Source organism: Nannospalax galili, unplaced genomic scaffold (genome assembly GCF_000622305.1).
Source record: "Nannospalax galili isolate Female #2095 unplaced genomic scaffold, S.galili_v1.0 scaffold473, whole genome shotgun sequence".
Lineage (NCBI taxonomy): Eukaryota > Metazoa > Chordata > Mammalia > Rodentia > Spalacidae > Nannospalax > Nannospalax galili.
In genome coordinates, this window is record NW_008334092.1 from 125,464 (window position 1) to 192,559 (window position 67,096).

The following is a 67,096-nucleotide window of genomic DNA, read 5'->3' on the forward strand; positions in this document are numbered from 1 at the left end:
TCCTTTCACCATCCCTTTATTTTCATCTATGTATAAGATGAAAGGTTTTGTCAAGTCTGGTAATCCTAGAGCTGGAGTTGTCAGCAGCGCTCTTTTTATTTTGTCAAAAGCTCTCTGGTGTTCTTCCGCCCAGATGAAAGGGGTCCCGCTCTTTGTTAAAGGATATAGAGGAGCTGCTATTTCAGCAAAGCCCGGTATCCATAATCTACAGAATCCTGCACTTCCCAATAACTCTCTGAGTCCTCTGGCTGAGGTTGGTGGGGGGATAGAGGCTACCGCTTGTTTCCTGCTGTCCATTAGCCAGCGTTGCCCTCCCTCCAACGGGTATCCCAAATAATTCACCTGCTGTAGACACATCTGGGCTTTCTTTGCCGAGGCCTGATACCCAAATTCCCCCAGTCTCAATAGGAGAGCCTCCGTACCTTGCAGACAGCCAGCTTTTGTTTCGGCCGCTAAGAGTAGGTCATCCACATACTGAAGAAGCATAATCTGTGGGTTTCTTACGCAAAAGTCAGCCAAATCACGATGTAGAGCTTCATCAAACAGAGTAGGGGAGTTCTTGAATCCTTGGGGGAGTCACGTCCAGGTTAGTTGCCCCGATATTCCAGCTTCAGGGTCCTTCCATTCAAAAGCGAAGATGGGCTGGCTAACCGGGCTCAGCCTTAGGCAGAAAAACGCATCCTTCAGGTCAAGTACAGTATACCACCTGTGGCTGGGAGGCAAAGAACTCAGGAGATTGTAGGCATTGGGAACAGTGGGGTGTATATCTTCTATGCTCTGATTGACTTCTCTTAGGTCTTGGACCGGTCGATAGTCATTCGTTCCTGGCTTTTTCACGGGAAGCAGCAGGGTGTTCCAAGGGGACTGACAGGGGTGGAGTATACCTATTTGCAAAAGTCTTTGGATGTGGGGCCTGATTCCCTCTCGGGCCTCTCTGCTCATAGGGTATTGCTTGATTGAAACAGGGTTTGCAAATGGTTTTAGAGTGACCACTATTGGAGGCTGATTGAATGCCAGTACCGGACCTCCTGTCTCGGCCCATGCTGAGGGGAATTTAACTAGCCAATTAGGTATATCAGGAGTTCCTACTATCGGTCCTTCATATAACCGATGTTCATCTTCCAGTCGCAGGGTTAACACTTGTAGTGGAGCTCCATCCTTTCCTTCTAGAGTGGCTCCCTTTCTGGTGACGTGGATGTGGGCTCCCAGCTTAGAGAGTAAATCTCTTCCAAGAAGGGGGTATGGACAGTTGGGGACCAGCAGGAACGAGTGGGAGACCTATCCCCAGCTGAGGTCCACTTTTCTTTCTGTGGTCCATCTGTATGTTTTTCCTCCAGTGGCCCCTTGAACCCAGGCTATCTTGGAACTCATAGGTCCCTTAGCTGTTGTTAGGACTGAGTGCTGAGCTCCCGTGTCTACCATGAAAGTAGTCAATTGTCCCCCTATCTTCAAGGTTACCCTGGGCTCAGGGGGGAGCTCCTGGCCCTGACTTCCCTAGTCCCCTAGAGCCAGGACTGGGGTTGTTTTCTTTTGAAGTCTGTTCAGTTTCTTTGGACATTCTCGAGCCCAATGTCCTCTCTCTTTGCAATAGGTGCACTGGTCTTTATCCACTTGGGGTCTTCTCTTGTCTCCCAGGTTCCTACCTGGTCCTGGTCCTGTTCCCTGAACTACTGTGGCCAAAATTCGACTTAATTCTTTATTTCTCTTTTTCTCTCTCTTATCTTCTCTAGCTTCCTGCTCTTTTCTGATTCTGTCCTCTCTTTCTTCTAAAGTTTCTCACTTATTATAGATTCTTTCAGCTTCTCTTACTAAATCCTGTAAGGAGTACCCCTGAAGGCCTTCTAGCCATTGAAGCTTACCACGAATGTCAGGAGCAGATTGCCCTATGAAGGCCATAATAAGGTCCGCCTGACGCTCCTGAGCTGTGGGATCAAAAGGGGTGTACATCCAATACCCATCTATCAAGCATTCTAGAAACCCTGCGGGGGTTTCATTTTCTCCTTGGGTTATAGCACGTACCTTTGCCAAATGAGTCGGGTGCCTTCTGGCCCCTTTGAGACCTGCTAACAGAGTCTGGCGATAAAGACGGAGACGCTCCCTACTGGCCACGGTTTCAGGGTCCCAGTTGGGTCTGGTCAGAGGAAATCCTGCGTCTATTTCATTTGGGAGCAAAGTGGGTCTCCCATCCTGCCCGGGGATGTTTTTCTGGGCCTCCAGAATAACTCTCTGTCTCTCCTCTGTGGTTAGGAGTGCCTGGAGGAGTTGTTGACATCTTCCCAGGTGGGTTGGTGGGTAAGAAGAATAGACCCTAAAGCGGTTAGAGCCTGAGGATCCTGGGAAAAGAGGGGTTATGAGTCTTCCAATTATACAAGTCAGAGGCTGAAAAGGGCCAGTACTGGATCTGATCCCCTATAGTTCAGAGGGGTAAAGCCTGGGCAGTCCAGGTTCCATCAGAGGGGCCCCCTCTATCCCTCCTTAAGCGGAGTCTGTTAAGTAAAGGAGGGGATTTGTCAGGTTCAGTGGAATCAGGAGAGGGATAAGGTAGTTCTTGGGGTGGAGGTGCCTGCGCAGGTGGATAGGGAGGTGGAGGATCAAGGAGGGTTAGGGAAAATTGGTCCTCAGGGAGGACTGGCTTTTGCTTCTTCTTCTCAGGGGCAGACTGAAGGGGCAGAAGGAAAGAAGTAAGACTCGGGGGGGCAGAAAGGGTAGGAGGCCCCTGATCCATCTCTTCAGTTCCCCTAGGAGGTAGGAACGGCTGTGCCCAAGGTGTGGGGTTCCGGACCAAGTCTTCCCAGGTGACTATGTAGGCCACCTGGTCCGGATGTCCGTGTGGTCTTGGGTGGAAAATGTATTCCTTAGCCTGCAAGATAGTAGCAAGGTCAAAAGTCCCATCCCTTGGCCATCCTTTTTCAAAAGAGGGCCATACAGAGGAGCAGAGATTCTGCCAATTCTTCTGGACCTCCAGTGATAAATTGTGGGCCCGTTCCACAACCTCCTTCCAGTGTTCCAGAGTTAAGCTTAAAGGAGTAATTAGTGATTGACCCATAGTGGAGGTCACAGACAGGAGAGGGGCAGAGTAAGAAGGAAAGAAAGAAAATGAGAATATGCCACTCCAAATAATAATGACCAGTGGGTGTGCTTATGAACGAGTACCTAACGTTGCCCAGTTTTTCTTCTTCGGGGGACGTGAATTTATCTGGGATTCACGCCTGGGACCCCCTTATCCTTCCATGGGAGTCTTTTAGCGGTGAGCACCCTGTGGCTCTTATTTGCTCGACCTGTGCCCGTGGGGCTGTTTCAGTGTCCAGAGAGAGAGAAAAACAGAGAGGAGAAGGAGATACAGAAAAGCTGCCTTGTCTCCACCCATGCGGGCAGTCGGGGTCCACTAAGAGGGCTAAGAGCCTTTGGCTTACATCAGGGAGTAGCCCTGACCAGAAAACCTCAATTGCTCTTTTGCCTTTAACGGTCCCACGCGAAGACTCAGACTGAGAATAAATACAAAGTATTGAGAAAATTACAAGAACAGACCTTCCTCTATGTAACTAACACAACCATCAAGCATACATACCACATTAAATCACATTCATGTGGACCGGTCCTTCTTTCATTCAGACACACGCTGCACCCACCATTCTCACTTTTGGGATCCCTGAACACAGACACAGACAATACACAGAACAGAGAATTTCTTGGTGCACGTCCCTTAACTCAAGAACTGAAAGTACAGAGTGGGAGGGGAGTAGCCAAGCCAAACTCCCTTCTTCTCCCGGGGGAAGGAAGGCTACGCCGTCTTCCCCACTCCAGACCACTCCGGTCCTTAAGGCCAGAGTGTCAGAACCAGGGGCCTCTGGGCACGTCTGCCACTCCCACTGGTTTCCAGAATACAGACTTACAGGTCCTGCACAGGCACAATTGTTCAGACAGAACGTTCCCAGAACAGAAAATAACTGACAGACATTAAGACCAAGACAAACGAAGACGTCCTTACCTCCTGCTTATCTGAGGAAATGGGTCTGGGGGCAACCGAATCCCAGACGAGCCCCCAAATGTAGGACCCCCCCCAGGCTGGGGTACCCAACGTCCACGGGAGGCCGCACCCCAATAACTCAGTCCTCAGACCAGGAGATGCAACAAGCAAGAGGATTTAATCATTTGCGCAGACGAGGCTCCTGCCTCACTCAGAGAGAGAGAGAGAAAACAGCAGCAGCGAGCTCAGCTTACAGGCAATTTTTAAAGAGAAAAACCACAAACCACAACCGGCAGTAGTAGAAGGGGGCCCCAGCAACTGGCAGTAAGGAGTCGGCAGCAACCAGCAGTAGTAGGAGGGGGAAGTTCCGGGTGATGTCCAGCTTGAATACAGAGCATGAAAAAGTCAGCTCTTTCTCAGCAGTTAGAATTATTTTACTTCTTACTTCCTTGTTTTGAATTTTCTTTAGTCTGGGGGATTTAGTTTAAATCTACTTTAACCTGGGGGGCTTTAGTTTGATTCCATCACCATAAACCTTTGCTTTTGCATTTTGGTGTGTTGGATTCTCGGTGGTCTCTTTGGGGCCCAGTGGATGGGGTACAACACCTGAACTCACTAGGTAGACCAGGCTGGCCTTAAACTCACAGAGATCTGCCTGCCTCTGCCTCCCAAGTGCTGGGACTAAAGGCATGTGCCACCATGCCCGGCAGCATCTTCTTATTAAAAGGACCACCACGTGGAGGCAGGATCCAGGGGCTATCAGGCTGTCCCCTGGGTTCTCAGGTCTTCTGGTAGTTGGAGGCCAGAACCTGGCACTCTCTGGCAGTCTGCTAAACTCCCAGCCGCTACCCCAATGGAAGTCCAAACCCACCCTCTCAGGCTGTCTGCTAGGATCACAGCCTTAGCCTACCAAAGCCAGATCTGCCTGGCTTCAACTTTTGATCCTCCTGCCTCAGCCTCCTAAGCACCTGAGATCACAGACTTGTGCCAACAGACCTGATTCAGAAGTCATTCCTTTTTCTTTTAATTTACTTTTTTTTTTTTTTTTTGGTTTTTTTTTTTTTTTTGAAGCAGGGTCTCCCTGTAGCCCCAGCTGTCCTGGAACTCACTATGTAGACCAGGCTGGCCTTGAACTCACAGAGATCTGCCTGCCTCTGCCTCCCGAGTGCTGGGATTAAAGGCGTGTGCCACCACACCCAGCTACTTCATTTTTATGTGTGAGTGCATGTATGTAAGTGCCCTTGTATTGTGCAGTGCCCATGGAGGTCAGAAGAAGGTATCCTAGAACTGGAGTTCCACCACATGATCTTCTGCAAGAACAGCCAGTGCTCTTAACCACTGAGCCATCTCTCCAGCCACCAGAAGTCATTTCTTCATTTTAACCTGAAGAGGCTAGAGATTTTCAAGCCCAACAAGCTGTCTTCCTTTTATTTAGTAGTCCCTCCCCAACCCCCCAGCTCATCTCTTTCCTCTCACATTTTACCACAAGCAACAAAAAGAAACTGGTGGTTTGAATAAGAATTGTTCTCCATAGACTCAGGTATTTGAACACTTGGTCCCCAGTTGATGACACTGGGGAGGTTATAGAACCTTTAGGAGGTGGAGCCTTGCTGGAGGAAGTACGTCACTCGGGGAGCGCTTTGAGAGTTCAGAGCCTCACCCCACTTATAGATTTCTCTTTCTGCTTATGTCTGCCATTGATGTGAGCTCCCAGCTTCCTCCTCCAGCTGCCTGATGCCATGCCAACCCCACCATCGTGGACTCTCCCTTTGGAACCATACATACAAAGAAACTCTTTATTCCTTATGTTGTCTTTGGTCATGGTGTTTACCAGGAAAAAAGTAATTAATACAGAAATCACATAGTTCCATCTTTGGCTGGGAAATTTCCTCAGAAATGATTAGGTAATTTTCCATTTTTCACTTTACTGCAGGCAACAGCGTTACTATATTTTGGGCGGTTCTGGCCAATATATGATGAGGATGTTTTTTACTCCACTCTCCACTAATTTTTCTCGATTGCCTTATAAGCCCTCATTTGCAGCTTCCTCAAAAGACCCCAGAACTTGGAAAGTTCTTCAAATGTTTACTAACTCTTCTCACGTTTCCTTCTGGCTTCTTCCCACTGCCCAGTTCCAAAGTCATAATTTTAGGTCTTTGTTATGGAAATGTCAAGGTACTTGCATTAACTACTTTTGTATCACTGTGACCAAAATGCCTGACAGAAACAACTTACGGGAGGGAAGATTTATCTTGGCTCATAGTTTAAGAGAGTTTCATCTACGGTTACTTAGCCTCCTACTCAGGCAGAACACGAAGGTGGCAGGCGCAGTACAGGAAGACAGCTGTTTACACCACGATGAACCCTCCCCCTTATTTCAGTTTGGGGCTCCAGAGCATGGGATGGTACTACACACATTCAGCATCAATGAGTTAATCTTGTCTAGGAATCCTCTCACAGACAAGAGGTCTGCCTCAGTTCCTAGCTGATCTTAAATTCAATTACTAACAGGATTAATCATCACAAGACCAACCCTTATTAACTTGACATACAAATACATCACTTTAAACCATAACTTTCCACCCCTACCTCCCAGAAAGGTTTATGTCCCTCTCATAATACAAAGTGATTCATCCATCTTCAAGTCCCCATAAACTTAACATTAAATTCAAAGTCTCTACTGTGAATCAAGGCAATGTCTTAATTGTGAATCCCTATAAAATCAGAAAAGAAGCTGGATTTGTAATGGTGCACACCTTTAATCCTAGCACTTGGGAGGCAGAGGCAGGCAGGTCTCTGTGAGTTCAAGCCAGCCAACCCTGTCTCAAAAAGACCAAAAAAAAAAAAAAAAAAAGCTGGGCATGGTGGCACACGCCTTTAATCCCAGCACTTGGGAGGCAGAGGCAGGCAGATCTTTATGAGTTCGAGGCTGGCCTGGTCTACATAGTGAGTTTCAGGACAGCTGGGGCTACAGAGAGACCCTGACTCAAAAAGACCAAAAAAAAAAAAAAAAAAAAAAAAAAAAAAGAAAGACATACTTCCAATATACAATGACCCAGAGTAAGCATGACCATTCCAAAAGGGGGAATGGGGGAATAGCAAGGATCAGACCAGAGTGAGACCAAAACCCAGCAGAGAAAGCATAAGATCCTACAGCTCTGTGCTCAATATCCATGGGGTGTCATGATGTGATTTCCAATGGTCCATACCTCTTTGGCACTGCTGTTAGTAGTACACATAGCCTCCATCCTGATCTGGCTCCACACATTGCCTGTGACTGACTGTTCTTGGAGACATTCCTGTTGTCTCCAACATTCTGGGCTCTGCACTGCAGCATCACCGTCACATCCTCACATATTGTCCTCTCAATGACTCCTCAAAGGAGATCAAACCCTGATGCACATTATCTAGTCCCATAGCTCTTCCTTAAAAATCTGCATAGGGGCCAGCGAGATGGCTCCACGGGTTAAAAGTCCTGCCATGCAAGCCCAATGACCTGAGTTCGATCCCCAAAACCCACAAAAAGTTGGATGCAGTGATGCACATCTGTAACTCCAGTACTACAGAGTGATGAGAGGTAGAGGCAGGAAAGGTGAAGTGGCTGAAACAAGAGAGATCCTGCCTCAAAAACAAGATGGGAGAAGAGAACAGACTCCTGAAAGTTGTCCTCGGACGTCAACACACACATGCCATGGCACTCATGCTTCTGCACTCATCGAGGTGCCATACATACAAAGGCACACAAAATAATAAATTTAAAAATTTAAATATGAGTAGAAACAGCCATGACCCTATAATGCTTGTGTTCTGCATGTCTGAAAACCTAGTGCTATATGGAGGATACCAGGGCTTGCCACCCGGTCAAGCAGCAACTGGCCCCCTTGGATCATGACTACAGCAGCTTCTGAGTGCCTGGGCAACCGAATCCAGAAAATACTTACTTAGGTTGCCCCAGGTGAGCAGGGCACACTTTTCTCAAAGGAACATCTCTTAAATGAATTTACAGTTCAGTACTCTGGAGCTTGTGGTGGTGAAGTCTCTCTCATCAATTCCTGAAATGCACTCAAAACACCTTCCCTATTGTCCTAGTGCAAAGTGCTCGGCTTCTTTTTAACAACGCTGTTCTCTTGAACAACTGCTGGATAGCTTTCGTTGTCAACTAGAAACTCTTAGTTAGACGGAGCCTCAGTTGAGGAATTTTCTCCATTGGATTGGCCTGTGGTCATGTCTGTGGGGGCATTTTCCTGATTGTTGAGTGGGTGGTGCCACCCCTGGGTAGGTATGCCTAAGTATGGCCAGGGGAGCAAGCCAGTAAGCAGTGGTCCCCCATGCTCTGTGCTCCAGGTTCCTGAGTTCCTGCCCTGGCTTCCCTTGATGAACTGTGCTGTAAGCCAAATAAACCCTTTCCTCCCCAAGTTGGTTTTGGTCAGTGTTTTTATCACAGCAACAGAAAGTAACTAAGACACACACTCTTTTCAACTTCTCTTTTGAGCCAGATTCTACATTTATCAAATCTTCCTGCTTTGCTTTTTGCTCCCAATTCTCTCACCAAAAGAAATCAGTGGTAACCATGCTGTAGCCTGACTGCTATGCTATCTTAAACGCTCTTGGTCAAATTAATTAGTCCATTACTTTCTTTTTTGTTGTTGCTATTTTGATTTTTGTTTTTGTTTTTGAGTCAAAGTCTCCCTGTAACCCAAGCTGGCCTAGAACTCACTATACAGAACAGGCTGGCCTAGATCTCAGAGATCTACTTGCCTCTGCCTCCCAAGGGCTGGGATTAAAGATGTGCAACACCACTGAGATCTTAGCAGACTGCCTGAGAGTGCCTGATAAATGGTGGTGAGCTTCCCCAAATTGTGCCTGACCCGACCCCCTAACTGGGTCCCTCCCATGGCCCCAGGGGTAGACCTCTCTGCCCTACAGTAGGGTAGGAGCTGAGACCTTAGCAGACAGCCTGAGAGTGCCCAATCTGGCCTCCACCTGGTGTAGGAGCTGAGAAATCAGCAGACTGCTTGAGAGTGCCAAAATTGGGCCTCCCCTGAGCAAACTTCCCAAATTATGCTGTGAGTACCCACTAGTAGGAGTTCAAATGTTAGAAGGAATCCTGAGTGTACGTGATTGGAGCCTGACTTGGGCCTCTGTGGGAGCTCCTGAGTAGCTGATCTGAAGCCATCAGTTCCCTTCAATATAAAGTCTGAGAGAACCTGAAACCTAGACCAACCAGCTTTACATACCCAATAAGAAAACATCCGAGGCATACCAATAATACAAACAGAAGCAAACTTCAACTCAACAAAAGAAAGCTTGAGGTTCATACCAGAATCACAAACAAGAAAAGAAATCCACATGCCAAAATCACAACAGAAAAATAACATGAAAAACCAAAACAGCATGTCCCCATCAAACTCCACCTGTCCTGTAGAAGAGTTCTACAAGGAGAACCCCCTAGAGATATCCAGGACACAGAATTTAAAAGAACAATCATCAACATGATCAAGGAATTCAATGAATTTAAAGAAAACACAAATAAACATATCAAAGTACTAAAAGAAGGTAGGGTTAAACTTCTCACTGAATTCACAAAAGAGATAGAAACATTGAAGAAAACTCAGGCTGAAATGAAGAAGGAAATGAAAGACTCAGTAAGCAATTTGAAACAATAGGAGAAAGCCTCACCACTAGAATGAACAAAATAGAAAACAGACTATCAACACTGGAGGATAAAGTTGAAGAATTGGACCACTCAAGCAAAGATTATGAAAATAAAATTTTTTTTTGTTCAAGACAGGGTCTCCCTGTAGCCCCAGCTGCCCTGGAACTCACTATGTAGACCAGGCTGGCCTTTAACTCACAGAGATCCGCCTGCCTCTGCCTCCCAAGTGCCCGGCTTATGAAAAATTTTTTAAAAACACAGGAATGGGGGCTGGGGAGATGGCTCAGCCATTAAGAGCACTGACTGCTCTTGCAGAGAACTTGGGTTCAATTCCCAGCAACCACATGGTGGCTATGAACTGTTCTTAACTCCAGTTCCAGGAGAATCCGAAGCCTTCTTCTGATCTCCACAGCATTGCACTCACATATGTGCAGGTAATACACTCATACACATAAAATAAAAATAATAAATATATTTTGGGGCTGGAGAGATGGCTCAGCAGATAAGAACACTGACTGTTCTTGCAGAAGACCCAGGTTCAAATCCCAGCACCCACATGGCAACTAACAACTGTCCATAACTCCAGTTTTATGGGATCCGACAGTCTCTTCTGTCCTCCACAGGCATTTTCATGACCCAGGTGCACTTACCTACATGCAGGCAATACACACATACACATAAAATAAAAATTATTATTTTTTATTTTGGTCTTTGATACAGGGTCTCCCTGTAGCCCCAGCTGTCCTGGAACTCGCTATGTAGACCAGGCTGGCCTTGAACTCACAGAGATCAGCCTGCCTCTGCCTCCCGAGTGCTGGGATTAAAGGTGTGCACCATGCCCGGCTATATTTTTTAAAATAATATATTTTTTAAAATGGTCCTCTTCTAGACTTCTCCCCTCTCCCTCCCCTCCCCTCTTCTCCTTTTTGAGATAGGGTCATATTCTGTAGCCTAGGCTGGCCTTGGACTCATGGTAACCCTCCTGTCTCAGCTTCTCAAGTGCTGGGAATTACAGGCAAGAACCACAACATCCAGCTATAGTTAGTTCTACCAGCCAAAGAAAGTTGGAAGCTGTCTCTGACGCTCCTTTCTCCCTCATTCTCCCAAATCACCTCTCATCTCTAGTATTTCTCTCTCTACTTCTCCCATATCTCCTCTCCTCGTACTCTACTCAGGAGGTAGAAACAGGGGAATCTCTGTGAATTAGAGGCCAACCTAATCTACACAGTGGGTTCCAGGCCAGCCAGGGCTACATGATAAGACTCTGTCTCAGAGAATCAAAACAGAAAAACAGATTCTACCATCTCTTTCTGAACGACTGTAATCCACCCTTCCCTCCCTTCAACTTCTCCATAGTCATCTTCCCAAAATGCTTACCTCATTATGCCACACAGCTCCACCCAGCTTAAAACATAGAAGTGGCTTCCATAGTTCTCGACATGGTCCACAAAACCATGATGCCCTGGCCCTTGCTCATCTTCCCCACTTCAAGGCCTTGTACACCCCTTCACTCTGCCTCAGTCTTACTTTTTGTGGTATTCCCCTTTCAAGCAAAACCTTTGTGCATTTTGATCCTTCCAGCTGGAATGTTCCCAACCACTAATACCTTCATCAATAAATTCCAATTCCAGATCTCCAATCAAGATAACTCCTTTAAGAAAGACTTCCCTTTGGGACTGGAGAGATGACTCAGTGGTTAAGAGCACTGGCTGCTCTTGCAGAGAGGATACAGGTTCAGTTCCTTCTTGCCACCCACATGGTAGCTAACAACTGTAACTCCAGTTCCAGGGGATCTGATGCTCTCTTCTGAGGGCATGCCATGGTAATGGGCATTGCACGACACGGGTGTACTTATATACATGCAGGCAATACATTCGTACACATAAAATAAGAAATTAAATACCTAAAAAAAAAAAAAAAAAAAAAAAAAAAAAAAATGGACTAGAGAGATGGCTCTGCAGTTAAGAGCACTTGCTGCTCTTACAGAGATCTGAGAATTCAGATCCTAGGACCTACATCATGCAGCTCACAGCCACCTGTAACTCCAGTTCCTCGGGAATCCTATGCCCTCTTCAGGTCTATGCAGGCACCCACATACACACGGCAGACACACATGAACATGCACAAACGCACACATAAAATAAAAATAAGGGGGCTGGAAAGATGACTCAGTGGTGAAGAGTGCTTGCTGCTCTTTCTGAGGACCTGAGCTTGGTTCCCAGCAATGACACTGAGCAGTTTACAATGACCTGTAACTCTAGCTCCAGGGAATCCAAAGTCTTCTTCTAGCCTGTATAGGCACACACACACACACACACACACACACACACACACAGGGCATATACTCACATATAGTATACATAAATAAAAATTATAAAGTAAAATTATTTATTTATTTTATTTTTTTTGAGACAGGGTCTCCCTGTAGCCCCAGGTGGCTTGGAAACTCACTATGTAGACCAGGCTGTCTTTGCACTTACAGAGATCTGCCTGCCTCTGCCTCCCAGTGCTGGGATTAAAGGTGTGTGCTACCATGCCTGGCAATAAAAATCTTTTTTAAAAAAAGACTTTCCTAAACAAGCTCATTCCCTCCTAAGGTGGTCCCCACTTCATCTCTCGTCTCATAATACTATGTATCTTTCCTTCAGGTTTATCCAGTTTTTGAATAATCTATTCATCAGAGCAACATCGATCTCCCCCAGTAGACTGCAAGTTCCAGGAAGGCAGGGGCCAAGAGTTTGGGTTCACTATTGCATTTTGAGAGTCCATAGCAAACATTTTGCCCATAGTAAGTGTTGAATTACTTATTAAAATTGAAATGAATTCACTTCTGTAAGAATTTGAACTGAAGAGATCAGAAAAACAAAAACAAAAATATATCCATAACAGCTAGAAAGAATAAGTTCTGATTAAAGGAGGTAGTGCCCCAGTATCCAGCAGCATAAACTCTTGAAGCCAGGAGCACAAAGGCAAAATACTGTTACTTCTTCCTCCCAAAGCAGTTCATCACCACCTGATGTCTTCTCTTGGGGAACATGCTTATAGAACTCTTTTGTGTGATTTATTTATTATTTGCTTTTGAGGTAGCCCAGAATAGTTTGGAACTTGTACTATTCCAGCCTTAGCCTTGCCAGTTGCTGGAATTACACCATGCATGTTGTTTTAGGGTTTTGTTTTTTGGGTTGTTTTTTTTTTTTTTTTTTTTTGAGACAAGGTTGCCCTGTAGTCACTGTTGGCCTGGAACTCACTATGTAGACCAGGCTGGCCTAAATCTCTGTGAGGTCTGCCTCTCAAGTGTGGGGACTAAAGGTGTGCACCACCATACCCAGCTTCTTTTGCATGTTTTAATTCACTAAGGCTCAAAATAAAACCTTTGTGCCAGACTCAGTGGCACACACCTCTATTCTCAGGGCAGCTGAAGCAGGAGGATGGATTGAGCCCAGGAGTTCCAGGGCAGCCTGGGGAATATAGCAAAACTCTATAAGCCCTATCACTCAAACTTTTTTTTTTGAGACGGGGTTTCCCTGTAGCCCCAGCTGCCTGGAACTTGCTACGTAGACCAGACCAGCCTGTATCTCAGATATCTGTCTGCCTCTGCACTCCAAGTGCTAGGATTAAAGTCCTGTGCCACCTCACCTGGCACAAAAACAAACTTTTATTATTACAATGTCTAGGTCTTTCTAGAGGAAATCTTCAATGAAAGTGTTAGACTAGTTTAGGCATTTTCAACAATGCCGACAGTTAACGGCTTTCACATGTTTCCATCTACCTTTCAAAATGTGAGAAAATGCATCTAAATTGCAAATCAGCTTTGCCTTAATACAGCTGTGACATTAAGTGATGATAGTGAATATTTTGTATCCTCACAGAGGATGCTCTTATAAATGCATAGCTAGGTTGGGCGTGGTGGCACAGGCCTTTAATACCAGCACTTGGAAGCAGAGGCAGGCAGATCTCTGTGAGTTCGAGGCCAGCCTGGTCTACATAGTGAGTTCCAGGCCAGCTGGGGCTACAGGCAGAACCTGTCTCAAAAAGACCAAAAACACAACAAAAAACAACAAACCAAAGAAACAAAAAAAACAAATGCATAGCTAATTATTGATGAACCTAAAGTAATAAACCCTGTCCAACATGACTGATTAAGACTAAGGAGAGGGGGAGCTGAAGAGATGGCTCAGCAGTTATGAACATTGACTGCTCTTTCGAAGGACCGGGGTTCAATTCCCAGCACCCACATGGTGGCTAATGACCTTCTCCAGTTCCAGGAGAACGAATACCCTCTTCTGACCTCCCTGGGGACTGCACAAGATGGGTGCATTTACATGTGTATGCAGGCAATACACTCATACACATAAAATTAAAATAATTTTAAAAAGACTAAGGCAAGGAATCCATTAAAAATTACATGTGGGGACTGGAGAGATGGCTCAGTGGTTAAGAACACATACTACTCTTACAGAGGACCAGAGTTCAGCTCCCAGTACCCACATCAGGCAGCTCACAACTCCCTGTAACTCCAGCTCTGGAGAATCCAATGCCTCTGGTTCTGTGCACATACCCCTTCAGATATGCACATCATTCAAAAAATAATACATCATGAAAACTGAATGTATGCTTTTAAATTGAGTCTTTCTCCCTTTACTATAATGCAGTATGACAACCAGCATAAGGAACTAAAAAACTAGTTTGCTTGTGTAGAGTGAAAATTCAGCAATTACTATTTTAGCAAATGTAGAACTGATTTTGTATTCTGTATTTGACATGTCAGAAGAGAAGCTTGACGCACAATAAATTTTTGTATCTGAAAACACAAAAGCTTCTGTTTTTAATAATTTTATATTATGTAAGAATTATTTTCTCTTATACAAGCCTCTCTGGGCTTTCCTCTTGAAATGGGATGTTTAGGACCTATAGAGGTTTCTAAAAGGTTATCCCTGAGTAAAAGTACGTGCTTGAAAAAGGGGAGAAATTCTGTGGAAATCTCTTACATTTGACGTTCCTGAACTTAAGTGCAATAAAGTCACATGTACTTATACAGTAATTGTGGGCACGCCTAAGTCCCTCCCTGTTTGCAATATCCCCACATCCTAGAAATCCAGCCCTTCTGCCCTCCGGAGGCGCCTTTCCCAACGTAAAGTACAATTTTTAAGATTTAAGCTCTTGACTTAAATAATTAGCCGCAGCCTCTGCTGGGGAATCTGGGCGCCCCAGTGACCGGGAGGGTGCTGCCGGGTGTGGACGCGGGCAGGGGGAGTGGGCAAAGCTGCTGGTTGGTGCCTGAAATCAGTGCGTTGCCCCTTTAATTGTATCCCCAGCCCTCGGGCGTTTCTGCCCTACGCCCACGTCAGCAAATACCTTTTGTTTCTCTCACGTTAGGGCTACTTGTTTTAGGGCGCAAGGCTTAGGCTTCGGAAGGGGGTCCTTCCCCTACCGGGAACCGGGAACCGTCGCCCAGCCTGCGCAAGCTGCCGGGGCGCCGCGGCCCGCGGTAAGTGGCTGCGCGCCGGGCGGGCGGAGGGCGGCGGGGCGTCGGGGCTGCGGCGGGGAGGGAGCCTGGTGGAGGGCGACGACCCCCAGCGCGGGGGCCGGGATGCGGTGGGATGCAGGAGGAACGCGGGCTAGAGATGCTGCCCGGGGCTTCGCAGCACACAGCCCAGTCCGGGCGCGGCGGGAGGCGCAGGGGCGGCGGGCGCCATTTGCAGCCCGGGGCGCAGAGGCGGGTTGGCGACAGTCACCGGGGAGGCGCGGACGGTCCGGGGGATGCGTCTGGGACGGCCCGACCCTCCCGCCGCGGGTAGCGGCTCCCGCGCGCCCGAGGATGGCCGCGGGACAATGGTCTTGCCGTCGCTGCCCGCCCCGCAGCCCGCCTCGGCCCGGGAAAGGCGGGAAGGCGCCGGAGCCTCCTGGTGGCCGCGGCGGGGAGGCGGTGGGCCGGAGCCGGGCGTGTCTGGAGCCGTCGGGCGCGGCCGCCGCGGGAGGGGAGGGGAGGGGCGGGTTGGGGGCCCCGACGCCGGCCCCGGGCTCTGGGCCCGGGCGTCTCGCGGCGGGCGGGGCGCGGTTCGCAGGGCGGCAACGCGGCTGGTGTTCCATCCCTTGGCTGCTGTCCCGCTGCTTAGAACCCAGGGCCGACGATCATGCCTCGCAAGCGTGGAGTTCCAGCCGTCTCCAGACCTGGAGACCGAGTGGTCCGGGGCTTGGCCGTCTGCCTCTTCTGTGACTATGCTGTCTGGTCCCTTCGCTGTCTGATACACGTGTTTATCCTTGACCTGTTTGCCATATTCTTTCCAGCATGGAATTGGATTCACACTTATTGAGCATCTGACCATACACATGCCAGTAACAACTATAAACCAGATTTGCAGAAGTTTAGTAAGTGGAGTGGTTTAACTTTTATGGAATATTTCGCTTAATTTCACTTATGTGATTATAATGTGAATTATAACCACAACCTGTTCAAACTGTCAATCCTCTTGGTAAAGCAAACATGCGGGGCATGTAATTTCAGTCCTAAGCTGAAAAGTGACAACTTCCCCAGGCCTCCTGTCCTGACAACCCCAGGTGCAGTCTCTGGAGCTACAAAAATCTCCATTGATCTTTATCATTTAACTCTTATTTATGTTTATTGGTGGTACTGGGGATTGAACCCAGGACCTCCCATCGTGCTAGGCAGGCACTCTACCACAAAGCCATATTTTCATTCCTATTTGAAATTCTGTTCCGTCTTCGGAATTCTGGAATTATAGGCATGCACCCAGTGAATTTCTAATTGTCCTAGCTTGTTCAATGGCATACTTTTATGTTAATAGTCAAGGGGCTGATGTAAGTGATAGGTAAAATCGGGGTCCAAATCCGGAGAAAGCACCAGGACACAGCCACAAGAACTCTGGCTGGATTGTTTATTGGCAGGGGAAAACCCAAGAAACAGTTCCCCTTTTGGGATAGAGGGGCTGTCAGTTTACATGCTGTTGGCTGGGGGGTTTTATAGGGGGGTTGGGGAATGCGGAAGGCGGGGGTTGGGAGGGTAGGGGCGTAGGGGGGATATATTTTTTTACAAAAGGGCCGTGAAGAGAGCCCAGGGTTTTTCAGGAGAGAACAGCCAGAGGGCTTGCAAAACTGAGGCCCTGTCACTTTGGGGAGGGTGTACCTGTATATCAGAACCCTAACATTCCAACTTTTGTGCTATAGGATAGGGGGCACCGAAGATGTCTTGGTACTTCCTGCTGAGCATGGGTGACTGGGGGAGGCTGGATTAGGGATCAGTCAGACAGCAGGGGTTTCCACCTCAGGCATCCGAACAGGGACCGTCCTTGATGGTCAACATGTGGAGGGAAGGAAGGTGACTGCTGATTAAAATTAGTATGAGTTAGTTGTTGAATCGGCCCTGAAAATATCTGAAGAGGCAAGGAGCAATGGTTAGTATCAAAGCAATAGAAAGGAGAGGCCCCAGCAAGGGTAGAAGCCATGGTAACAATCCAGTGAAGCTATCCTATATTAGGGTGATTGTTGATATTGTGAAGTTTTAAGTGAAAGATAAAATCTTTTAGGGATAAGAGCTCCCAAATACTTTTAACATTTTTGGCCTTTGGAACAGAGTACATTGCTAAAAGGCCCAAGGACAATTTGACTTTTAGCCAAGAAAGAAACTGGCTACTTTTCTTTGGGGTTTTTAACCCTAACTGCCTAGCCAATTTCTACCTCCTATTTTTAATCACGCCACTCTCTGAAGAGGTTACCCAAATTGCCGATAGGGAATAGGGACACTGACCACACTGGCTTCTTCCATGCTGAACAGGGACACCCTTCAGTGGGGCTATCTAAAAGACTCCCAGATTGCATTACTCTTAAGTATAGGGAGAAAAGAAGGTCCTTGACTGGTGCCTAGGGGAAGTGAAGGAAAAGTAAAGGCAAGAGTAGTTAGTATTACAAGTTCTAGACAGGGAACCAGAAGAAGTCAGAACAGGGCAAATTTCAAATGTCCAAATTAAAGTTCATTGGAATTTTTTGATGAGGGCTTCTAAAGGCACCCATCTATTGGGTTCCTCCTCATTTTTCCTTTGACCACCAAGGCTGGACTCAAGAATGATGAACTCAGGATTTGTTTTCAGGCACTCGTAGCTGTTGGAGTGGCTAGAGAGGGAGAGAAAATAAATTTAGCTATCATTTTAGAACAGTAGTAGCTGCAGGTGGGCACTACAGTATCAGAGACCAAGATTTGAAGTCTTATACCTGAGCAGCTTTTTCTTGTTAAGAACAAAATCACTGCTGAGAAATAATTGTCTAAATAATATTTTACCTGGACTTAAGTCTGATGTCTGGGAAATGCAATCCTTTGGACTCAAAGAAATATACTGATTAATTTTTGGTTATACTTTCCTTTTGGGTGTTTAAAACCATGATTTTGGCTCAAATAAACCAATTTACTTTTACTTTAAGGTTGGTTTAGGATCTGGTCCTCAGGGGTCACATGGGCTTGGGGGGAGCCCCTGGCTCCTTAGGCTTTTCTTTTACCAGTTCCATCTACGTGAAGATAGGTCAAGAGGTCCTGCTCGACCTGGGCTTCGCTTGACCCTCCTCTTTGCAGACTGGACCCTGGTTTGAGTCCCTCTGGTGGGGTCTCCATGACCTCCCTGAACAAGAGGACAGGTGACTCATCACAGTTACAGGACATATTAAGAGATTCCCATAATCCCCTGGGACACTGTTACCTTCTAGGGCAAGGAACAAAACTACCTTAAGCCCCTTTGTCCAGATTAGTATGGGCCTTTAAGTATGGTTATTAATCATCCAAGAAGGTCAGTTGCACCAGCCTGGTACCTTTAATTACTGGTAATGTATAGCTAAAGCTTGAACAAAACCCAAATGTTCTCAATAAACATTGACTGGAGGAGATTTACCATCACAGGTTAACTAGGCACAGCCCAGGAAAGGCACCTTAAAAACAAGAATTTCTTAAGTCTGTCTCAAATGAAAGCTGTTCTATTACAAACAGAAGCAGTCTCCTTTTAGTTTTCTACATTCTGATTTACAGTTTTCAGTAGGAAGGGAGGCATTATATCACATACCTATGGACAGGAAATAAACTAATCAGAATTCACACCAAGCTTCACAGAAACTGTTTTCTTCTAGATTGCATACATCTGGTTCAAGGAAGTAGATCTAGTTTTTCTTTGAGCCAAATCATTCTTGTTATGGGCAAAAGAAAGTGCCAAAAGTAACATTTGCATGACGCAGAGAAACATAAAAGACATCTTTCGGTAGTCATAGGTAACCCAATACTTGTCTGTACCCATTTAATCCAGATCTGTAACCCGTTGTGCAGTACAAGCCAAGAGTGGACTGAAAATTAACAACTCTGTATTTCGGTAAACCTATTCAGAACTTTTAATAAGTTTTTTTAAAATGAATTTCATTATCCCTTCTATTCTGGAACTATCCTGTCATTTTAATCTTTATATATATAAATCTTTACTACTATAGTCCTTTTCAAATTCAGGAGACCATTTGCAGTTAGGGCAGAATTACATACAGCTGGCTGGGAAGAATGGCTGGATACTCAGGTGAGGTTATCCCTCCTTTAATGAAGGAATAACAACTGTCAGCAAGCCCCATTATGATAACCTTTTATAAGCAGGCACAGTTGAAGTCATGAAGATGGTATTTCTTTGACTCAGAAGAGTACTGTGCAGCAGCATCTTATTTAATAAAATTAGTTAATATTACCCATGTACACATTATGCTTTAAGTTCCCAGGTAGACCTTATAGTTCAGAGTGGTCTATTAAAGAAGGGGTGTAAACACAAGGTAAAGGGAATCAGCTGGCACCCAACCTCCAGAATAATCACTTAAGGAAAACTGTACTATAACCCTGCTCAGAATTTAATAAACCCTTTTAATAATATTCATAAACAAATTGACCAAGCAATTAAGATTTTACCTCAAGCCTTGAAGCAGGTTTTAAATGACCAAGTCTCTTTTAAAGGTTTAGAGATATTTTACATAGACTTAGAAAGTGTTTTTTCTATATAAACATATCCAAATGCAGAGATAAATTGCACCATGGAGTAGAAGTAATCATTTAAAAAATTTATATTCTTACTAGGAACCATGTTGTAGTTTAACAATTTCCGCTTACATGAGAACGTACAAGTCAATTTGATATCTAGTAAATCATTATTTAATAACGGTTCCCTTAGTATTAACCATAATACTATAAATATTTCTAACTGGGTTTCAGACTCAACAAGTGATGGAAAACAGAATTATACATTTCATTTGCACTCAAAGCTAACCATAGCCAGAAGTTACAGTATGATTAAAACAAGCTAATGCTTAAACAGTTGTCATTAAAGATAATTCCATGAAATAAGAGGGTAAAAAATAGGATGGTAAGAATTATTTAGTCTTAATAAGGCAATACAGAATCAATCTATTATTAAAGACCATTTAAGATTGACAATAGCAAAAGCATAGAGTATAAGAGAACAGTTTTCATGAGTATGATTTAATTACAGCTGTCTACAGTTAACCCTTTCCTATAGTAGCATGCAGGAACTTAGAAAGAATGAGAGGTGAGAGCACAAGAGCATAGCACACAGGGTCAGAGGAGCCAGCATGCCAAGTCTGCAGGGCTGGTGATCTGACAGCACAGCTCAGGCTCAGGGTGGTCTTTTGTTTCCTATGAGGAAAAGGTGTGCGTGTGGGGGGAACACTTAAGGAAATAAGCACAAAATCATATCACTGCTAGAGTCTAAGAAGACACACTGTAGGGAACAGTAATGAGCTAGTTCTCAGAGACGTCTAGAGGTTGTTCACTGTATGCATAAAGGCACATGGTAACTTTTACAAGATAAGCATAATAATGTTTATAAGTAGTTATTCTGAACACATTGTAGTTGTCTCTTTTTTTCTCAGGCTGTTCTGGAGGCAAGAGACTGGCTCAGGCCATCTTGGGGATCAGTTCTTACAAGGTACCCCAGAAGAAGCTATGTGCTACTGCGTCTAACTCAGGTGACCTCTAGCCAGAGAAACAAAAGCACCGCTGCCACGTGGCCATCTCCAGGAGCTTAGCAGAGGTCTTGCATGTATCAGAGACCTCCATTCAAGCCAAACTAAGATTCCTGGTTTCAATTACTGGTAGGAGTTTTAGGAATAGCTAATATAAAGGCAGCTCAATGCAGACTTAAACATGAGAGCTAAAGGCAAGAGTTACTCCAAGGGAGAAAAGTACAGAGCCACATCTGAGCCAGCAGAGTTTCCAGGGACCACATCTGCCTGCATACAGAGCCGTGCTGCAGGAAACAGGGAACAGGACAAGGCCAAACGGATGAGACAGGAAGACCAGTCCCAGAATTCATCTCCAGCAATGAAGATGAGTTAATATATTAAATCAAACCTATAACCAACCGTTCAATTTTCTCAAACCATTTTCAGGCCTTTAGAAGTCTGAAAGCAACACAAACCAGACCGAGAATGACAAAACCAAAATACCCAAAGCGAGCAAACCAAAGAGATACCTTAAAACAAACACTGTGAAAATAAACCCAAACCAAAAGGTATGTAACAAATAAGGTCCTTAAACAGCCAGCTCAGATACTGTTTTTTTGGTCTTTGAGACAGGGTCTCCCTGTAGCCCCAGCTGGCCTCGAACTCACTATGCAGACCAGGCTAGCCTTGAACTCACCTACCTCTACCTCTTGAGTACTGGGATTAAAGGTGTGCACCACCACACCCAGCTTCAGATACTGTTTTGTATAAACAACTAGCACTTAAAAGTTTTGTGAAACACTTAATAGACCTAGAGACATTGTCCAATAAATTTAAAGATATTTAGGGTGCCCAAATTTATAAGGCCTTTGAATGTACTATCAAAATATCCTTATTTATAAATCTGCACATGTATTTTAATTAGGCATGCCAAAATAAAGCAAAATAAAACCAATAATCTTATGCACAATAAATGAATGAAAATAATAACTGAAGTGGTCAGTTTGTTTTGATGGAAACATATGAAGACAATGATCATAGACACACATGACAGAATTACTTGAGATCTCAACACACGAAACATAGACATACATGACATAATTCTACGCAAATTAGGTGCACCCAAAACACAAAAATCAAGGAGTTTAATTAGGATGGTCCTTTGCATGTAAGGCAATCATCCTTTAAAGGTGGATCAGAGAACACTTCCTCCATAATCTCATAGCTATGGGGAAGTTCTCCCTCCTCTTCTGAAGTATGAGACTGGGTTTTAGGGTTCAGGTAACCTCCATCCAGACTCAGGATTCTTATCCAGCAAGTCCTGATTTCAAGTCCCTGGACTTCACGAAAGTTTTTAATTTGGAAGGTTTTATCTTAATGCCATAATTTCCTGCAGAGCCTAGTTTAAAGTTGTCCAGCATCACCTGGAGGACAGTCTGGGTCTGACACTTGGACTAGGAGGAGCGCATCTGAAATTTTATATAAGCCTGGGATGTATGTAATGTGTGCATAGGAGGGGGTGGAGAGTGTTAGTTTCTCTCCCTCATTCAGATGCCTTCCTGGCTGACCACTTCTCAGTGATTTAAGAGGTCTTAACCTTAGGGCCACACGTATAATCCCTGTGGTTGGTCACCCAAAGGTGAGTGCCTGTTTAGGACCTCAGCGGAACCACAGGATGAGGCCCAATTAGATTCCATGGCCTCGCAGAGCCGTGGAACCATTATTTTCACTCTCACGTTCACGCACAATCATTCAAGAGTTTTTAAGACAGTCATTCCCTACTTAAACCCACTAAATTCCTTTTCTGTCTAAAACAGTCCAGTTTGCTGCCTGATTCCTGTTTTTTCTGTTTTCCTTTAAATGGGGCCAACACCTTGGAATCACCTCAAGGTTTAGTTGTGGTCCCTTTCATTCCTGACCGGAGGCCAGTGCCATCTTCGAATCACATCAAGACTTTGTATGCAGCCTCCTGCAGGGGATCAGCTTGTGCTACCTTCCACCTGTCTAACCTGGGGCCTATTACCTGCTCTGGACATCTATTTCTGGGTCTCCATCTTGCTTCACCTGATGAGAGGCTCCAGTCTGGGGCTATGCAGTTGTCTCTGGCCTCCTGGAAGGAGACCCCAGAGGAAATTCTTTGGGGGTGTTCACTTCTCTGTTCCAGAGGCCGAGGGGAGCTGTAGGGTCCAGGAGTGGCAGCCTCTATTACCAACGAGGGTATGGTGACTTGTTCTCGCTGGGGCCTCCAGAAATGTAATGGAAATAATCAGAGATCAACAGCCGAAATCAGGTGAGGGAGTTTAATTTGCTAGCGGAACTGACACCACAAATCAAAGGAGTCAGACCCTCTCTTCAAGTTTTGGGGAGTTTATATTCAAGTGAGGAATGCAAGCAAAAGCTACATAGCATATATGTGGTAATTAAGTAAGATAACAGAGGGGGGCAAAGGTAATAGAAATGCAAAGGTCACAGGAGTGTAAAAGCCTTAGGAAACAAAGATTTCTATACAGGAATGTGATAGCTTTGGAAAACAAAGACTTCTATCCTGGATAACCATAGTGGGCAGGGGAAGATTCTTCTTGTTCTCCATTTCTATCTCTAGGCTTTCCCTGCTTCAGAGTTCTTAATTACCATCACATTGCAAAATCTTTTAGCATCTAATATGTGCTTCTTTTTCTACAATCATACTATGCAAAACAGTAAGAATTCAAAAAAATCACTTTTAGAAATCAGTAAATATACCATATAAAAGATGTCAAAATTCAAAATCATTCCTTGAAAACTACCATGTGAAGATGTCATGCAAACATCCCTTTTAAAAACCAGTAAATGTGTCAAACAATGTAAAAACTTAAAAGTCATCTTTAAAAACCAGTAACTAGGCTGGGCATGGTGGCGCACGCCTTTAATCCCAGCACTCAGGAGGCTGAGGCAGGCAGATCTCTGTGAGATCGAGGCCAGCCTTTTCTATGTAGTGAGTTCCAGGCCAGCAGGGGCTACAGGGAGACCCTATCTCAAAAAGTCCAAAACCAAAAAACAACCAAGAACCAAGAGTGGGGCCCAGTCTGTTCTGAGTCCTTTTTCCTTCAGATTTCTCCCATAACTTCGCACCCAAACAAAAGGCCTTGCTGTCTTTATTGAGCCAAACTCCCATTGTGGTGATCTGGCATTACTCCCTTAGTCTGATATGAAAACGCATAGCTTTTCTATGACCTCATCAAGAAACCAAAACAAAATAAGTTGCAAGAGAATTAGGACATATGATTAAATGTCTGCAGTTCAGGGAACTCCTAGGTATCGCTGGTACCAGTAGGTTTCTGGGTATCGCCATTTTGAATCATGCCGTATGTTGAACTAAGATGGTGGCAAGATCACACAGATCACTGCCATTTTGAAAATATCACAGTCCAAGATGGCAACCAAGCCATGTGACTGTCCCCCATTGATGATGTCATCAACCAAGGTGGAGACCAGGTCACATAGTTGTTTTCCTCTTGGTGAGGTCAGCAGTCATGATGGTGACCAGGCCACATAGCCATGTTAGTGAGCACAGTCCCATGATAAAACAAGCCCATCCCCACCAGGATTCAAGCCCTGTGGGATTCACATGCCTCACAGGTTAAATGTAGACAGCAACCATTTTTACTTTTACAAAGCATCCCAGTCAAGTTAGACTTGATATAAAAGGAGAAAGTACACACACACACACACACACACACACACCCCAAATAGGAAAGCAAATCAAAGGAATCCATGTCTCTCACTACCATTTTAGCTGTGAATGTGAAGCAAAGTTCTCTGTGTCTCTTCATTTCTAGATACAAGCTGTGCTGGAAAAGAAATTCATGAAGGCAGCAGAAGGAACAGGGTGCATGTCCAGCACATAAATCACTGAGTTGTTGCTCTGAAAGCATATTGTTGCTTACCCAAGCACAGCCTGTGACTTTCCATGTACACTGAAATTTAAAATGCTTAGATCTAGTTAGAAAAGTAGGTACCTCTAGGGGATTTAGCTCAGTGGTAGAGCACTTGCCTAGCAAGCGCAAGGCCCTGGGTTCAGTCTTCAGCTCTGGGGGCGGGGGAGAAGAAAAGTAGTCACCTCAGGATCACTTGGTCTGAGCACAGCCTACTTGGTGCCCAACAGGGCCTAAGAGCAAATTTTCAAGCCCCTCTGCCTGAGAAAAAGTTTAGGGAAAAAAAATGGCTTTTAAAATATTTTTTCCAGCCGGGCGTGGTGGCATGCACCTGTAATCCCAGCACTCCAAGGCAGAAGCAGGCAGATCTCTGTGAGTTCAAGGCCAGCCTGGTCTACATAGTGAGTTCCAGGACAGCTAGGGCTACAGGGAGACCCTGTCTCAAAAAGACCAAAAAAAAAATCTCTTTTCCGTTTGTCCATGGGGTAAGCTGCCTTAAATTCAGCTGCTTCAGCCTAAGCCCTAATGCCCCAAGGCAAGATAGCAAAATGGATAAGGAAGTTCACCTGCTCCCTTAAGAACCAAATTCAGTGTGCACTTGAGAATCTCTGCATGACCACCAAATAAAGAAGTTATCAGAATTTTGGGGTCCCATCTGGGATGCTAATATGAAACAGGGAGAAAGAGGGTCCCCCAGAGGGTGAATTTAAGAATGGGCCCAAACAGAAACTTTTACAGTTTTATTAGAATCTTAAAGAAAAATCCTCAGGGTAGGCAAACTGGTAGTCTTGGCAGCCACCTTGAGGAGGTGAGTAGTGGGAAGGAAAGAAAGCCATGGAGCCATGCAGGTTTAGAGCCTGTGTGGGAGATCAGACACATAGCTGACTCCCAGCCACACAGCTGGAAGAAGGAAGCTTTAGAGAAAAAGAGAAGAACAAAGGCCGAGGTAGAGAAGTAGGGAGGGGGAGCAGAGGCTGCTGAGGGGGTAGGAACCAGTGGGTTGGGGTCCTGTGACACAGTCTTGGTGAGGAAAACTTGATGGGAGGAACGTGATACACAGAGGGAGGGATTAGCACAGAGATCATCAAAAAAGGCTTGGACAGAAGGGAGCTCAGACTCTTTTGCCATTACGGTGGCAGAAATTATCTAAATCTCTCAAAATATTGAATTCTAATGTTGCAGTGTCCAGCCAAACAGAGTCATTTTCTAACTTGTAATGGGGCCAGGCAGTGGTGCAGAGGAACTTTAAGTGCTTTGGTCTGATTGTATCTGAAAGTCCTAGTTGTTTTAAGGATTTAAGAAGACAAGCAAGAGGTGTGAGACCCTCAGACTTGGACTGAGCGGTTCCCATAGCGACAGATTGTGTACAGTGTGAAGAGGAGATAGAGAAGGAACCTAGCAAGTAGGAGGAGACAGTGAGGATCCTCTCTCCAAGGGGAGCAGAGGCAGGGATGGCAGTCAAGAGTCTGGGCAGGAAAGCACAGGGTATGAGGAAGAGAAGGGCAGGAAGGAGCAGGAGGAAGATTTGGCATAGGTCATACAAAAATGAGAACATGCAGAACCAGTCACCAAGGAAAGCATCCTTTCCCAGGACAGGCCTGAGTATGAGCTTTTTTTCCAGGTCCCCAGAGGCAGCGTCCTGCAAGCAGATCACCAAGGAGGGAAAAGACGAGTTCCTGTCCTGGACAGAAGGGGTGCATGTCCCCATCCCTGGAAATAGCATCCCATAACCAGAGAAAGGAAAGGACTTTCTGACACACTGGTGTGATTTTTGAGGCGAGCCCTGCGATGGGTGTGTGGCATGATCAGCCAGTAGAGTGAGACTGGGATGGGAGGAGAGACGTGGAGAGTCAGAAAGAAGGGGGATGGAAGAGACGAGGAAAAGGAGGGAGAGAGACAGAGAGAGAGATTCTGAAATTTAGTGGAAGCTGAGGGAAGAGGAGCCCGAGGAGGGTGGGAGCGAGAGAAAGAGAGGGGCTCGGAATGGTGGAGTATGAGAAAGTGAAAGTGGAAGTGAAAGCAAGGCAGAGTATGCCCCCCGAGTGAAAGGCAGTAAGAGAGAGGAGAGAGAGAGAGAGAAAGAAAGGGAAAGGAAGGCTTGGAGTGTACCTCAAAGCTGAATCAGTGGTGTTTGCAGGGGCCAGTAATGTCAGCCAGGTCTGGTTGGAGTTCTTTACATGCAATTCTCAAAAGACTGGGTCCCAGGGGTCTTGGCCGGGTTTCAGCACCATATGATAGGTAAAATCGGGGTCCAAATCTGGAGAAAGCACCAGGACACAGACATGAACTCTGGTGGGATAGAGTTTATTGGCAGGGAAAATGCACGGACAGTTCCCCTTTTGGGACAGAGGAGCTGTCAGTTTACAGGCTGTTGGCTGGGGGGTTTATAGGGGCTTTGGGGAATGTGGAAGGTGGGAAAAATATTAAAAAAAAAAAAAACAAGTTAGGCGGGGAAGAGAGCCCAGGGCTTATCAGGAGAGAACAGCCAGAGGGCTTGCAAAACTATGAGACCCTGTTGGGGAGGGTGTTGCTGTATATCCAAACCCTAACAGAAAGTTTTTTGATGTCTCCATATTTTTTTACTTACCTGCTCAAAATACAGCAATGTCTTCCAAATATAATATTTTATGTCAGTTTTTTTTTTAAACATCTTTTTTTGTTGTTTTGTTTTTTGTTTTGTTTTGTTTTGTCTTTTTGCGACAGGTCTCCCTGTAGCCCCAGCTAGCCTGAAACACTGTAGACCAGGCTGGCCTGGAACTTACAGAGAGTACTGTGTGGACCACCATGCCCTGCTTTCCCCATCCAAAACCTTTGGACCTTCACCTGTTCTACCTTACGGTCTTTGCACTTGCTATTCTCTTTTCCTGAAATACTCTTCTCTCAAACATGCATGATTCTCCTTTGGACATTGCTCAAATGCCTCTTCTCAGCAAGGCTTTGCCAACTATGGTTTTGAGTCTCTTAAATGTTCTTATACTTAATTCTAAATCTTTCCCTTCTTAGACCCTGCAGTTCATTTATGCTGCTAAAACAAAATACCCAAGAATGGGGAATACACAAAGAACAGATGTTTATTTCTCACAGTTGTAGATGTTGGGACGTCCATGTGCTGGATAGCTTCAGTGTCAACTTTACCCACCTGAGTAGAGGGAGCCTCAACTGGGGAATTTCCTCTATCAGACTGGCCTGTGGCCATGTCTGTGGGACATTTTCTTGATTGTTTAGTGATGTGGGAGGGCCCAGCCCACTGTGGGCGGTGCTACCCTTGGGCAGCTTGTCCTGTGATGTGTAAGAAAGTAGGCCGAGCACTGGCCAGGAGAGCAAGACAGTAAACAGCTGTTCTCCATGATGTGTGCTCCAGGTTCCTGCCCTGGGTTCTGGGCTCCTTTAGTGATGAACTATGACCTAGGAGATGTAAGCCAAATAAACCCTTTCCTCCCCAAGTTGGTATTGGTCAGAGTGTTTTGTCACAGCAGTTAAAGCAAACTAGGACAGTCCAAGATCCAGGTGTTGACAGTGCCAGACGGAGACTGCTGTCTTCTTCTGTCATGACACCTTGTTGCTTCATTCACCAAAGGACAGAAATGAAATCTGTGTCCTCATTAGTAAAAGGGATAGAAGGGATAAAGAGGTAACCCCTCAAGGCCCTTTGTAAGGATGCTAATCCCATCTATGGCAGCTCTCCTGGCCTAATTACCTCCTAAAAGCTCCTCTTAAAAACAATTGCCCTGGGAATTAAGTTTCAGCATGAACTTTTGACAGAGACACTAAATTCTAAACCATGGCCTTCAAACATTTTTGTACTTGATTTTAAATCTACCCAGATGTTCATCTACCAAGGAATACAGTTACCATTCTAGTTAGTTCAAGTTTACAAGCTAGGGATTTTTACTAAGAAGACTAACAAGATTTGTTTTGATGACTAAGATGGGACACACTAAGGTCTAGATTAATGTATGTAATATTAAAAGAAGGTCTTCTAGGGACTGAAGAGATCGCTTAGTGGTTAAGAACAGAGGACCTGGGTTTGAATCCCCACACCCACATGGCAGCTAACAACCATCTGTGACTCCGGTTTGGGGATCTGGCATCCTCTTCTGACCTCCATGGGCAGGCATTGTGAGACATGGGTGTACTTACATACATGCAGGTAATACACTCATACACATAAAATAAAAATAATTTAAGAAGTTGGTCTTCTAGACCAAAATTTTATTCAAATTATTCTTGTTACCTAAACCTTAAGTCTACATGCCTTTTCTTTCTGTTCCAAAGACCTTCAAAATTCATGGTTCCTAAAATATGTAATTACCTTTTCCAACCACCTTTTTTTAAAGATCATTGACCTTAATGGGAGTCTTGGATTGCATAATATTCTTCAGGCTATTATAGATATTAAACTCTTTTTTTTTTTCAGTCTTTTTGAGACTGGGTCTCTCTGTTGGGACTAAAGGCCTGTGCCACCATGCTGGCTGTTCTTAGACAAGGGCTCATGTAGCTCACACTGACCTTGAACTTACTACGTAGCTGGGGATCATCTTGAACATCTGATCCTCCCAACCTTTTTCTTTAGTCATAAGAAGGTAATCCCATTGCATTTTATGGAACACTCAGATCATCTTATTTTCTCTATTGGTTGCTGCTTAGAGATTGTTTTTGCAAATCTCTATGACAGCAGCATTTCAAACAGTTTGAATTGCCACAATTCAGGCTTTCCCATGAGTGAGTAATTAGCACCTCTTTTTATTATATAAAATATATTTGAGCAGTTATACTTTCTCTGGTGGAAAACTGCCCCCTCCCCCATATACTCCTGTGCTCACCTGTGTCTCTCAACAGATGAATGGATAAAGTATAATAGATATACATGGTAGAACATCATTCAGAACAAGATTCTGCTGGTGATGTAGCACAAAGGTAGAGTGCTTGCTTGGCATGCTCAAGGCCCTGGGTTCAATTCCCAGCCACTATATAAATAAAAGTTAAAAAATAAAAGGAAGGCTGGGCGTGGTGGCACATGCCTTTAATCCCAGCACTTGGGAGGCAGAGGCAGATGGATCTCTGTGAGTTCGAGGCCAACCCGGTCTACATGGTGAGTTCCAGGCCAGCTGGGACTACAGGGAGACCCTGTCTCAAAAAGACCAAAATTAATAATAATAATAATAATAATAATAAATAAAAAGGAAATTCTGCCATTGTGATATGGATGGTACAGTGTGGGTGGAACTGAAGAACATACTGCTAAGTGAAATAAGGCAGCACAAAAAGACAAGTGTACATGTTCTTCCTTACACGTGGAGTCTGAAATGAGCAGAGGAGCCACTAGGAGCTGGGGCTGCAGGTGAAGGAGAGATCATGGACAGAGGGCCCAGATCCTCAGGGAAAACGAATGAGATCTTCTTTTCTTATTTTGTTTTGAGAGCTATTGCATAGGGTGGTCAACACAGTGAACAGTAGTGTTTTGTACATTTAAAAGTTAGTAAGAGAGTCTGGGAGTGTAGCTCAGTGACAGAGCACTTGCCTATCAAAATTACCAAAAGAGGGGCTAGAGAGGTGGCTCAGTGGTTAAGAGCACTGGCTGTTCTTGCAGAGGACCTGGGTTCAGTTCCCAACACCTACATGGCAGCTAACAGCCATCTGTAATTCCAGTTCCAGAAGATCCAAGGCCCTCTTCTGACCTCTTCAGACATTGCATGACATGGGTGCAGTTACATGCATGCAGGCAATACACTCATACACATAAAGTAAGATAAGAATAATAAAAATAGTTGGGCATGGTAGCGCATGCCTTTAATCCTAGCACTTGGGAGGCAGAGGCAGGCAGATATCTGTGAATTCGAGGCCAGCCTGGTCTACATAGTGAGTTCCAGGTCAGCTGGGGCTACAGGGAGACCCTGTCTCAAAAAGACCAAAAACAAAAAAAAAGAATAAAAATAAAATATTAAAAATAATTTCTAAGAAAATATATTTCAAATGTTCTCACTGAAAAATTGATAAATATTTGAGGTACTGGATATGCTAATTAATCATATTGATCTAATTATTCCATATTGTATGCATAAAGCATATCAATTTCATTCCCCATAAATATATACAATTATGTTGTCAACTTAAAATTTTGTTAGCCAGGCGTGGTGGTGCATGCCTTTAATCCCAGCACTCAGGAGGCAGAGGCAGGTGGATCTTTGTGAATTCGAGGCCAGCCTGGTCTACATAGTGAGTTCCAGAACAGCTGGGGCTACAGGGAGACCCTGTCTCAAAAAGAAAAAAAAAAAATGTTTGTTTTGGGCTAGAGAGATGGCTCAGCGGTTAGGAGCACTGGCTGCTCTTGCAAGAGGACCCTGCTTCAGTTTCCAGCACCCACATGGCAGCTAACAACCTTCCTAATTCCAGTTCTGGGGGATCCAACACCCTCTTCTGACCTCTGGAGCACTGCACAACACAGGTGCACTTACACACATGCAGGCAATACACTCATATACATAAAATCTAAAAATAATAAAATTAAAAAATGTTTTTTTATTTGTTTCCTACATAGGAAGACCTTGTCTCAAAAAGTGGTGAGTTATTTTTTGTTTTAGAGGGGGCTGGGAGAGGATATCTGGAAATAATTAGCAAACATGAGACTTATTTTTCTATTACAGAAATAACAGCCTTATTTCTCTCTACATAAACAAACCATGATGGTCAATGAAAATATTAGTTGATCAAGTTATTTTTTTCTTTTTATGGGAAGGTTTGGAATATAGTAGAAATTGAAAACATTTTTTAGTGTTTTATTTATTGTTTTTATTTTACATATATGAGTGTATTGTCTGCATGTGTGTAAGTGCACCCATGTTGTGCAGTGCCCCAGAGGTTAGAAGAGGGTGTCAGAATCCCTGGAACTGGAGTTAGGACAGTTGTTAGCCTCCATGTGGGTGCTGAAAATCAAACCCGTGTCCTCTGAAAGAGCAGTCAGTGCTCTTAACCACTGAACCATCTCTCCAACCCCCGAAACCTTTTTTTTTTTTTTTTTTTTTTTTTTTTTTGGTCTTGTTGAGACAGGATCTCTCTGTAGCCCTAGCTGGCCTGGAACTCACTATGTAGACCAGGCTGGCCTTAAACTCACAAAGATCCACCTGCCTCTGCCTCCTGAGTACTGGGATTAAAGGCATGCGCCACCACACCCAGCAGAAACCATTTTTTGTTGTAGTTCTTATTTTTATTTTTTTTAATATATTATTTTTATTTTACGTGTATGCATGTATTGCCTGCATGTAGGTAAATGAACCTGTGTCCTGCAATGTCCATGGAGGACAGAAGAGGCTGTCGGATCCCCTGGAACTGGAGTCACAGACAGTTGTTAGCTGCCATGTAGGTGCTGGGTTTCAAACCTGGGTCTTCTGCAAGAACAGTCAGTGTTCTTAACCACTGCGCTCTCTCTCCAGCCCTATTTTTATTTTTTGAAACAGGATCTTCCATGGCCATCCCCCAACCCAAAACTGACTTTTTTAGTGACAAAAGTTATACAGCTGCAGTTGCAAGATACGATGCAATCCGACTCAGTCTGGCAAACTGAAGAGTTAAAGATCTAGGTATCTGCCGTGGGTTTTCTGCATGTGGGGTAAGATCGTTTCGTTGGGTTATTTTTGCCCATCCTCTCTCTTAAATATTGACTGTTAGGGTATATTGAGCTTTTCAAGTTGAATTTTTTAAAATATTCTATTTAGCCTGGCATGGTGGCACACACCTTTAATCCTAGCACTTAGGAAGCAGAGGCAGGTGGGTCTTTGTGAGCAAGTTCCAGGCCAGCTGGGGCTACAGAGACCCTGTCCCAAAAAGACCAAAAAAAAGAAAAATTTCTGTTTATTATTTTTATCTTATGTGTATGAGTGTATCACCTGCATGCATGTAAGTGTACCTGTATCATGTCATAAGAGGGCATCAGATCCCTCTGAACTAGAGTTAAGGATGGTTGTTAACCACCATGTAGGTGCTGGGAACGAAATCTGGGTCCTCTGGAAGAACAGCCAATGTGGTTAACTGCTGAGCTATCTCTCCAGCTCTTCAAGTTGAATTTTTAAGCAATAAACTGTTACAAATCTATAGTCCTAAACACTTGGGAGGCTGAAGCAGGAGGTTTACTGAAAGTTAGATGTCACCTTGGGGTACGGTGTCAGACTCTGTCTCATACAAAATAAAGCAAAGCTCATTTAGTTAGTGAGATAGCTTAGCTGGTAAAGTGTGACCATGCGGACCTGAGTTCCATCCCCAGAACCCATGTCAAGGTTGCAGGAAAGAACCAACTCCTGAGAGCTGTCCTCTGCCTCCAGACACTTGCTGTACCACACATGTCTCTCTGTCTCTCTGTCTCTGTCTCTATCTCTCTCACACACACAAGTCAATAAATACAATTTTAAAGCATTTACATGGAGTTATCAAGATCTTGTCACTGGGATCTCACTCTGGCCTCCACTCTACTACCCACCCCCTGGCCTCCATCAAAAGGATGCAGGGGAGACACTTGAAGCACAGTATGGAAGGTAGTGGGCAGTGACTGTGCAGTAGAGGATAACACACTCATGAGGAGGGAGGGTGATGATAACCCTAGAGCCCACTCTCAGGATAAGAATTGATAGTAAGGCCAGGTGTGGTGCCACACACCTTTGATCCCAGGACTTGGGAGGCTGAGGCAGGCAGATCTCTGTGAGTTCAAGGCCAACCTGGTCTACATAGTGAGTTCCAGGCCAGCTGGGGCTACAGGGAGACCCTGCCTTAAAAAGACCAGAAAAAGAAATGACAGCTTTTTATTTGGGGCAGGTTTTCTCCTCCAGGTGACTGGCAGACCCTGTTGGATTTTCTCTTATGGAGAAGAGTGGTGTCTGTGTTCTTTGCCAGAATGCCTAGGGTTAGAGAGTCATCTTAGGAGCTTTGGGTGGTTCAGAATGTCAAGTCTCCACTCTGAGCCAATGATAGACTCAGATCCCATTCTTTTGACCAGTAACCAAAGTCCTGCAGTTTCAGTTCCTGTTTTACAAGGTTCTGATTAAGGAGGAGAGGAACATCCTCAATGCCCTCTAAGTCTGCTAATATCTAACCAGCTACCTAGTTACAGCCAGAGACAGAGACAAGAAGATACACATTCAAGGCCAGCCTGGGCTACATAATAAGTTCCTACCAGCCTTGCTTTATAGTAAAACCCTGCTCAAACTCCTTTCTTTTCCCCAAATAAATAAATTAATTAAAAATGTTTTTTCTTGGAGCTGGAAGATGGCTCAGCAGTCAAGAACACTAGTCGTTCTTGCAGAAGACCTGGGTTTGAATCCCAGCACCCACATGGCAGCTAACAACTGTCTGTTAACTCCAGTTCCAGGGGATCCGACAGCCTCTTCTGTCCTTGTGGGCATTTCACAACATGGGTGCACTTACCTACATGCAGGTAATACATTCATACACATAAAATAAAAAAATTTTTTTAAAGTTTTTCTTGCTGGGCGTGGTAGTGCATGCCTTTGGTCCCAGGCCTCGGGAGGTGGAAGCGGGTGAATCTCTGTGAGTTCCAGGCCAGTTGGGGCTACAGGGAGACCCTGCCTCAAATAGACCAAAAAAAAAAACTTATTTTTCTTAAGAAAGGATCTCATTGTATAGCCTAAACTGACCTGGAACTCCCTATGTAGCCCAGGATGGTCAAACTCAGTGATCCTTCTGATACAGGAGAAAATGAGATCCCATCTTAGTCTTATTACAAAGAATTTAAGAATGGGCTCAAACAGAAGCTTAAGAACATTTTAAGCACCCACATGGCAGCTAACAAGCATCAGTAACTTCAGTTCCAGGGGATCTGATGTCCTCTTCTGACTTCTGTGGGCATTGTGGGATATGGGTGCACCTACCTACATGCAGGCAATACACTCATACACATTAAATAAAAATAATAAAAAATATTTTTAAAAAAAGAAAGGAGAGGTTACATGTTCTAAAAACATACAGACTTAGGAGGCTATGTGGCTGCTGCCTTTTAGGGATAGGGGCAGGAGAAGTTCATGTCATTACCACACTACTATTCCACTGTCTCTCTAGCATGATTCAAGGTGAACTGCCTATCTTCCTAGAGGAGGTCCTGTGACCAGGTGATTGACTCGACTGAACTGGAATGCTGGGTCTTCATCCAGGCCAGAGATTTTTATTCTGTTTTCGTTTTTAAATTTTACTATTTATTTATGTATTTATTTACTTTTTAAATGCTATGTGTATTAGTGTTTTTCCTGTATAGATCTAAGAGTACCATTTGCATGTAGTACCTATGGAAGGCAGAAGAGGGCGTCATCCTCTGGAACTGGAGCTTCAGACAGTTGTTAACCATGATGTGTGTTCTAGGAACTGAACCCAGGTGCTTCTCAAGAGCAGCAATGCTCTTAACCGTTGAGCCATCTCTCCAGCCCTTGGTTTTTATTTTCTTGACCAGTTTTCTCTTAAGGGGACCTTCTTTGCTACTGTAACACTTCTGCCTCTGCCTCCAAAATTCTTGGATTACAGAGGTTCACCTCCACACCCAGAAGAAGTTAATTTCTTTCTTTTTTTTTTTTTTTTTTTTTTTTGGTCTTTTTGAGACAGGGTCTCCCTGTAGCCCCAGCTGTCCTGGATTCACTATGGAGACCAGGCTGGCCTTGAACTCACAGAGATCCACCTACCTCTGCCTCCCAAGTGCTGGGATTAAAGGCGTGCGCCACTATGCCCAGCAGAAGTTAATTTCTTTAGAAAGGGTTACAGCACATTGAGAACTTTTTGAAAAACTAATAATCTGTGCCAAATTATTTGCTTTTCCATGCTGAACATTGATGTCCTATAGATGCTTCCACAGAGTTTATTTGAATCAATAATAATGGCCCTCAGCAGATGCTTCTCCCTTCTTGTAGAAATGTACTGCATGTATCTATTCTCTCCACAGGACAAGCCCCCAGACCCTGACTTGCTGCCTTGGCATCTTCCCTTTTCACTGCATTCAGCTGTGGTCACAAGGTTTCAAGAGCGGCATTCGTACATTTCCAGGTATGAAAAAGTAATTTCTTTTGGTGCTGGAGCTTGAACCCAGGGCCTTGAGTATGCTAAAGCATGTGTTCTGCCACTAAGGTCCACTCCAATCCATGTGTGAAAATTTTTAATTATTGAAAAAGTAAATTCTTAAAGGGGGGGCCTGGAGAGATGGCTCATGGTTAAGAGCACTGGCTGTTCTTGAGGAGGACCCAGGTTCAGTCCCTAGCACCCACATAGTTCCAATTCCAGGGGATCCAACTGACACCCTCTTCTGACCTCTGCGGGCATTGTAAACACGGGTGCACTTACATACATGCAGGCAATACACTCATGCACATAAAATAAAAATAATTTTTTTAAAAAAGAAAAAAGAAGGGGGGAGGTGCACAACTATACAGAAATGGTCCTACAGCCTCCTGGGACCCTTCTCATACGAACCTACAGCAATGGTGTCAGCATGCACAAGACCCATGAAAACTTAGGCAGACAAAAACCAAGCACAGAACTGTGGAAATGAACAGCAGGCCCCAATGTTAGTTGAAGAATCATTGGCAGCTAATTATTGCTGGTGAGGAAGAGCTGATCTGCTTGAAGGGAGAGACTCTAGATAGGCTGACTAAACCCCAGTGGATGAACTTGCACTAAGGGACATCGCAGGACACTAACTTTACATAATAGGCCTTAAAACAAATGACAGAATGTATAAATTCCAGTGGGGGGGGGCGATGAGAGGGTGCCAAAGGGAATGGGAGAAGGGGATATGAAAATGATTTTATGTATGAAATACACAAAAATTCAATTAAAAAAAGAAAAATTTAATTCTTTTAACTTAAAAACATTAAAAGTATGGGGCTGGAGAGATGGCTCAGCAGTTAAGAACACTGGTTGTTCTTGCAGAAGACCTGGGTTCAAATCCCAGCACCCACATGACAGCTAACAACTGTCCATAACTCCAGTCCCAGGGGATCTGACAGCCTCTTCTTACCTCCTCAGGCATTGCACGACACGGAGTGCACTTGCCTACATGCAGGCAATACACGCATATACATAAAATTAAAATAATAATTTTTTAATTAAAAAAACATTAAAAGTAGAATTTTACAACTGTGCATTTTATATATTATAGAATGTGTTTCTTGCTTGCAGACTCACGATATAAAGTATTCAGCATGCTGATCTTAGTCAGTTCCCTCCGATCGCTTATTGTAACATTTTTTGTTTTGTTTTGTTTGGTTTTTTGGTCTTTTTTGAGACAGGGTCTCCCTGTAGCCCCAGCTGTCCTGGAACTCACTATGTAGACCAGGCTGGCCTTGAACTCACAGAGATCCTCCTGCCTCTGCCTCCGGAGTGCTGGGATTAAAGGCATGTGCCACCATGCCTGGCTATTGTTAGTATTTTTAATATGTGTATGTGTGTGTATACATTCATGCATGTGTGTGTTCACATATGTGAGTGTGGGCATGTGTGTAGAGATCAGAATTCTACCTTGTTTGAGACAGGGTCTTGTTTGCTGCTGTGTACGCTGGGGTGGCTGCCCATTTACCATGTAATAAATGTATAAGCAGAATCAGGCGTTGTGGCACACACCTTTAACCCCAGCACTCAGGAGGTAGAGGCAGGTGGATCTCTGTGAGATTGAGGCCAGCCTGGTCTACATAGCCAGTTCCAGGCCAGCTGGGGCTACTGGAATGACCCTGTCTCAAAGAAATAAAATAAGGGCTGGAGAGATGGCTCAGCTGTTGGGGGCACTGGCTGCTCTTGCAGAGGACCTGGGTTTGATTCCCAGCTCCCACATGGCAGCTAACAACTGTTCGTAACTCCAGTCCTGGGGGAATCCAACACCTTCTTTTGACCTCCATGGGTATCGTACAACACAGGTGCACTTACGTACATGCAGGCAACATACTCATAAAATAAAAAGAAAATACTAAAGAAAACCCACTGACGATACAGAAGATCTCAGGAAATGGAGACGTACACATGTTCACTGATGGTAAGAGTTAACATTACAAAGATGTGTAAGTTCTCCCTAAATCAATCTATGACTTCCTTGCAATTAAAAAACAAACGAGCTCATATTGCTCTTGTAGAGGACCCAAGTTAGTTCCCAGCACCCACATCAGGCAGCTTACAAACGCCTGCCTAAACTCAGCTCCAGGGGAACCTTCACCCTCTTCTGGACCCTGTAGGATTATAAGTTCAAGGTTATCCTCAGCTGTATAGCAAGGCTAGGTTAGGGCTATTTGAGACTCTGTCTCAAAAAAAAAATAGCCCCTCCTAAAATTAAAAAGTTTTTTTTCAATGTATTTATTTTTATTTTATACGTTTGAGTGTTTGGCCTGCATGTATATAAGTGCACTGGTACTTGCAATGTCCATGGAAGGCATCAGATCCCTTGGAACTGGGGTTATGGATGGTTGTTAGCTGGCATGTGGGTGCTGGAAACCAAACGTGGGTCCTCTGCGTGAGTAGCCAGTGCTCTTAACTGGTGAGTCATCTCTCCAGCCCCTTCTCATCTTTTTTCTTTTCTTTTTTTTTTTTAAACAAGGTGTCACTATGTAGCCTTGGCTGACCTAGATATCTCAGATCTCACTATGTGAACCAGACTATGTTGTTTCTTTTTTTTCTTTTCTTTTTTGGTCTTTTTGAGACAGGGTCTCCCTGTAGCCCCAGCTGGCCTAGAACTCACTATGTAGACCAGGCTGGCCTTCAACTCACAGAGATCCACCAGCCTCTGCCTCCCAAGTGCTGGGACTAAAGGTATGCACCACCATGCCCGGGTATTTTTTTCTTTTAATTTTTTTTTTTAAGATTTATTTAGCTGGGTGTGTGTGTTGTGTACACCTATGTGAGTGCAGGTGCTCACAGAGCACATCTCCACCTCCCAAGTGCTGGGCTGCCATCATGCCCAGTTTTATGTGGTGCTGGGGATTTAACCCAAGGCTTTGTACATGCTAGGTAAGCATTTTACCAACTGAGCTACAACTCCAGCCCAACAAACAATTTTCTAAAAATATCTAATAAGTAATAGCATATATAGTAAATGATTTCTTGAAGTCTACTATCGTTTTGCTATTTTGTGGAGGCTTTTGTTTGTTTTCCTTCTTTGCAATGCTGAGGATCAGCAGAGAGCCTTGATGCACATGCTAGGCCAGTAATTTACCATGTGAGCTAGAACCCAAGTTTTTTTCTTCACTTTTTCATTTGAAACAAGGTCTTGCAAGTTTTCTAGGCTAACCTTGAACTCTCTCTGTAGCAGAGGCAGACCTTGAACTTGTGATTCTCCTGCCTTAACCTCCTGAGTAGCTGGGATTGCTGGGATTATAGGTCAGCACTACCAGTTCCTGTGATAGCTACAATATTCTTGTGTCTTGGGGACTATGTTCTCTAAGAAGAAAAGAGGTTGCTGGGCGTGGTGGCGCACATCTTTAATCCCAGCACTCAGGAGGCAGAGGCAGGTGGATCTCTGTGAGCTCAAGGCCAGCCTGGTCTACATAGGGAGTTCCAGGTTAGTCAGGGCTACAGAGTGGAACCTTGTCTCAAAAACAAAAAGAAGAAAGGAGGTTTTGATAAGAAAACAAGGCTCAGAGCCTTACTGTCCCATGGGAAAATGAGGCTTCTGATCCTTACTGTCATGGGCTTCTCCTCGGAGGGCTTGTCTGTCACTTCCTCTCTGGTAACCCCATGTGTCTCTTCCCTACAGAATGGAGATCTCCTCTCATCTGTCTGACCTCTTGCAGCAACTCAACGAGCAGCGCAGGCAAGATGTGTTTTGTGACTGCAGTATTCTAGTTGAAGGAAAGGTCTTCAAAGCGCACCGAAATGTATTGTTTGCTAGCAGTGGCTACTTTAAAATGCTGCTTTCTCAGAATTCGAAGGAGATGAGTCAGCCAACCACAGCTACATTTCAGGCCTTCTCTCCTGACACGTTCACAATTATCCTGGACTTTGTCTATTCCGGCAAACTCTCTCTTAGTGGACAGAATGTTATAGAAGTGATGTCCGCTGCAAGCTTCCTTCAGATGACTGATGTTATTAGCGTGTGCAAGACGTTCATTAAATCTTCCTTGGACATTAGTGAGAAAGAAAAGGATCGCTATTTTAGTCTCTCTGATAAGGACGCCAGTTCAAACAGGATAGAACGTCCCTCTCTTTATGCTGGTGGCTGGCAAGAAGAGAGCAGTTCCCCTCAGCCTCACTTCAGCCCTGACCAAGGGACAAGTGTAATTAGTGCAAAGTCATGGAGTAAGTCTAATTATCATCCAGCCTGCCAAAGGAATACTCAGCCACCTCTGACCAAGCATGAACAAAGGAAAGACTCCATCAAAAAGACCAAGCACTTGAGGCTGTCCCCACTGTCTGAAGTTGCTCATTTTAAGTCCAGCAAACCAGAATCACAGACATCTGATTCTGCCAACCACGCTTCCCAGTCTGAAGAGCAAGCACAAGCTGGTGCTGAAATGGACTCTGCTCCTGTTGGGTATCAGTACGGTCAAGCATCTGAGGTCACATCCAGGAGTTTTCCAGGTACTGCAAAAGAGCCTAAGTCCCTCACCAGTTCCAAAGCCCTGTATAAATCAGTCCTATCTCAACATGCCCTTAATTTTAGATGCTATGGCAATTGAACCAAGTGATTTTTTTTACCAGCCTCTGCCTCCCAAGGGCTGGGACTAAAGCTATGCACCACCATGCCCGGGGATTTTTTTCTTTTAATTTTTTTTTTTAAGATTTATTTAGCTGGGTGTGTGTGTTGTGTACACCTATGTGAGTGCAGGTGCTCACAGAGCACATCTCCACCTCCCAAGTGCTGGGCTGCCATCATGCCCAGTTTTATGTGGTGCTGGGGATTTAACCCAAGGCTTTGTACATGCTAGGTAAGCATTTTACCAACTGAGCTACAACTCCAGCCCAACAAACAATTTTCTAAAAATATCTAATAAGTAATAGCATATATAGTAAATGATTTCTTGAAGTCTACTATCGTTTTGCTATTTTGTGGAGGCTTTTGTTTGTTTTCCTTCTTTGCAATGCTGAGGATCAGCAGAGAGCCTTGATGCACATGCTAGGCCAGTAATTTACCATGTGAGCTAGAACCCAAGTTTTTTTCTTCACTTTTTCATTTGAAACAAGGTCTTGCAAGTTTTCTAGGCTAACCTTGAACTCTCTCTGTAGCAGAGGCAGACCTTGAACTTGTGATTCTCCTGCCTTAACCTCCTGAGTAGCTGGGATTGCTGGGATTATAGGTCAGCACTACCAGTTCCTGTGATAGCTACAATATTCTTGTGTCTTGGGGACTATGTTCTCTAAGAAGAAAAGAGGTTGCTGGGCGTGGTGGCGCACATCTTTAATCCCAGCACTCAGGAGGCAGAGGCAGGTGGATCTCTGTGAGCTCAAGGCCAGCCTGGTCTACATAGGGAGTTCCAGGTTAGTCAGGGCTACAGAGTGGAACCTTGTCTCAAAAACAAAAAGAAGAAAGGAGGTTTTGATAAGAAAACAAGGCTCAGAGCCTTACTGTCCCATGGGAAAATGAGGCTTCTGATCCTTACTGTCATGGGCTTCTCCTCGGAGGGCTTGTCTGTCACTTCCTCTCTGGTAACCCCATGTGTCTCTTCCCTACAGAATGGAGATCTCCTCTCATCTGTCTGACCTCTTGCAGCAACTCAACGAGCAGCGCAGGCAAGATGTGTTTTGTGACTGCAGTATTCTAGTTGAAGGAAAGGTCTTCAAAGCGCACCGAAATGTATTGTTTGCTAGCAGTGGCTACTTTAAAATGCTGCTTTCTCAGAATTCGAAGGAGATGAGTCAGCCAACCACAGCTACATTTCAGGCCTTCTCTCCTGACACGTTCACAATTATCCTGGACTTTGTCTATTCCGGCAAACTCTCTCTTAGTGGACAGAATGTTATAGAAGTGATGTCCGCTGCAAGCTTCCTTCAGATGACTGATGTTATTAGCGTGTGCAAGACGTTCATTAAATCTTCCTTGGACATTAGTGAGAAAGAAAAGGATCGCTATTTTAGTCTCTCTGATAAGGACGCCAGTTCAAACAGGATAGAACGTCCCTCTCTTTATGCTGGTGGCTGGCAAGAAGAGAGCAGTTCCCCTCAGCCTCACTTCAGCCCTGACCAAGGGACAAGTGTAATTAGTGCAAAGTCATGGAGTAAGTCTAATTATCATCCAGCCTGCCAAAGGAATACTCAGCCACCTCTGACCAAGCATGAACAAAGGAAAGACTCCATCAAAAAGACCAAGCACTTGAGGCTGTCCCCACTGTCTGAAGTTGCTCATTTTAAGTCCAGCAAACCAGAATCACAGACATCTGATTCTGCCAACCACGCTTCCCAGTCTGAAGAGCAAGCACAAGCTGGTGCTGAAATGGACTCTGCTCCTGTTGGGTATCAGTACGGTCAAGCATCTGAGGTCACATCCAGGAGTTTTCCAGGTACTGCAAAAGAGCCTAAGTCCCTCACCAGTTCCAAAGCCCTGTATAAATCAGTCCTATCTCAACATGCCCTTAATTTTAGATGCTATGGCAATTGAACCAAGTGATTTTTTTTTAACATCATATTTTACTCAAAATGATTTCATAGAACATGGGTTTAAAATGTTGACTTCAAAATATAATAGTGGGTACATTTAATGACAGTCAAAATACTAGAATACTAAAAGTACTTACACACACACACACCACAGATGTCCACATGAAAAGAAAAAGAAAAAAGAAAAAAATACCTGAGGATGTAGTAGAGTGGTAGAGTATTTAGCATGTCTTAGACCCTAGATTCTGTCCCTGGTACCACAATCAAAAGTGTATTAACAGTGGGTGTGGTGGCATATGCATTTAATCCCAGCACTCAGGAGGCAGAGGCAGGTGGATCTCTGTGAGATGGAGGCCACTCTGGTCTACACAGTGAGTTCCAGGAAAGCTGGGGCTGCAGGGAAACCCTGTCTCAAAGACAACAAAATAAAAATAAATAAATGTAATTAAAATCTTTAAAAGTGAAGTGCTTTTATTTTTGGATTGTGTGTATAGTTTTCAAATCTGATACTACTTTTTTTTTTTTTTTCTTTTGGTCTTTTTGAGACAGGGTCTCCCGGTAGCCCCAGCTGTCCTGGAACTCACTATGTAGACCAGGCTGGCCTTGAACTCACAGAGGTCTGCTTGCCTCTGCTTCCCGAGTGCTAGGATTAAAGGTGAGCGCCACCACGCCTGGCATGATACTACATATTTAAAACACAACATGAAATAAAAAGATAGGGGTGATAGTCTAAATTTGTCCAGTCGTTGTCAATATATAAAATACTGAAGCTGTAATTCTGTACACAGGATTGCACTGACACTCTGTACACTTTGTCCTTTTCTTTACCTTTAAAGTAACGTCTCCCCCACTCCTTTTGGATCCCTTGCACTAATAGAACTGTCATTATGGTCTCTGCAGTGATTTAATCAAACTGTCTCATGACAGATGATCTGTCCAGGCTGCGATTCAAGTGCCCATACTGCACACATGTGGTGAAGCGGAAATCAGACCTCAAGCGCCACCTGCGCTGCCATACAGGAGAAAGGCCCTATCCGTGTCAAGCTTGTGGAAAACGATTTAGCAGGCTAGACCATCTAAATAGCCATTTCCGAACAGTATGTATATGATTTCTCATCACTTTGCTTCTTGTAAAATATTGAATTTCTTTTCTTCCTTTTCTTTTATTACTGGGAACTGAACAGGGCATCATGCATACCAGCCAAGCTCTCTGCTACTGAGCTGTATCTCCAACTTTGCCTTTATCTGCCTTAATAATTACTTTAAATTAGTGATAAGGAGATGTCTCACTCAGTAAAGTGCTTACCACATAAGCATGAGGACTTGAGTTTGGACCCCCAGCACCCACATAGAAAAAAGCCAGGTATGGTGATACACACTGTGATCCTGGTGCTGGGGAAGTACAGGCAGGATCCCTAGAGTTTACTAACCAAGATACTCTTGCTAAATCAGTGAGCTCCAGGCCAGCCTGGTCTACATAGTGAGTTTCCAGGCTGGCTTGGGCTTGGGCTTGGCTTTGAGACCATCTCAAAAAAAAAAAAAAAAAAAAAAAAAGAGGTAGAGAGTAATAGCAAAAGACTCTCAACATTAACCTCTGGCCTCCACATGTATGCACATACAGGAACATGTACACATACATATACCACACACATAACACACATACCTAAATTTATGGAGGAAAATATCTTCAAACAACTCTATTTTTTTTTTTTTTTGGTCTCCCTCTGTAGCCCCAGCTGTCCTGAATTCACTATGGAGACCAGGCTGGCCTCGAACTCACAGAGATCCACCTGCCTCTGCCTCCAGAGTGCTGGGATTAAAGGCGTGCACCACCACTCCCGGCTCAAACAACTCTATTAAGAATTCTTGCCAGGCATAGTGCCTTTAGTCCCAGTACTTGGGAGGCAGAGGCAGGTGGATCTCTGTGAGTTCAAGGCCAGCCTGGTCTACATAGTGAGCTCCAGGACAGCTGGGGCTACAGAGAGACCCTGTCTCAAAAAGAAAAAAAATGAAATAAAATAAAAATTTCTTACCCTAGGGGCTGAAGAGATGGCTCTTGCAGAAGACCCAGGTTCAGTTCCCAGCACCCATATGACAGCTAACACCCCTTACATAACTCCAGTTCCAGAGGATCTAACACCCTCTTCTGGCCTCTGCAGACATTGCACACATGTGGTGCACTTTGATACATGCAGGCAAAACACCTGTACACATAAAAATGAATAAAAATTTTAAGAGAGGCAAAATAACAGTGTAAATAAAAATTTTAAATATTTTATTTATTATTTTTATTTTATGTGTATGAGTGTATTGCCTGCATGTATGTGAGTGCACCTGTGTTGTACAATGCTGCGGAGGTCAGGAGAGGGCTTCGGATTCCCCTGGAACTAGAGTTAAGGATGGTTTGTAGCCGCTGTGTGGGTGCTGGGAATTGAACCCGGACTCTCTGCAAGAGCAGTCAGTGCTCTTAACCACTGAGCCATCTCTCCAGCCCCATAACAGTGTAAATAAATTTTTAAAAAATAATTCTTAGGCCATGAAGAGATGGCTCATCAGGGACAGCCTTGCTATCTGATGATGATGCAAGTCTGACGAGTTTGACTCCTAGAACCCATGTAAGGATGGAAGGAGAGAACTAACTCTATGAAATAGTCCTCTGACCTTCGCATGCATCCTATGGCGTGTGTGCTCACACACACACAAATAACAAATAAATTAATTAAAAAGTAATTTTTTCATGGGGCTGGGCTGGAGAGATGGCTCAGCGGTTAAGAGCGCTAGCTGCTCTTGCATGGGATCTGGGTTCAATTTCCAGCACCCACATGGCAGCTAACAACTATAAGTCCAATTCCAGGGGATCCAGTGCCCTTTTCTGACCTCTGTAGACACTGCACAACACAGGTGCACTTATATAGATGCAGGCAATACACTTATACACATAAAATAAAAATTTTTTAAAAACCAACTTCTGCAGTACTGTTTTTGCTTTGTACATAATACATAACTTTATATAAAGTTATACAAAAATTTCTGTTCTATGGGCCATCAAGATGGCTAAAAGGGTAAAGGTACTTGCCACCAAACCTGATGACCCGTGTTTAATCCCAGAGATCCACACTGTAGAAGGAGAGAGAACCAGTTCTCAGAAGTTGTCCTCTGGGGCTAGAGAGATGGCTCAGCAGAGAACATGCTGTTCTTGCAGAAGACCCAGGTTCAGTTCCCAGCACACACATCATGCAGCTCATGACTATCTGTAACTCTAGTTCCAGAAGATCCAGCCCTCTGGCTTCCATGGGCACCTGCACACACACATTGCACATAAACTCACATAGGAAGACACATACACATAAACAAAAATAATAAACACAGTGGATACACAAACACACAATAAATAAAGTATAAATATATTTTTAAAATAATATTCTCCTTTGAGACCTTGAAGTAGGAGATAATTTTTTTTTTCTTTTGGTCTTTTTGAGACAAGATCTCCTTATAGCCCCAGCTGGCCTGGAACTCACTCTGTAGACCAGGCTGACCTTGAACTCACAGAGATCTGTCTGCCTCTGCTGGGATTAAAGGCGTGTGCCATCACGCCCAGCCTCATACCCCACTTCTGTTCTTCATTTTGATGCTCACGTTTTCAGTGTAGCCAGGGAGCATCTCTATCTTGAAATGCTCTAATGTTACTTTGTCACAGTCATTAGATTTTGGAAGTGTCCTTGTCCTCTGCACCCCAAAAGAGGCCTAGGTTCACCCTATACTTTTCCTCACAAAACTGGAATCAGGAGTTGGATGTTGCAGTTTATACCCATAATCTCAGAATTCAGGAAGCTAAGGCAGGATTTCTGTGAGTTCAAGGCAAGCCTGAGTTACAAAGTACCAGGCTGCCAATACTACATACCAAGACCCTGTTTCGAAAAAACAAAACAGTAACAACAATGAATCAGCTATTTCTGAAAGGAGGCTTGGTTCCTTTTATGGGGAATGAAATTAAGAGACCATGAGGCTGGAGAGAGAGCTCAGCAGTTAAGAGCACTGGTGATTCTTCCAGAGGACCCAGGTTCAATTCCCCAGCACCCACATAGCAGCTAGCAACTGTTGGTAACTGTAGTTCAAGGGAATCCAACGCCCTCTTCTGGCCTCTGTGAGCATTGCATGACATGGGTGCACTTACATGCATGCAGGCAAAATACACAAAAAATTTGAGCACTTATTGGTACAGAGATTGATTCCTTTTACACTATTTTCAAGTTTAACAGTATAATGTTTCACTTAATTATTTAACTTCATTATTATATTAGAATTGGAGGGATGAACATGAATCTGTTAAAACTTGTAACAAAAATGTGTATTACAGGTGATACCCATAATCTTATGATCTCAGAAGAACTAAGGATTCATTCAGAATGTATACTTTTGATATTTCCTGTTTAACATGTCAGTGGTTAAGCAAAGCTCACTGTCTGACCGGAGTTCCAGACAGTTTCTTCGTTTTTTTTCCAGACCATGTTAGCTTTCTTGGACTTTTATTTTGACTCTGTTTGGTGACCTCTTCCCATTCTGTTCTGACTTTAAGTGAATATTCCACAAACATTAATCCAACATTTTACAATTAATTCTCATAATTTTTCAGTTAAAGTCCATTATCTACTATCCAAACATCTATTGAACAAAGTAGTTTATTACTAACTATAATGATAATATGTAATCATTTGTCAATTAAATTTTTAAGATTTTTTAAATTTTTTTTTTATTTATTTATTTTGGTCTTTTTGAGACAGGGTCTCCCTGTAGCCCCAGCTATCTTGGAACTCACTATGTAGACCAGGCTGGCCTTGAACTCACAAAGATCCACCTGCCTCTGCCTCCTGAGTGCTGTGATTAAAGGCATACGCCACCATACCCATCTTAATTTTTTATTTTTTAGAAGAAGCATTTCATTACAGCTTTAACATACTCAACAACAATTTCCAGAGAAAAGATATATCTCTTTCAAAAGTGACTATAAAATTTTTAGGTTCACAGTTGAATTAATATAGCTATACAATATTGAACTCAGTATAAACCCTGTAAGACATAAAATTGAGTTAACCGAGTGCAACCAACCATGACTAGTTACATACAGATTAGATACATACAGATGAGAGATGCATGTGCCAAGATCTAAGTGTTATTAGTGAAAACAATGAGTCTTTCTGTAAGAAACAGTATATTTTAAAATGAAACTTTTTAAGATTTTTATTTATTTTCTGATCTTTTAACTCATGTGGTCCTCATATCAGCCCTGTGAGAGGCATCCATTAGTAATGAAGAAGCAGGCAGCAAAAATGTTGATAAGTTTATATTTGGGACTGTACTTTTCTTCCTATGGCTAGTAAAAATTTTTTAAATAAGATTTTTGACTCCCAAATTAAACTATATAAAGTTCTTAGAACAGGGCTGACAAGATGGCTCATGCAAGCCTGGAAACCTGAGTTCAATCCCCAGATTCCCAGATCCCATATAAATGTGGAAGGAGAGAACCAATTCCACAGAATTGTCCCCTGACCTCCCCACATTCACCATAGCATGTGCATATCCCCATTCCCACATTACACATACACATAGGCAAATAATTTGTAAAAGTCCTTATAACAGCCAGGCGTGGTGGCACACGCCTTTAATCCCAGCACTCGGGAGGCATAGGCAGGCGGATCTCTGTGAGTTCAAGGCCAGCCTGGTCTACATAAAGAGTTCCAGGACAGCTGGGGCTACAGGGAGACTCTGTCTTAAAAAGACTGAAAAAAATAGTAAGTCCTAATAACAGACCTCTTCGGGGGGGGGGGGGGAGGTTAGAGTGGAAAAAAGCCCCACAAAAAAAGAAAGAGAGAGAAAGAAAAGAGAAAGAGAAAAAAAAGTACATGAAGTTGTCAGAAAAAAGTGATGGGGAGATATGGGAGGGGTTGGAGGGGATGGAGTGGGTGTGGATTTGATCAAATCACCTTATATACATGTATGAAATTCTCAATAAAGTTTTTTTTTTAATTTTTTTTTAAAAAGTGAGGAGATAGCCAAGGCATGGTGGCACACGCCTTTAATCCCAGCACTTGGGAGGCAGAGGCAAGTGGATCTCCGAGAGTTCAAGGCCAGCCTTGTCTACACAGTGAGTTCCAGGAAATGTTTGCAACTGTTATCCTGGGAAGGAATCTCCTTATCTTACATATCAAAATACTATTGGATTAATGAATGTGTGAAATGGTTACATATGTGATAGTAACAACAAAACCAATATAGTATGATTAAGAGAAAGCTGATATCTGACATTTCCATGGCATCAATTTATCACCAACACTTGATCTTTTCTGATAATTAGATGTCAAATTTAACACATAGCCTTGAACATCTTAATTTTATAAACTGTCCCCTAAAACAGACCTGCTTTTGAAAATTCATTTTTATCACTATTTAAATCGCTACACAGATTCACCAGGCGTGCAAACTAATCTGCAGAAAATGCAAATGTCATGCTACTGACCTAACAGGGCAAGTGGTCCAGGAGGGCACCAGGCACTACAGACTGTGCAATGAATGCCTTGCTGAAGTTGGCATAGACCGTCTCCCCATTGATTTGGAAGCTGAGCAACATCTTATGTCCCCATCAGATGGAGAAAAGGAGTCTCGATGGCACTTAAGTGAAGAGAATCGATCTTATGTGGAGATTGTAGAGGATGGATCTGTTGATCTGGTCATCCAGCAAGTTGATGATAGTGAAGAGGAAGAAAAAGAGATAAAGCCCAATATTAGGTAGCCATCATGGGAACTGACAGCTGGCATGTCTGCAGTTCACATGGACATCTTGTATCTCTCTTCCCATGGGCAGACTGGTTAACAGGTTTATCATACTGTCTTAGAGGAAATGACCTGGTATAACTTGCATGCTTTCTGAATAGGCCATTTTATCCATTCTGAACTTTGGTGCCCTAAGATATGTTGCTGCACTGGAAAGACCTTGGTTGAGTTGATTGGCATGATGGGTGAACAGTTACTCTCTTATGTTATTACAGAGGTACCCCTTTTCTGTCAATATTGGAAAATCTATTTAGCAAACTTTTCAAATAAAATATTTTAAATAAATTTATCACAACAAAACTTGAAGATTATTTTTCTTACATTTTTATTTGTTGGGGGGCAGCATGTGCATGCTATTGCGTATTCATGGAAGTCAGAAAACATCTTACAGTAGGTTTCCTCCTTCCACCATGTGGATCCCGGGAATCAATTCAGGTTGTCGGGCTTGATGGCAGGAACCTTTACCCTCCAGCCATCTCACCTGCCTCTAAACTGTAACATAATTTTAAAGTGTTTTAAAAATCACATACACTATTAATACTGAATCACATACAGTATCTAGTACAGGGAGCCAGGTAAGAGCACATTCAAGAGTCTAGCTAACTACCTACCAGGCTCAGTAAGCCTATTAAAAATTTCAAGTCTGGCCGGGCGTGATGGTGCACGCCTTTAATCCCAGCACTCGGGAGGCAGAGGCAGGTGGATCTTTGTGAGTTTGAGGCCAGCCTGGTCCACATAGTGAGTTCCAGGACAGCTGGGGCTACAGGGGAGACCCTGTCTCAAAAAGACAAAGACAAAAAAAAAAAAATTCAGTCTGAAATAACATCATTATTCTAGTATCCTAAATGGTTCTGGATTATGACTGAAGGCTAATCTAAAATGCTTGAAATTCTTCATATTTGAATTTTTGTCATTAAATTAAAAGTTACTCTTATGAGATAATATTGTTGAAAAGAAAGAAGAGAGGCTGGAGAAACAACTCAGGAGGTAAAATGCTTGTCATGCAGGCATGAGGACCTGACTTTGGTCCTCAGCACCCAGGTAAAAAGCCAGACACAGCCAGTGCATATGGAACCCCAGTGCTCGGTGGAGGGGAAATAGGCAGATCCCTAGAAATGAGTTCCGGGTTCAATGAAGAGACTCTCAAACATAAAGTGGAAAATGATAAAAGATGGCAGAAATTGACCTCTGGCCTCCACATATATGCACATGTGTATACATATGCAGCTGAGTGTAAAAGCACACACATAAACAATTGTTCTTTGGTAAGAAAATTTGATCTGCAAGCATAAAGACCTGAGTTTGAATCTCAAGCACCCAGGTTAAAAAACTAGACATGGCTGCACCTGCAACTCCAGCACTGAGGGGTTAAGACAGATGGATGCTAATTGCTAACTGGCCGGTCAGCCAGGCCCAAATGCTGAGTTTCCAGTTCAGTGAAAGACCATCTCAAGGCAATAAGGCAGGATGGGTCTGTCTGTAACTCCAGTTTCAAGGGCTCTGATGTTCTCTTCGGGCCTCCTCAGTCACTGCATGACATACATGGCAGGCATAACACTCATACACATAAAATTAACTTTTTAAAAAGATGACTCTGGGGGCTGGAGAGATGACTCAGCAGTTAAGAGCACTGACTGCTCTTGCAGAGGACCCGGGTTCAATTCCCAGCACCCACATGGCAGCTACAAACCATCCTTAACTCCAGTTCCAGGGGAATCCAAAGCCCTCTTCTGACCTCTGTGGCACTGCATGACTTGGGTGCACTCACACACATGCAGGCAATACACTCATACACATAAAATAAAAATAATAAAATATTTTTTAAAAAGATGACTCTGGATGTCCTGCTCTGGTCTCCATACACTTGCACACTCACATGTAAAATACAAACACACACACACATAAATAAAACCATGGAGGGCACTGCATGCATGTGGTACATATACAAACATGCAAGCAAAACACACACACATATAAAATAATTTCTTTTTGGCTTTTTGAGACAGGGTCTCCCTGTAGCCTCAGCTGGCCTGGAACTCACTATGTAGACCAGGCTGGCCTCAAACTCACAGAGATCTGCCTGCCTCTGCCTCCCAAGTGCTGGGACTAAAGGCGTGCACCACCTCTCTTGGCTGACAAAATTTTTTAAAATTTGTTTAAAAATAAAATTAAGCTGGGCATGGCGGCACATGCTTTTGATCACAGCAATCAGGAAGCAGAGGTGGGCAGGTCCTCTGCAAGAGCAGTCAGTGCTCTTAACCGCCGCACCATCTCTTCAGTCCCTTAAGAGATGCTTGTGAGTTGTGGGGGCTGGAGAGATGGCTCAGCTTCTTCTGGAGTTGATATTAAGCTTTACTGCATTGTGCTCTGATAGAATGCATGGAATTATTTCAATTTTTTTGAATTTGTTGAGGTTTGTTTTGAGAAAGTTCCACGGGAAGCTGAATAGAAAGTGTATTCTTTGGTGCTTGGGTGGAATATTCAAAGATGTCTGTTAGGTTCATTTGCTGTATGATATCATTTAATTCAGATGTCTCTCTTTATTCTTTGTCCAGTTGGCCAGTCTAATGGAGACAGTGGGCTATTGAAGTCCCCTACTATTATTGAGTTGGGGGTAATCTGTGTCTTAACATCCTGTAGTGTTGTTTTTAGGAATTTGAGTGCACCAGATTTTGATGCATATATGTTCATGATTGTAATATCTTCTTGGTTAATTGTTCCTTTGATCAGAATGAAGAGACCTTCTTTATCTCTTCCGATTAGTTTTACTTTGAAGTCTATTTTGTCAGATATTAGAACTGCAACCCCTGCTTGTTTCTTAGTGCCATTTTCTTGAAAAATTCTTTTCTATCAGGCCGGGCGTGATGGTGCATGCCTTTAGTCCCAGCACTCAGGAGGCAGAGGCAGGCAGATCTTTGTGAGTTCAAGGCCAGCCTGGTCTACATAGTGAGTTCAGGTCAGCTGGGACTACAGGGAGACCCTGTCTCAAAAAGACAAAAAAGAAAAAAAAAATATTTTCCATCCTTTCAAGATGGTGCCTGTCCTTCAAGGTGGGATGGGTTTCTTGCAGACAACAAAAAGATAAATTTTGTTTCTTAATCCATTCAACTAGCCTGTATCTTTTTTTTATAAACTTAAAAAAATTTCATTTATTTTTATTTTATGTGTATGCATGTATTGCCTGCATGTAGGTAAGTGCACCTGTGTTGTGCAATGCCAGAAGAGGCTGTCGGCTCCCCTGGGACTGGAGTTACGGACAGTTGTTGCCATGTGGATGCTGGAATTCGAACCCAGGTCTTCTGCAAGAACAACCCGTGTTCTTAACCGCTGAGCCATCTCTCCATCCCTGCCTGTATCTTTTGACTGGAGAATTCAGTCCATTGATATTTAAAGTTATTGCTGAAAGATTTGTATTGGTTGCCATCAATACTGTTTGCATTCTTGTCTAATTTTGTGTTTCCACAATTATACCTTTATTTAGTGTCTTTCTGTTGCCCCTGGGGTATCGTTGTTCCTTTCTCCACTCTTTGTATTGCTTCAAGTACTCTTTGAAGGACCAGTTTTGAGAACATGTATTCCTTCAGCCTATTTGTGTTGTGGAAGATTTTTCTTTCACCTTCAACTGTAATAGACATTCTTGCTGGGTAAAGTATTCTGTGCTGGCATCTATGGTCATTTAGAACTGGAAATACCTTGGCCCAGGCTCTTCTGGCTTTCATAGTTTGCATTGATAAGTCAGCTGTAATTCTGATGGGTTTTCCTTTATATGTGACTTGTTTTTTCCTTTTGCAGATTCAGTATTCTTTGTTCTGTATGTTTAGTGTTTTTACTGATGGTATGTCAATGGGGAGTTTCTTTTCTGTTCCTATTTGGTGTTCTATGTGCTTCTTGTATGTGTATGGGCATGTCTTTCCTTAATTTGGGGAAATTCTCTTCTACAGTCCTGTTTAGGATCTGGTCAATACCGTTAACCTGAGATTCTTCTCCTTCATCTCTGCCTATGATACACAGATTTGGTCTCTTCATGGTGTCCCACATTTCCTGCATATTCTATTCCTGTTTTTTTTTTATTTTTCATAATCTTTACTTGAGCGGTCCAGATCTTCACCTTTATCTGCCAGTATTGATACTCTGTTTTCCATTTCATTCATTCTAGCAGTGAGGCTTTCTCCTATTGTTTCAAATAGGCTTATTGAGTTTTCACATCCTTCTTCATTTCAGCCTGAGTTTTCATCAATGTTTTTCTTTTGCGAGTTCCGTCAGAAATCTGTCCCTTCCTTCTTTCAGGTCTTTGTTTTTATGTTCTTTAAATTTGTTGAATTCCCTGATCATGTTGATGATTGTTCTTCTAAATTCTGTGTATTGGGTTATCTCCAGGGGTTCTCCTTGTAGAACTCTTTCTACAGGACTGGAGGAGTTTGTGGGAACATGCCATTGTGGTTTTCCATATTATTATTCTCCCATTGTGATTTTGGCATGTAATTTCTTTTTTTGTTTGTGAATCTGGTATGAAACAAGCCTTCTTTTATTGAGTTGGAAGTCTGCTTCTGTTTGTATCATTGGTGTGCCTTGGTTGTTTTCTTATTGAATATGTAAAGCTGGTTGGTCTAGGTTTCAGGTTCTCTCAGATTTTATTTTGGAGGAAACTGATGGCTTCGGATCAGCTACTCAGCTCCCACAGAGACCCAAGTCAGGCTCCAGTCAGGTACACTCTAGCTTCCTTCCAATGTCTGGACCCCTGCTAGGGAACACTACAGCACAATTTGGGAAGTTCACTAAGAGGCCTGATTTTGGCACTCTCAGGCAATCTGCTAAGGTCTCAGTTACTACCCTGCTGCAGGGCAGAGTGCTCTACCCTGGCAAATTCTGAACTATTTTATTTTAAACTTACCCTTTTTAGAAGATATTTTTCTATGTATGTATTTTCTATGTTTAGCTTGCATGTACATAGTATACCATGTGCATGCCAGGTACCCAAGGAATCCAGAAGAGGGCATCAGATCCCCTGTAACTGGAATTACAGACAGATGTGATCCAATATATAAGTGCTGAGAACCTAACCTGGGTCCCATGCAAGAGCAGCAAGTGTGTTAACTGCTGAGCCCTCTCTCCAGATCCATGATTTTATTTTAAAGATTCAACTTTTTAGTTTTGTGTGTGTGTGTGTGTGTGTGTGTGTGTGTGTGTGTGTGCCTGAAGAGGCCAGAAGAGGGTATCCCATCCCCTGGAGCTGGAGTTGTAGTGGTTGTGAGCCACCTGACATATTCAAGTCCTATGGAATGGCAGAAAGCATCCTTAATCATTGAACCATATCACCAGCCCTAAATGCTTTGATTTTTTTTTTTTTTTTTTTTTTTGGAGACAGGGTCTCCCTGTTGCTCCAGCTGGCCTGGAAGTCACTCTGTAAACCAGGTTGGCCTCAATCTCACAGAGACCTGCCTGCCTCTGCCTCCTGAGTGCTGGGCTCAAAGGCATGCGCCACCACATCCAGCCTAAGTGTCTTCATGATGGGATGAAGTTTGCAGAGTTCAGCACTATGCAGTGTACCTAGTGTCTGCAAAAACCAAAATGGGCTGGTTGCAGTGGCACAAGCTGATAGGCTATGCTGAAGAGGTGGAGGGAGGACAATCATGAGTTCCAGGGCAACCTGGGCTACACCTTTGGGGAAGGTGAAATGGATCAGTGAGTAAAGGCACTTGCTGCCAAGCCTGGAAATCTGAATTCGAGCTCCAGGACCCACATGGTGAAAGAAAAGAATTGGCTCCTGCAGGTTGTCCTCTGACCTCCACATACACACACAAAATATGTAAATTCAATCAATTAAGTTTGTTTGTTTGGGAGGGTGGAGAGATGGCTCGGTGAGTAAGAGTACTGGCTGCTCTTCCAGAGGACCCTGGTTCTATTCCCAGCATCCATATGGTGGCTAACAACTGTCCATAACTCCAGTTCCAGAGGATCCAATGCACTCTTCTGGCCTCCGTGGGCACTGCATGACAGAGGTGCACCTACCTACAATGTAATAGGGCACCTTTTTGACCATAGCTACTCCACATTAAAGTTTAGACTGACTCTAGTCTCTGAAATTATTAGGCAGTTGGCCCAGGATATGGGAACGCATGTCAGCTAGACCCCAGTTGTCTTGGGAACAGGTCAGAGTGTCCTGGAGCGCACCTGCTAACTGCAGATTTATGGCTTCTGTAGGTTACGCTTGGCTTGCTTCTGCAAAATAGTAATTGTTGCCTAATAGAATAGAAATTGTTAAGGGGGCTTTGCACTTGTAAGCTTAGGAACTTAAACCTTGCACCCCTGGTTATGGTTTCTCTGTACAAAAGCTTACCCTAGAGATGAATCAGGGATACACACTTAGGTTCTGACACCCTTGTGTAATAGCCCTGGCCAGTAAAGACTTTCATTTGGCAAAATTTTGTCTGAGTGGTCTTCTCTGGTGAAGCACCCCACAACAACATGCAGGCAATACACTCATACATTATAAAATAAAAATCAAAAAATCAAAAAAAAATTTAAAAAATAAGCCTGAAATTCTCTATTTTTGTTCTTTGAGACAGAGTCTCATTATTTAGACTTGGGACTCACATGGAATTCACTATGTAGATGAGGTTGACCTCGAACTCAAAGAGATCTGCCTACCTCTTGCATATAGAGTACATGTGCTATCACACCCAACCTAAAAAAATTTCTAAGGGGCTGAAGAAAGTGCTCAGTGGTTAAGAGCACTTGCTACTTTTGCAGAGTTCACACAAAATAAGTAATCAATTGAAAAAATTTTTTTAATTTTTGTTTTTTATTTAGTTTTGTTTTGACAAGGTCTCCCTAGTCCAGCCTGAACTCACAGAGCTCCATTACTTCTGCCTCCCAAGTTAAAATATAAAATCTTTAAAAAAAATTTTTTTAAGCCAGGTGTGGTGGTGCACTTAATCTGAGCACTTGGGAGGCAGAAGCAAGTGGATCTCTGTGAGTTCAAGGCCAGCCTATTCTACATAGTGAGTTCCAGGCCACCTGGGGCTACAGGGAGACCCTGTCTCAAAAATACCAAAAAAAAAAAAAAAAAAAGCGAGAGAAGCAAAATGGGTTAAATAAGCAGCAGCTTTAAAAAAATTTTTTATTTATTATTTTTATTTTATGTGTATGCGTCCATTGCCTGCATGTAGGTAAGTGCACCCGTGTCGTGCAATGCCTGCGGAGGTCAGAAGGGGCTGTTGGATCCCCTGGGACTGGAGTTACGGAGAGTTGTTAGCTGCCATGTGGGTGCTGGGATTCGAACCTGGGTCTTCTGAAAGAACAGTCAAGTGTTCTTAACTGCTAAGCCATCTCTCCAACCCCCAAAGATTTTCTTTTTTTTTTTTTTTTGGAGACAGGGTCTCCCTGTAGCCCCAGCTGTCCCAGAACTATGTAACCCAGGCTGGCCCCAAACTCACAAAGATCCGCCTGCCTCTGCCTCCCAAGTGCTGGGATTAAAGGCATGCGCTACCACGCCCGGCAGATTTTTTTTAAATATTTTATTATTTTTGTGTGTATGTGTGTCTTGCCTGCATGTAAGTAGGTGCACCCGTGTTGGGCAACGGCCACGGAGGACAGACGAGGCTGTCAGATCCCCTGGAACTGGAGTTATGGACAGTTTTTAGCTGCCATGTGGGTGCTGGGATTCAAACCTGGGTCTTCTGCAAGAACAGCCAGTGCTCTTAACCAGTGAGCCACCTCTCCACCCCCAAGATTTTATTTTTCATTGTATATATATGCTTCTGTCAGGGTTATGTGCACATGAATGGCAGTGCCTGTGAAGGCCAGAACAGGAACTGAGAGCAAGAACTAGTTTCTTCACGTAAGGAACCAGAATCTATCACCTAACACTTTTTCAGTGTTACTTACTGTCCTGTGTCTGGGTCTCCTATAAGACATTTTCTGGGTGTTTTCAGCTGAAAACATTACCCATTTGTCCTTCTGGCAATTTTATTGTAACACATTAAACTATATTTTGTTAAGAAGGCCATTTGGAGCCAGGCGTGGTGGCACACGCCTTTAATCCTAGCACTCAGGAGGCAGAGGCAGGCGGATCTCTGTGAGTTCAAGGCCAGCCTGGTCTACATAGTGAGTTCCAGGACAGCTGGGGCTACAGGGAGACCCTGTCTCAAAAAGACTTGGGGGGGGGACGTTTGGCCATTAAAGGGAGATCTGGGACCTCAGATTCTGTTCCATGAATATAACAACCTTTACTATATCCCACATCGCACTTATGCAGTTTCTTTTGACCTAAGTTATCAGGCTTTGAGGTGAGCAAAACAGCTATTTTCTTTTTTCCTTTTTGAGACAGGTTCTCTCTGTAGTCCCAGCTAGCCTGAAACTCACTATGTAGACCAGGCTGGCCTTGAACTCACAGAGATCCGCCTGCTTCTGCCTCCTGAGTGCTGGGATCAAAGGTGTGTGTCACCATGCCTGGCTCTTATTTTCATTTTTTAAATTAAAATATTTTATGTGTATGAATGTATTGCTTGCATGTATCTAAGTGCACTCATTTGTGCAATGCCTACAGAGGCCTGAGGAGGATGTTAGATCATCTGGAACTAGAGTTATGGACAGTTGTTAGTTGCCACATGGGTGTTGGCTGGGACCCGAACCCAGGTTCTCTGCAAGAGCAGCCAGTACTCTTAGACACTAAGCCATCTCTCCAGCTCCATTTTCATTTTTTAATATTCATTTATTATGTGTATATGTTTGCACGTGAGTGCCATGGTGCACACGTGGAGCTCAGAGGATAAACTGCAGAAGTCTCTTCTTTCAACCATGTGGATTTCGGGGATTGAACTCAGGTCCTCAGGTTTGGTGGCAAGCACCTTTACCCGCCGAGCCACCTCAGTGGTCCAGAGCAGCTTGATTTAAAGCTTTCTCCTCAAATGTTCAACTTTTCTGTGAAACAACTCATTTGAATATTTTTGTTTTTAAATCTTTATTTTTAGTTTTAATTGTATGTGTGTGTGTGCCTATGTGTATGTTCATGTGCATGCAGGTGCCCGTGAAAGTCAGATGTGTGAGACTCCCCCAGGAGTTGGAACTATATGCAGCTGTGAGTCACCCAACATGGTTGCTGGGAATTGAACTTGGGTCTTCTGGAACAGCAGTAAGTGCTCATAACTGCTGATTCATCTCCAGCTCTGGTACTTTTTGTTTTTTTTAACACCAGATTTCATATAGCCACCATGCCTGGCTTTGTAAAAATGAATTAAAAATTTTTTTTAAATAATTTTTTAAAAAATGCAGCTAACCAGGGCTAGGTGTGGTGGTACACACCTTTAATCCCAGCTCTCAGGAGGCAGAGGCAGGTGGATCTCCTGCGAGTTCAAGGCCAGCCTGTTCTACATAGTGAGTTCCAGGCCAGCTGGGGCTACAGGGAGACCCTGTCTCAAAAAAACCAAAAAAAATAAACAATAACAAATAAATAAATAAATAAATAAATAAATAAATGGCAGTTAACCTGACTAGGTGTAGAGTCTATATGTGACCTGATTTAGTTTTATGGAAACAGGGTCTTGCCCAAATTGGGCCCCAACTCAGAAACTTCCTATGTCAGAGTGCTGGGATTGTAAGATACTCACTGTGCTAGCCTGACATGGTTTTAGGGGTTTTTTTTTTGGGGGGGGGGGATCTTTTTGAGACAGGGTCTCCCTGTCTCAAAAAGACAAAAAATTTTTTTAATTAAAAATAAAAATAAATAGCCCTAATCTTGGAAATATGCCATAACAAAGTGTCAGTGGTTCTTCTGCAGTTTTTAAAAAATATTTTATTATTGCCAGGCATGATGGCACACATCTTTAATCCCAGCACTTGGGACGCAGAGGCAGGCGGATCTCTGTGAGTTCAAGGCCAGCCTGTTCTACATACTGAGTTCCAGGACAGCTGGAGCTATACAGAGACCCTGTCTCAAAAAGACCAAAAAAAAAACAAAAAAAATTTATTATTTTATATGTATGAGTGTATTGCCTGCATGTATGTGAGTGTACCCGTGTCATGCAATGCTGCAGAGGTCAGAGGAGGGCTTCAGATTCCCCTGGAACTGGAGTTAAGGATGGTTCATAGTTGCCATGTGGGGGCTGGGAATCAAACCCGGGTCCTCTGCAAGAGCAGTCAGTGCTCTTAACTGCTGAGCCATCTCTCCAGCCCCTTCTGCAGTTTTTATTACTATTATTATTATTATTATTATTGTGTCTGTGTGTGGCCAGAGGCCAGAGAAGGGAAGTAGAGCACTTGGAGCTGGAGTTACAGGCAGTTGTAACCCATCCCCAGCACACACCACTATGTGGGTGCTAGGAATAACTCAGGTCCCCTGGAAGAGCAGCAGCGCTCTTAGCAGAGCTTCTGTCCAGCACCTGTTCTGCTTCCTTTTGTGGGAGAGCCACACTTGAAGTTGACTAATTGTTAACTAATTGTCTGAGAGTGCAAGAGGACACACCCTCAGCGATCCTGCCACACATTTAACTGAAGAGCTGCTTTTCACATCCACTGGGCCTCATCTTCATTAATGTTGATTTCTGTTAGATACCCAGAGAAAATAATGCAGCGATCAGGGAGAACACTACCTTTTAGTTCAAGTTCAGCATATTTTAATGAAATCTGGCACCACCTCGTGGCAATCTTAAGGTCTTCTGAATAAAATCCCAACTTTGCAAATTTCTTTTATTTTTTTTTTTTTTTGGTCTTTTTGGGCAGGGTTTCCCTGTAGCCCCAGCTGTCCTGGAACTCACTATGTAGACCAGGCTGGCCTTGAACTCACAGGGATCCGCCTGCCTCTGCCTCCCGAGTACTGGGATTAAAGGTGTACGCTACCATGCCCAGCTTCATCTTTGCAAATTTCATCTCAAGAGAATCCCTCAATCAGAAAAGATTAGTTACAAATGAAACCCAGAGCAGTTTTGTTTTTTTAAGTTACCTGCTTTCAATCTCTAGTACTGTAACAGAAAAAAAGTATATTTTAAAACATTAGTTGGGCCTATTGAGGCAAAGCTACCCGAGGCCGAGGCTGAAGGATCAAAGCTCAAGGCCTCTCTGGGTAACTTAGACTCTGTCTTAAAATAAAAAGTAAAATGTGAACTGCGGATATATAATCCAGTGATAGAATATTTGCCTAGTATGTATGAGACTCTGGGTTTACTCTCCAGTAGTGGAGAAAAAAAGTTAAATAATTTCCAAGTTGTTTTCTAGGCCTTCTGTTTCCTTAAAGATAACTAGCTTAAGTAGTCTTTATTTGAAGTCTGTGTGAGTAACTGCAAACAGATGTGTGCAGGTATACATGCACGGAGGCCAGAAGAGGCGTCAAGTGCCCTCCTCTGTCACTCTCTTTGAGGCAGAGTCCTTCCCTGATCCTGGGGCTCAAGTTTCCTCAGCTAGCCTAGAAGCCAGCAAGCCCCAGGGTCCTCCTGTCTCCACCCACCTCAGAACTGGAGTTATAGGCATAGACAAGATACCCAGCTTGTTATGTGAGTACTGGGATCTGAATTCTGTTCTCATGATTGTGCAGCAAGGGCTATTAACCATTAAGCCATCTCTCCAACCCTTAAGTAGTTCTAATTTTTTTTTCTTCTCTAACTGGATACATAGACTGGATTTAAAATAAAATTGCAGTCAAGTGTGGTGGTACACGCCTTTTAATTCCAGCACTAGGGAGGCAGACGCAGGTGGATATCAAATAAAATTGTACTTTAGGGCTAGGACTATAAGCTCAGTGGTAGAGCAGTTGCCTAGCTAGCATACTGTGGCTCAAGTCCCCTTCCCCAAACACTAAAAATAAATAAATAAAATAAAAATTACATGTTAGAAAGGTCTATACGTAAGATATATTGTCAAATTTTTCTTAAAATATGGAAGTATCTGAGTCAGGCATGGTAGCACACAGCTTTAATCCCAGCATTTAGGAGGCAGAGGCAAGGCAGATCTCTTTGAGTTTGAGGCCAGCCTGGTCTACATAGTGAGTTCAGGCCAGCTGGGGCTGCAGGGAGACCCTGTCTCAAAAAGACCAAAAAAAAGAAAGTATCATGGCTACTTAAAAAGAAATGAAAGAAAATCAGGACTTTCTAGATTAATCTTCTAATCAGTTCTAAGAAAATGAACTGTAATACAAAATGATTGTCACATAGCAATCTAAAACTACCTCCCTTGCTGGGTGTGCAAGCACACACCTTTAGTTCCACCACTCAGGAAGCAGAGGCAGGTGGATCTTTCTAAGTTTGAGGCCAGCATGGTATACATAGTGACTTCCAGGTCAGCCAGGGCTACATAGTGAGAACCTATCTCAAAACAACATCTAAAACCCATTTCCTTTCTTTCTTTTTTATTTTTTAGAGACAGGGCCTTGCCTAAGTGGTCCAGGCTGCCCCTGAACTCCCTCTATACCCAAGGTTGGCCTCAGACTAAGGATCCAGAGTGCTGGAATTACTGGCCTGTATTACAATGCCCAGCTCAAGTTACTTTGTTTCAAATTGGATTCAATCCCAACTGTAGTTTACTCCTTCTGAGAGCAGGCTGGAATGCTTGTGTTCCACTGGAGGGGTGTTAGGCACCCGCTGCTACCACAGGGAATTATCAGAGAAGATCCCTAGACCGTTCTTCAAGAATCCAATACTTCATTATCTAAGGATCATAGACCAATTTCCCATTTTTGAAAGTTATACTAACCTCTTCAGAGGATAGGAGGTAGGAATTGGCTAGGCAGTTAGGATAAAAATACCCTAAAGAAAAGTAGCCAGTTTCTTGGCTAAAAGTCAAAATGTGCTTGGGCCTCTTAGCAACATACTCCATTCCTAAAGCCAAAAATGTCAAAGATTTTAGGGTTACCTCTTCAGAGGGGGGAATGTTAGAAGAAATAGTACATGAAGTTATCAGAAAAAAATGATGGGGAGCGGATGTGGTGGTGCACGCCTGTAGTCCCAGCACTCGGGAGGCAGAGGCAGACGGATCTCTGTGAGTTCAAGGCCTGCCTGGTCTACATAGTGAGTTCCAGGCCAGTGGGAGCTGCAGGGAGACTCTGTCTCAAAAAAAGACCAAAAAAAAGTTTACTGGTGAGAAACTTGAGGCTCAGAGAGAAGGGGCATTCCAAAGAACACAGTAGGTCCCACTTCAAACCTGAAAAACATTTAACAATGCCACCAAGGGTTCTGAGAGCAAAGTTCCATTCTGTAATTTCCCATTTACCAAAGATACTATAGAAATTGAACTGTTGCATCTTCTCAAAAAGAAAAAAGAAATCAGTTCTTCCTAGGAGTCTTTTTTTTCTTTCTGGTATCTTAGATGTCAATGATTACAAAAACTTCTGGCTTCTCTTCATTATAGACTTGCATTGCTGAGTATGTTATTGCTTTGACTTCTGTTCCCTAAAATTGGGGTTAAAGGAAAACAAAACACATTGGAATCAGAATCTTTTGCCTGAGCAGGAAATAGCAGAAAGTCAAAACCTTAGTTCTGAGAAACTGAAAACCCATGTGGAACTGATTGTTATCAAATCAGTGTATTCATATGTGCTGAAGACACCCCAGAAAGTGCACGGGGAAGAGTGCTGAACTGCAGCAAGGGGTGGGACTCTAATCCAGGCACTGGTTCCAGCTGGTCAAGGAAGTGTCTGACCTGACTGGGCATGGGCCTTTCATTAATAAAATGAGCTGAATCAAACACCACGAGCTTCCCCATGGAGACCCAGAAGAGTCCTGAGTCCCTACCTACTTCCTAAACACTCAGTTTAATCTTTCCAGATCTAGCTGGAGAAAGGCTCACAGTTTCCCAGGTCAGAGTTCTCCTAGAGTTCTGATACAAGATTAGATGTCCTCTTAAGTTCCTTCCAACTCTACAAAGAGTCCATAATAATCTGTGTGCCACAAAATGTACCAGGCAAGAGGTGAACGACACATGCCTGCTCTAATGCACAGAAGTCACGTGAAGATGCCACAGGAGCACAGGTGTGACATCACCTTGCTTCTCCTCTCTGCCACTGTCGCCTGGGGAAACCACCATAAGGTGAACCCAACTTTCTGCCCAAAGCAGCAGTGTTTCTCATGGTGGCACCTTGTGTATGTCCAACACCTCAAACAGATTTAGCACTGACCATCAATCGATTCCCTTTCTCTCCTCGGAGACAATCCACCTTTTCTCCTCTGGAACCCCTTCTTCATTCTTACTCTCAGTAACAATACTTCTTAGAAACAATAAGGGCTATCAGTAAGAAGTAATTCATATACCCAAGAGTTAATCTACTCTCCCACCATATCTGTCCTCACATTCCCTTTCCTGCAGTTCTGATAAATGGCCTGTCCCGGGTCTATTGGAAGGCCAACTTCTCCCCCCACCAACTAATCCAATATTCCTACTTACCAAGGTCCCACATCCCTTCCCTTTCCAATATATCAATTTTCCCCTCCTTGCTCAGTCATTTCTATTTAGCATATAAACATGCTACAAAACCCACTAGCCAAAACCAGACAAAGCAACATCCTTCTACCTTGTTAGCCACAGTCCCCTCCCTAGCTACTGTGTTACCACTCTATTCCCCCTTTTCTGCAGTCATTTTCAAATAAAAAATTTTTTAAGTAAAAAGAGGCCTGGAGATACAGTTCAGTGGGATGACATGCACAAGGCACTAAATTCAATCCCTAGTACCAAAAAAAAAGACTTTAAGAAGGAAAAAAGACAGAGAAAGACAGAAACAGATGGGGGTGGGGGGCAAGGAGAAGAACATCTAGTCCAATACCTTCACTGCAAAAGAAATCAAGTCTCAAAAAACAGCAAACAGAGGTGGGTGTGGTGGTACATGCTCATACTGCCAGCACTAGAAAGGCAGACAGATAACTAATTCAAGGCCAACCTCATCTACATAGCCAGTTCCAGGCCAAACACAGCTACACAATGAGATCAGTCTATAATAACACAACAAACAAAGCCTAACTAAACAAAAAAGAAAACTAGACTTTCAAATTCCATCACAATCTTTAACAAACCAGATCCTGGACTCCAATACCGACCCCTAATTCACCAATCAAATGTATGAAATCACAATGCTTTAACATACTCACAGGTAAAAGAAGCTTGAGAAACCATATCTCTTCACACTAACTAAAGTTTACTTTTACATATACAGACTTTACATGAGAGAGTATGAAATGATTTCAATGGCCAGACTTTAAAACATACCTGAGGGTGCTTAGACAGTGAAAATTCTTCCCCCCACCTAAAAAAGAAAGTTGAACATGATTAAGATTTTTAAAATTTTGTGAGGCGTGGTGGTGCACACCCTTAATCCTAGCATTCAAGAGGCAGAGGCAGACAGATCTCTATGAAACTAAGGCCAGCCTGGTATACATAGGGGGTTCCAGGCCAGCTGGGGCTACAGGGAGACTGTCTCAAAAAGACCAAAAAAAAAAAAAAAAAAAAAAGTTTATAATTTTTTTGTTGTTTTGTTTTCTTGAGAGAGGGTATCCCTTGTAGCCCCAGCTGGCCTGGAACTAGCTATGCAGACCAGGCTGACCTTGAACTCACAGAGATCCACTTGCCTCTGCTTCCCAAGTGCTGGGATTAAAGGCATTCACCACCACACTGAGCAAAACGATAAACTTTTACATTTATTCTCTCTATATATTTTAAAATAAGCCTTATAAATATGGTTCAGATACTGGAGAACCAGAAAGAGATGGCGAGTGTAGGGGAACTAAACTGATTCCACTCTGACTTACCAGAATGTGGAAAGACTATGTTCACTAGCCAGTATTTGCACTCATGACTGACAGTTGCTCTAAAAAAAAATAAATGCCCCACTTCTTGTGTGTTTACAGTAGATTCTCAATAAACACTGTTTAGTAAGTAGTATTTCAGCTGGGCATGGTGGCCCACCTTTGTAACCCCAGCACAAGGGTGGCTGAGGTAAGAAGGATCATCACTGTGATTTTGATGACAACCAAAGACTACATAGTGAGTTCCAGGACAGCCTATGCTACAGACTGAAATCCTATTTCAAAGCAAGCAAGCAAACCAAAACAAACAAAACAAAGCAAAACAAAATAACAACAAAAACCGTAATGAAGACAAATGAGGTAATACACACCTGCAAGCCCAGCACCTGGCAAGGGAATGCGAGTTCATGGCCAGCCCTGGTTATATAGTAAGATCCTATCTCAAACCAAACAACAAAAATCTCCCCATTGGGGGGGAGGAAAAAGAAAATAATTAAAGGCTTCACTTTTCACAAAGCAGCTAATAAAATTCAATATAAAATGGAAAGGATAAGCTATATACAGAAATAGCCTAAAATACAGAATTAAGTGAATGAAGAACAAGTCCAGTCAAAGCAGCCTAATTATAAATTCTAGAAGGAAAAGAAAGGCACGATTTATACAGAAGGAACTACTTTGGGCAGGTATACAAGTGTGGCCAAATGAAAAAGGATGAGTAGGTGTTTCCCATCCATCAGGCTGGGCTTTATGCTATGCCATTTAGCAGTTAGGTGTCTCATATATGTGATATATAAGTACAGATAATATAAATACACTTTTTTCTTCTTTCCCAAAAATTATTAAAAAATAGAAAAATTAAACTTTTTCCCAAAATGAACCAAAGGCAAAGGAAGCCCTTGCTCTTCCCAATGCCAAAACCAAAGCCGGGGCTTTGAAAGCTAGACAGTGCACTAAAAGGGGTCCATGGCCACAGAAGGAAGATTCCCATGTTACCCACCCTCAGGCAGCCCAAGACACCGTGGCTTCAGAGGTAGCCCAAATAACCCTCACAAGAGTGCCTCCAGGAGACACAAGGCACATTTGATGCTGGCACTATGCGAACATCAAATTCCCTTGACCACTGAGTCAGCCATGAAGACACAAGACTTGTGTTTGCTGTAGATGTCAAAGCCAACAAGCCCTGATCAAGCAGGCTGTGAAGAAACTCTGACATTGATGTGGTGGCAAGACCCTGCTCAGGCCTGAAGGAGAGAGGAAGGCACACGTTCCACTGGCTCTTGATGATGTATGGGATGTTGCCAACAAAACTAGGATCATCTGAGTCTAGCTGGCCAATTCTAAATATAATTTTTTTTTTTTTTGAGATAGGATCTCATTATGTAGCCCTGCCTGGAACTCGCTATCTAGACCAGGCTGGCTTTGAACTCAAAGAGCTCCACCTCCCTCTGCTTCCCAAGTGCTGGTATTAAAGGTGTGCACCACCTAGCCCAGCAAGTAGACATTTTTTTCATGATTAAAAAAAAAATTAGGGGCCTGGTGTGGTGGCGTACACCTTTAATCCCAGCACTTGGGAGGCAGAGGCAGGTGGATCTCTGTGAGTTCAAGGCCAGCCTGGTCTACATGGTGAGTTCCAGGACAGCTGGGGCTACAGGGAGACCCTGCCTCAAAAAAAAGACAAAAAAAAAAAATTAGGAATTAGGGGTAGGGGGATGGCTCAGCAGTTAAGAGCACTTGCTGCTCTTCCAGAGGACCTGGGTTCGGTTTTCAGCACCCACACGACAGCTCACAACTATCTCTAACTCCAGTTCCAAAGGATCCAATACCCCTTCTGGCCTCTGTGGGCATTGTATGCACATGGTGCACTCACATGCATGCAGGCAAAGTATTCATACACATAAAATAACAACAGGGAATCAAGCTTAACACACAGAATGAACTCTATTCTCACAAGTTTTTGAGAGCCTCTAAAGCTCAGGTGAGCCTTCCATCATAGGTGTCACAAAGCTCAACCTCAAAGCCCAGCCAACTGCAAGTGGTCCTCTGAGTTAGCATTGCTGTTTGTCTTTCCTCCCACTGGGCTCAATGAAGAACATAACTTTAACATCTTTCATGACTTGCTGCTTTAAACTAGTTTCAAAACTTACCCAATTGACCGTAATTTGAAATTTCTTTGATCAATATTAAGTACTTTCACTTCCTAAAAGGAAAAAAAAAATTCTTTATTTCTTTATTTTTCTCAGGCTGGTCTAAAACTCATTATATATCCAAGAATAACCATGCACTTTTCCTCCTGCCTCCGTCTCCCCAGTGCTAGGAGTACAAATATGTGCCACCATGCTCAGTTTTATACAGGTGCTGGAATAAACCAGGGCTTTAGGGGTGCTAAGCAAGTATTCTACCAACTGAGCTACATCCCCAGTCCAGAAAAGCATTACTTTCTTAGAAAATATTTTATTATTTTTATATTTTTTTT

At 43.6% G+C, this 67,096-nt stretch overlaps 3 protein-coding genes across 12 annotated transcripts in view; 2 read left to right on the forward strand and 1 right to left on the reverse strand.

The window, feature by feature from the left end:
* The first annotated feature begins 14,609 nt into the window (after nucleotides 1-14,609).
* Nucleotides 14,610-40,166, forward strand: LOC103730923 (zinc finger and BTB domain-containing protein 8A-like). Of its 8 annotated transcripts, XM_029561685.1 has the most exons (6): nucleotides 14,626-14,754; nucleotides 15,000-15,111; nucleotides 31,784-31,876; nucleotides 31,975-32,097; nucleotides 35,451-35,551; nucleotides 39,240-40,166. In XM_029561685.1, exon 6 carries the CDS (start codon nucleotides 39,241-39,243, stop codon nucleotides 40,159-40,161), a length of 921 nt encoding a protein of 306 aa, XP_029417545.1. In that variant the 5' UTR covers nucleotides 14,626-14,754; nucleotides 15,000-15,111; nucleotides 31,784-31,876; nucleotides 31,975-32,097; nucleotides 35,451-35,551; nucleotide 39,240; the 3' UTR covers nucleotides 40,162-40,166. The 8 variants fall into 8 exon arrangements, with proteins under 8 accessions (XP_029417540.1, XP_029417545.1, XP_008827464.1 ...); XM_029561680.1 differs by lacking the exons at nucleotides 31,784-31,876; nucleotides 31,975-32,097 and adding an exon at nucleotides 15,912-15,992 and having other exon boundaries at nucleotides 14,610-14,754; XM_029561683.1 differs by lacking the exon at nucleotides 14,626-14,754 and having other exon boundaries at nucleotides 14,761-15,111.
* A 989-nt stretch (nucleotides 40,167-41,155) lies between these two features.
* Zbtb8a (zinc finger and BTB domain containing 8A) lies at nucleotides 41,156-49,218 on the forward strand. Of its 2 annotated transcripts, none has more exons than XM_008829188.2 (3): nucleotides 41,156-41,979; nucleotides 43,004-43,173; nucleotides 48,537-49,217. In XM_008829188.2, exons 1-3 carry the CDS (start codon nucleotides 41,157-41,159, stop codon nucleotides 48,861-48,863), a joined length of 1,320 nt encoding a protein of 439 aa, XP_008827410.1. In that variant the 5' UTR covers nucleotide 41,156; the 3' UTR covers nucleotides 48,864-49,217. The 2 variants fall into 2 exon arrangements, with proteins under 2 accessions (XP_008827410.1, XP_029417546.1); XM_029561686.1 differs by having other exon boundaries at nucleotides 41,157-41,979; nucleotides 48,718-49,218.
* Nucleotides 49,219-62,072: 12,854 nt separating this feature from the next.
* Zbtb8os (zinc finger and BTB domain containing 8 opposite strand) overlaps nucleotides 62,073-67,096 on the reverse strand; it is a 15,282-nt gene continuing 10,258 nt past the window's right edge. For both annotated transcript variants that reach the window (XM_008829189.3, XM_017797180.2), the window contains 3 exons: nucleotides 66,768-66,820; nucleotides 64,088-64,124; nucleotides 62,073-62,280 (listed from right to left, as the gene is read on the reverse strand). In XM_008829189.3, coding sequence (XP_008827411.1) covers nucleotides 62,194-62,280; nucleotides 64,088-64,124; nucleotides 66,768-66,820 — 177 coding nt within the window. In that variant the 3' untranslated portion in view covers nucleotides 62,073-62,193. The remainder of the gene's footprint in view (nucleotides 62,281-64,087; nucleotides 64,125-66,767; nucleotides 66,821-67,096) is intronic.

What these genes read in the sequence shown, in the direction of transcription:
- LOC103730923 (XM_029561680.1), top strand. Translation starts at nt 15,954, where the DNA reads ATGCCAGTAACAACTATAAACCAGATTTGCAGAAGTTTA. An exon ending in ACCAGATTTGCAGAAGTTTA is followed by an intron (nt 15,993 to 35,450) that starts GTAAGTGGAGTG and finishes TTCTCTCCACAG; the next exon opens with GACAAGCCCCCAGACCCTGA. An exon ending in CGGCATTCGTACATTTCCAG is followed by an intron (nt 35,552 to 39,239) that starts GTATGAAAAAGT and finishes TCTTCCCTACAG; the next exon opens with AATGGAGATCTCCTCTCATC.
- Zbtb8a (XM_008829188.2), top strand. Translation starts at nt 41,157, where the DNA reads ATGGAGATCTCCTCTCATCTGTCTGACCTCTTGCAGCAACTCAACGAG. An exon ending in CACATCCAGGAGTTTTCCAG is followed by an intron (nt 41,980 to 43,003) that starts GTACTGCAAAAG and finishes GTCTCATGACAG; the next exon opens with ATGATCTGTCCAGGCTGCGA. An exon ending in TAAATAGCCATTTCCGAACA is followed by an intron (nt 43,174 to 48,536) that starts GTATGTATATGA and finishes ATCGCTACACAG; the next exon opens with ATTCACCAGGCGTGCAAACT.